Genomic DNA, 72089 nt, shown 5'->3' on the forward strand with positions numbered 1-72089 from the left:
ATTGTGTTTTTCGATAGGTTCTGAGTGCCTGACAACTGTGAGGGGGGTGAATTTTTTTCTAACTTGTTAGTTTAGATCGTATTTAGATATAAAATGTATGACAAATAAGGGCGTGGTTAACTTTGATTGACAGCTTGATTGACAGCTGATAACGAGCAATGACAACATAAGAAGCGCCATTTTTTATATACAGTTACAGTTACAGTTATATACAGACTCTGGCGTCTCTGTAGTGGTTAAACATGAGATATAATTCATCTTGTGTATATCTAACGGGCGATTTTTGGTCTCGTGAATCTATAATTTGTTCCCTGGCCAAGCGTTTTGGCTGAGGGGAAGTTTCATAACTTTATAAGCTATTTAACTTTACCGTTGTATGGTTAGACTAGAGCGCTGACTTTGTATGTTTGACTGAATTGTTTGCTTTATTTGTATAGCTTCTTGTACAATTTACTTATACTTTTATAATAGCTAATATTGATAAAACTGAAATTTAACAAAAAGAGACTGGGTTGAGTTTTGTCATTTTACATTTTAATAGGCTACATCGAAGATGATCTGTAATGTTGTTTACTGCAACATCTGTTGTTTAGTACAAATGCACATATTGCCTGGACCATATTAAAATGTTTAATTTTTTTATATTATATTTAAACGAAAAGAGGCAGGTTTGTGTTTTATATTTCGTTTTGTTATAAATAGGCAAACGTTATATGCAGTGAATATAATCAATACGCGTTGCCTGAACCACATTTGTGTGGCTATAATGTTTAAGATTTCTTTAAATGAAAATGAAAAGAGTTAGTATGGTGTTTTATAACATATTTCGTTGCCTAAAATATACATACAGAGATAACCGGAGTAGCAGAGCGAGCTGAGTGACGCGCGCTATTCTGGACTTGGAATAACCGGACTCGCGTCCTTTACCCATATATGGATCGGCCAGAAGGTGGGCGGGGTTAGGATTTCCCAAGATTTTCCAAGATGGCGCCGCCCATACCCCCCATAAACGGCTTCAAAACCGTTCTTCAGAAAGTCTATGGGTGACGTCACAGACGCTTTGTCCCTATTTTTTACAGTCTATGGTTCTACCACTGGACCATTAAGGAATACGTTGGTTTATTAGGCAGATCTATGTATTTATTCACACGAAAATTCTCGGCACTGACAACATGTATTAGGCTACATCTCATTAAACGACAAATGAAACCCCATGTAGCCTACTATTTAAATTGATTGCTGGACATCGTAATGTTATTGTACATATATCTGATTTAGAATTTTATTAGCAACCCCCACCCCACCCCTTTAAAACAAAGTTACGCCACTGAGTCAATCAAGATAAGGATTTATTTGACTCAAGATAAGTATTTATTGAGTCCACATGTCATACAGCTCGAGTGGTTCCAACCACATAACTTTGCGATGCTGTTTGCAAATGTTCGTTGGAACGATGGTTTCGGGAAACACCGACTCGTGTAACTATGCTGATAACGACGGAACTTGCGACCATAGTTGGCTAACGATGCTGCTTTTGGGAAATGCAGCCCAGGATTGGGACTATTTTTAAAGAAAGAAGCTGATTTTGGTCAGCAGAGGGCACTAAACTCTAATCAAAGTCATTTAGAGGCATATACTATGCAGTATGTCCTGTGGGAAATGTGGTTTTATAAAAAGTAATTAAATTTTTTAGATTATAGCTATTATTTTACACTTTTGACATATTCTCCAACAAAATGTGTGCACATGTCTCTTATAACAGTTCTGTCTGTTATTGATTTTATTAATACATTACAAAACTATTATTTCACATTATCTGTCTCTCGTTCTTGATTTGTCTTTCAGATTTCCTTCCCATTTCTCCCTGCCTACATGTCTCTCTCAGTCTCAGATGTATATGTCCTCAGATATCCATAGTTTATCTTAATAAAATGTGCCTTTGTGCATTAGAGATTTATAATTCCTGTAAACTGTCTCCAGGGAAGGGTACTTATGAAAATGAAAGCTTTTCATGGAGGGTATAAAGAGGATAGAAATGATCAGAGCATGCCCTTGTTCCAACTTCTGCCCACAATACCTCTCATTTCTTTGTTTATTTTATATTTTCAGTATATATATATAGATATTTTTACTCCATCACAAAAATTGAGGCAATGTCATACATTTGACTATGAAAAAATAGCTTTATTTTCTCAATAATGAGAGTATTTCCCAATCTCAGTATCTCTCTATATACTCTGCCTGTGTTTTGGGTATAAAATACGTATGAGTTCCTAATGAATTTGTATTCTATAAAACAAACCTCACTTTATTATAACTTTATTATAACAACATCCAACCCGGACGTCGAGGTCACTTCCGTTATTTGGGAAAAGCCTGTAAAAGTCCTGGCAGAAAGCGATGCATAAGGATTTAGTGTAACGACGAATTATAATTTTTTCTGAAGTGTTGACAACTTAGTGTTAAATAATAATTTTTGCAAACAGCCTGGTACTACCAACAAAATATTAGTGCATTCCTGGAACTGGGCGTTGTTACACTACATCCTTATACATCGCTTTCTGCCAGGACTTTTACAGGCTTTTCCCAAATCACTGAAGTGACATCGACGTCCAGGTTAGCAGTAGCATGAGCCGTCAGGCAAGTGTTATATAAATAAACTCCTGATGTACTTACAAACTTTCCAATGCCTCGTTTTATGAGTACAGAACCTATTTGTACTACTGTAGAAGTTTGGTACCATTCCAGGCATTATTAGTGGGGTAATTTACGAGATACAACCTTGGATCCATTAGCGCCTGCACTAAGCCATCCGGCTGATATCTCTAAATAACTAACTCTAACTTTAATAATGTTCGACCAAGGGAAAAAAAGGCTTCTGGGGGGCGTTTGACTCGAGGTCATGGTGCAAAGGACCCTAGGTTGATTTTACTCCGAACCATCCCTTTAAGGATCTGAAGATTGGTTCAGTGTTCAATGCAGCGTGATGATTTTTATAATTCCTCTGAGAGACTGACCATTACTTGAAAAATACTTTTTCTCCAGGCCACAAATCTTGTGCTCTTTTATAGCCAGAATAAACCTTTTAGCAGCTTTAAGACTCACAAAGACATTCTGTGACCTTGAAGATCTCTGAAGCTGACCAATAATATTTCGGGGCAATGATCATATAACAATTTGGTTACATTAAACTTAAGTTAACTGTAAAAAAAAAAAATAATAATAATAATAATAATAATAATATATATATATATTGGCAGGTCTAATAATATATGAAGATATGATAATGATAAATGGTTTGAGTATTCTTTTAGGAGAAAAGTATGGTAATTCATTCAAGGCTATCTCTCACTATACTTAAAGGAGCACGCCAACTTTTTGGGACTTTAGCTTATTCACCGTATCCCCCAGAGTTAGATAAGTCCAAACATACCCTTCTCATCTCCGTGCGTGCCATAACTCTGACTGACACACCCACCGCTAGCCTAGCTTAGCACAAATACTGGAGGTAAACGGCTCCAGCTAGCATACTGCTCCCAATAAGTGACAAACTAAACGCCAACATTTTCCTATTTACATGTTGTGATTTGTATAGTCACAGTGTGTACAAATAAAAATTACTACTGGTATTTATAAAATGTATTTATATGAAAGGTTTCAAACCTAAAATTATGCCACAGTATTTAGTTTTTAATTTTTTATCATTAAGACACCATTTTAAATAGTTTTCTTAGTCTGTTCATTTGTTCGGACAGTTGCACCACCTGACATTTTGGGGGTTTACAGTTACAGTTGTTGCTTACACAAAAAATTTTTATACTATGGCTCCATTTCTTGAAACTCTACACACAAAACATGCACACAACATGCAAAACATCAGACATCTGTTGCAAAATCAAACACTTCATTCAAAACTAATTTAACTCTTCCAGAAATGGTGTTTTTGCATAGTAACTCTACACACAAACATCAAATGATTAGCCACATTCACGCCCCAAAAAAACACTATTCTCTTGTGTCTTTTGCTTGATCCCTGTGCAGTGGAGTACAGGTGTTTGTCATAGCACTCACATAAATTTATGTACACAAATAGACTGTATATACAGTATGCATGTGTATTCAGTATATATGTTCACTATACACAGAAATGCAAGGGAGGAGTAAATATTTTATTCTCAAAACATTGTATTTTCAGTGTATTTGACCACTAAGGGATCAACAGTAACAGACAAAACAAATAGGCTTGTTACTGTAATGTAAAGGAAAACATTTGTTTGCATCCTGTCTCCTGTTTGGGTCTGGCCACAAAATCTCATCAACATCACAAGCAATGTTCTCTCTGGGTAAACAGCGGGGGGAAATAACTCTTCTATTGAGTTTAAAAATGAAGAATATGGTGGCAGGTTGAGCATCAAAAGTTGCGGATGGTCATTGAACCAATTGCGGACCAGAGCAGTCCAGTGGAAAACTTACGTTGTCCCAAATGACAACAAACCTTGACTGATCTGGTCCATTCCTCTGGTCATTTGGGAACGAGGATATTGTGCAGAGTATCAAGAAAAGTGATAATGTGGGCAGTATTAAGGGCCAAGAGTGGCATGATGATGAAGGACACCATTGTGACTAATGGCTGCACACATTGTGATGTTTCCGCGCTGTCCAGGGACATTGATAATGGCGCGGTGCCCTATAAGGTTTCTTCCCCTACGTCTTGGTTTGCATATAGGTTAAATCCGACTTCATCAACATAGATAACACATGAACACACAGTATGATCACACATAGAGCAGTCAATAAGGACGATATAGCTTACTTTTACACTGTAAAACCCAACAAGTTAAGCTAACTCATTTCATTTGAGGAAACCGATTGCCTTAATTCAATTAAGTTTATAAAAAACAATAGTTATGAGTACTCTGAACTTATTTCAGTTGAGTTTACTAAAAGTAGATATACATTGCAGTCAATAAATTAAGTGATTAATTAAGTGATTATTGAGCATTAGTGATTAACACCTGCTGTTAACGAGCAGAATCAATGAAGGAAAGAGAAACACAAGAACTACAACTGACTTCCAACCACAGCCTTAGATGAAATCAACTCAAGATAAAAGACGTTTAAATCTCTAAAGATCTCAGCAGAGGAGGATTAAACCACTACACAAACAGCATTACCAGCTTCACTTATTACTAAACAGTTTGACTTTTGTCATGCGTCTACAGAAGTTGTTATTGAGAATGAACAGAGGGTTAGATGATAATGATTTATTGAGTTTCATTTAAAGACACCATGATAGTGATCCGTGTTTGCTTTAGTTGGGCTCTTGACCCTTGACTTTATAACACCAGTTTTTCCTCTGGCTGCTGTAACTGAGTGTTTATAAAACACATTTGTTATGGCACATACGCCAAAAGAAAATATGAGCATGTGGTTGTGTTAAGATAATAAAAACCATAATTTAGTGACTTGATTCTCTGATCTTTTCCAGAGCCTAATCTCTGATTAGACAGGTGATGTATTACTTGTATTATTCATTATAATAGAACTGATTCCACTGTAAGACACGTTGTGACAATCAGATTTTAAAAACCTCTATGGTATCATGCTGACTTACACAGTAATCAAGAATCAGCATATGAATCTCAACAATGGTGACCATTAAAAAATGATTTATGCCGCAATGCATGCTGGGAGCCATGAATAAGTTTTGTATTATGCTAGTACCCAGCATGCATCATTTTTTAATGGTCACCATTGTTGAGATTCATATGCTGATTCTTGATGTCTGTGTGAGTCTTAGTAATGCAATGCCTTTTCTGTGAACCTTTTTGTGCACAACTATTTGTAAAATCCTTCATATTATCTGATGGCCACAACATGGCTAGCACTTATGCTGTAGAAACACAGTTTTGAGTAAAACTAATATGTTGCCCTTTTAATCAGAGATCAGACTCTGAATGAAATCAGTGAATCAAGTCACTAAATGATGATTGTCATCATCAGTCCTTCACCATCAACACCCGATCAGACTTTTCCTTGCCTTCTGTGCCATAACAAATATGTTTTATAAACACTCAATTACAGCAGCTAAAGAAAATCTTAAGTGCAAAAGTCAAGGGTCAAGAGCTCAACTAAAGCAAACGCTGATCTCCATCATGGTGACCTTAAATGAAACTCAAATCATCAACTTCTAAACCTTTGTTAATTCTAATAAGAACTTCTGTAGACGAATGGCAATAATAAAGTCAAACTGTTTAGTAATAAGTGAAGCTTGTAATGTTGTTCGTGGAGTTGTTTAATCCTCCTCTGCTGAGATCTTGAGATATTTAATGTCTTCTTTTATCTCCAGTTGATTTTGCTGTGGCTGGAAGTCAGTTGTAGTTCTTGTGTTTCTCTTTCCTTCAGTGATTCTGCTTGTTAACAGCAGGTGCTCATCACTAATGCTCAATCATCACTTAATTAATCACTTAATTATACAATTATCATTCTGGGATCTAGAAATGTTCTATAACTCGTTCAGTTTGAGTTCTGTTTCAGTCATTCAAGTTTCGGTAATATTTGAGTGCTGTGAACTCAATTGTATTTAGTTAATATTACTGTTAGGTTTTACGTGTCGTAAACGTATACTGTTGTTTGCTATGACCATATTCACTATGTGTTGTTCCTGCCCTGCTGTGAACAAACGTCTTCTTCCTCTGATGTAGGGTCGCCTAGCAATTCTGCAAAAACATGAATGAATCGATGCAATGGATTAGGGTGCAAGGTTTCTTTCACTATGCAATGAAAGGTTTCTGTAGTGCTGTAAGCACAGTAGCATGTTATAGAGGGTAGGTTTCCTTACCTGTTCTCATTTCGAAATGTCCGGATGACACTGGCTATCGTGTAGTGGCTTACAGTAAGTTAGGCTGGACCCTCTGCCCAGTCTCCCTGAAACTCAAACCATGTTTGACCATGGTCAACCAAAGTAATTGTTCTCCTCTGTCCTCGTCCTTGTCGTACTCCTTATCCTTGTCCTCCTCCTCTTTGTTCTGATCTCATTTGTAAAGGTTCTCCTCTGTCCTCTTCCTTGTCGGACTCCTCGTCCTCCTCTTTGTCCTCGTCCCCCTCTTACTCACACTCCTCTTCCTCTAACTCTTTCTCCAAAATTGGCCTCCAATTTTGTCCAAATCAAGAAAGCCATCCTAAAGCCTAAATAGTGCTCAAGCTCTGATTTCTAAGTGAACAAATTAGCTTTAAGTGTTTTCACACATGATCATTTGGTGTAGGTAATCAGTAAATGAATGTGCCATTTTTTCTAAATGAAACACAAGAGCTGTTAGTTTTGATGTGTCTAATGTAGAAAACTGTGTTTTTGAACTGTTAGAGTTTTGCAAAAAGTTTGTTTTTCAATTGCAAACTGAGTGTAAAGTGCAGGCTTGATCTGAAGATTAGGTACATGAGTGAATGGATTCACTGAGTGGGCCTCAAGTTCCACTTTTAGTGTGTAAGCAATTAGAAAAAACTAAGATAACATAAAATAATATGTATTATTTAAATGTACTAAAATGTATTCAAACTAAATAGGTTTTATAGAATAAAGTGATATATGTCATGAATTTATCAAATTAATTTAAAAGGAAATAATGCACTTGGACACAAAAATATGCACATCATGTCATTGACCAATATATATTATGATGTGTGTGTGTGTGTGTGTGTGTGTGTGTGTGTGTGTGTGTGTGTGTGTGTGTGATTTATGAGGACCGAAATTTGTATAATGACATGGGTATTACACTGGTATTACAACGTGAGCGTGATTTATGTGGACAAGTCTAAACGTACTAGACAGTGTTTTATTAAAAATTTAAAAATGCATAATGTTATGTATATATATATATATATATATATATATATAAAGAGAGAGAGAGAGAGAGAGAGAGAGAGAGAGAGAGAGAGAGAGAGAGAGAGATAGATAGATAGATAGATAGATAGATAGACAGACAGACAGACAGACAGACAGACAGACAGACAGACAGACAGATAGATAGATAGATATAGTCAAGGGTGGATGGGGACAAAAATAGAATTCCGTCTGAAACACTAATCCATTACTAAAAAACAAAACAAAGAAAACAGCTTTAAAAAGGTCACACTCACTCTTTAAGAACTCTGTGCCAAAATCTATGTGCCCATATCCTGAGAGAAATATGATCATAATTCTGCTTTATACTAGTAATTAATTATACAGAGTAATGGACCTGCTCAGCTCTGGACCCGGCTTGCTCTGCCACTCATGGCCAATTTCCTTAATTAGTCGTCCTCTGAAAATGTAAGCACAGTGTGTGAAATATATCTTCAATAAAATTGTCTTTTGTAGGGTCTTGCTCGACTGAAGGGCGGGAATGTTGTAGACAGAGTGTGCCGCCATAAGATTTAAGAGCAGGGATTTACTAGGCTTTTCAATCTCAGCTGGTCTGTGCTGTTCTAAGAATGACCTTGCACTATAGTGAGTAGACTATAGTGTGACTGTCACTTCCTTTAATTTGGAGTGAGTTCTACCGGATTGAAATTCCTCACAGCAGCTGAGATGACATGGGGTGGTGAAGAATGGCTCCCTGAGGGCCACGTGTCTCATATTTTCATGCACTTAGGAGATACTGACAGCTAAACATTGCACATATTTAGTGGCCGCATTTATAAATGACTTGATGCCTTCTGTCAACAGGAAGTTGAGTATTCACCATCCAGTTTATTTATGTTCACCTAGTAGACACTGGACTAGCACTGGAACAGCACCTCCCTACCTCAATTCTCTCCTACAAGTTTTAACTTCCTCCATCCAGCTTAGGTCACTGAATGAGCGACGTCTTGTTGTTCCTTTACAACAAGGCAAAATAACGTTTTCTAGTGGAATGTGCTGCCAACCTCCATCCAAACTTCTGCGGCCATCACATCTTTCCCTTAAAGGTCCCGTATTATGCCCCTTTTCACAAGATGGGATCACGAAGAACGGGACCTTTAACTCAACACCCTTAAGCCTATACCGGGGGTCGGCAACCCGCGGCTCTAGAGCCGCATGCGGCTCTTAAGCGCCGCCCTAGTGGCTCCTTGGAGCTTTTTCAAAAATATGAAAATGGAAAAAATATTTTTTGTTTTAATATAATTTCTGTAGGAGGAAAAACATGATTAACATTCATTTTTTTTTCAACGTTGTAAAAATAATACACGAATAAATAAAACGAAACATAATACATTAAAATTATAATGGAAGTTAAACTTAAAGCACGATCGTACAGCAGAGTAGTCACGTGGTGCGTCATTCTCTCCAGGATGCGCTGCAGGGAAAATAAACATTTAATCATGAATGCTCATTATGTATTTGTTGCCTACTTATCATTTTGATACTAGGGGGTTAATAAAGCTAATATAGACACTTACAGCATGTGTTGCCTTCATTATAAGGCTTATATAAGGCTTTTAATTTTTTGCGGCTCCAGACAGATGTTTTTTTTTTTTTTTTTTGGTCCAATATGGCTCTTTCAACATTTTGGGTTGCCGACCCCTGGCCTATACCCTCCCCACAAGAACAAGGATTTGGGATATTGCCACTTTGCAATGACATTTTGTCCCCATAATGTAGGGTTTACCTGAACCACACTCAATCACTCTCTCTCTCTCTCTCTCTCACACACACACACACCCTCTCTCTCTCTCTCTCTCTCTCTCTCTCTCTCACACACACACACACAACCCCCCCCCCCCCCACACATATATTACGAATATTATTGGCTCCTTGATGAATTGCTTTGTTCCTCTCTTGTAGATTGCATTCCATAAAAGCTTTTGCTAAATGCATAAATGTAAATGTAATTATTTTCATGCATAAAAACACACTTATACTGTGGTAAGAATTTTTTTATATATTATAAAAGCAACATGTTGGTTTTAAACTGAAATAATTCACTTTTATATTGTCACTGTGATTATTAAAATATTATATGAAAACATATATAGCCTACTATTAATTAATTTGACAGTGTATATTTTTATATCCAGTTTTAGAGTGTTAGATGTATAAACCCGAAGTGAAACATTTTCAATTCAGATTTATTCCTAAAGCACTTTTCACATTAAATATTGTTCCAATGCTGTAAGTAGCATTAACCTGCTCTAAAACACTTTATGTAAAACCTTTTTCTTTTTTCTCAAATTTTCTGCTGACATCCTAGCACCATTTCAAGCCCATGAAAGGAGAGTAGATCTACTTTTCCTCCCCTTCTTCTTTGCTTTTCAGAGTTTCTCTCTCATTTTCTTTTCTATATTCCCACCATCAGTAAAGGTCAATTTTAATCACTGTGATTATTTTACTCTAGATTTAACCACAGTCCGGAAGTCCAAAGTATGGTGAGTACTTGTAAAAGTTCCTTTTGTGAAGAAATAACTTTATTCTAAAAGAAAAATACTACATTACTTTTAAATATCATTTGTGCTTTTTTTTCCCATTTTGAAATGTATTCTATTTAAATTGTTGCTATGGTGTGAAGGAAGGTAGACTCTTCCGCCCTGTCATTTTTCCACGTATCCACTTTAACCCTTTCACGCATAGTGGTCACTACAGTGGACAGCTATTAAAAAAGCATTTTCTTGAATTTGCACGGGTTTTTATGGCAAAGTTGCACATCAGCCTCTTCATTGGACCCTGGTGCATCATCCTATAAATTGCAACCAAGTGGCAAGCCTTTGTGTTTTGATTTTTTCCCCCTCCAAACCAAGATGGCCAAGGGTCAGTCAGACATGCCAAGTTGCTCTGGAATATCCACCCATTCCTTCTCTCCTATAGGAGACTCTTGGAGATTTTAGATTGAGAGAAAACTCTGATTAATCACATGTCCACTGTAGTGGACGTCATGCATCAATTGCTATATTTCAGCTACAATTCATAATTATAATGTGAATATTGTTTTTGAAATTTAAAACTTAAAAACTTAATCTGCAGTGACATTTTTTACTGTAAATAAATGTACTTGTATTATTAGAATGTAATTTTCATTGACATCAAAAAAAGTAATGTGATTACATAATGTATGACACTTGTAATGCATTACTTTACTTGTTAGATCAAAAAGTAATCTGATTTCGTAATGCACGTTATTGTAATGCGTTTTTTTTTACTCATAACATCAAAAAGTAATCTGATTACATAATGCATGTTACTTGTAATGCGTTTCCTTACTTATAACATCAAAAAGTAATCTGATTTCGTAATGTGCATTATTGTAATGCGTTTTTTTTACTCATAACATCAAAAAGTGATCTGATTAGGTAATGCACATTACTTGTAGTTAATTACTTGTTAGATCAAAAAGTAATCTGATTAGGTAATGCATGTTACTTGTAACACATTACTTTACTTGTAACATCAAAAAGTAATCTGAATGCGTTATGCATGTTACTTGTAATGCGTTACCCCCAACACTGATCATTTCAGATGAGATTGAAAAAAACGTATCGCTAGGTTTTCTCAGAGGAGGGCTATGATAGAAATGTGCATGTCCATCTTGAACATAATCAGAATTATCAGCTAATAAGGGTAAATCTCCATACTCTGGTGCACTGGAGGGATCATCTGAGTGGTTTCCACAGTTGTACCTTGACAGACTGTAGAAAATTCTGATGGAATCACGTCCTCATGTTCTGATATCAAAGATACGCGAAGTGCAACTTGTATGAAGTTGTATGAAGCCTTTGCAATATTTTGCATTTATATTTTTTGTATATATTTTATAGTTTTCACATGATTTGATATAATTGTATTGATTAGTTTGTTAAATTCACATACTTTATCTGTTTGATTATTGTCTTATATTTAATATAGTATATCTTAAGTTTAAACCATAACCGCATACTGTCCACTCAAGTGGACATCTGAAGATCTCTGAAAAATTTGTTAAAAAAAAATAAAAAAATCAATTCTTGTTTTTCATGCCCTAAGAGCAATAAAAACACATAGGAAAAAAATCCTGACTGAGGTTATCATAATTCATGCATGAAAGGGTTAAATCACAGCATGTCTTTTGGTACATTAACCCTAGGTGGATCTGCAAATTTAAACAGTTATATTTCTTTTTTTATTAGATTCCAGTTATTTACATTCCATCCTCCTCAGGGAGGGGCTGCGCATAAACTACGAATAATGATTAGCTCACACCTGTTTGTCTTTTAAAAATAATAACTTGTACTTCCACAAACTTTCTAAAGGTCAAGCACAATGACCTTTGAAAACTAGATGTTTGGTAGGAAATTGACAATGCATTTTTTTTTTTTTACTTTTTGTGTAAGTTGTAGTAGTTTGTGTGTAATGGTTGATTTTTACCTCTTAGAACTTCTAAAAGGGAAACTTATTTTTAGAAGCTGACAAGTGGTGGGCTTTAAGATTCCAAAATGTGCCTGATGTGGGAGGTGGGCTGACTATGTGCTCGGGTTACAATATAGTGTGTAACTCAATACTGATCCATGTGCAATTGAGATTTTGGATGCCGTCAGCTGCATGGAACATATTCTGTGCTCAACGGGACAACAACACAGTGTTTGAGAATTATAGAGGTGCATTTCGCTGTTATTTTACATTGTAGACACTGCTATGCGGCCTGTATTCCTCATTTTAGCAATACCGTGTTGTGTGAAGATGATTTAGTTGTGCTGGTGGGGTCTGTGATTACTGGCTATTAGGACCGGCTGCTCTTTTTTTCTCCACCCACATGCCAGATCTAAGCCATATCTCAGTGTCCAGCCATCAGTAGGCCTACACACACAAACACAAAAGCTTTTTCATGTGGGCAAAAACACATTCAATGCATTATTCACTCAGACAGAATGAATAACACCCACACACTAACACAGAACACACCCACATCTATGTCCGTCCATCTCTTCCAGGGGCCAACAAATGAGTGGCTAACACCCCGAGGCAAAATTCAAACCCTCTAGTGACACATCTTTCAAACTCCCACTGAGAGAGGGATGGTGGTTCACACTATTGTTTAATGGGCAAGTTAGATAAAAAAAACATCTAGGGAGAGAAAAACTACAGGTAAGTTCATAGATGTATACCTGTACAGGACAGGATCAGAGTGAACTATTTAAAGGGGTGGTTTAATGCCCCTTTTTACAATATGTAAAATAAGTCTCTGTTGTCCCCAGAGTGTGTATGTGAAGTTTAAGCTCAAAATACCCCACAGATCATTTTTTTACAGCATGTTAAAATTTACCCTTTTTGAAGGGTCAGTAAAAATGCATCGTTTTGTGTGTGTCCCTTTAAATGCAAATGAGCTGCTGCTCCCGGGACAGAGGGCAGAGCTTCAAAACTCACGAATGTGCTCTACTACAACAACTTTTCCTCTTCTCAACATGGACTATGTGTTCCGGGGGCGGGGTTTATGCAAATGTTAGGGTTGGTGATGTCACTAACCCGGGAGGAATGTCGCGTAGTCTCTACCAGCCGTTTGTTGTAGTCCTTAAAAACAATTTCTTTAAAAGCAAATATCTCCCTTTGATTTGAACTTTGAGCGACATAACTTTGCAGATGTTGTTTATGCTCAAACAGCAACATTACACACTAACTAAAGTTAGAAAAGTGAAATCATAATCAACCACCCCTTTAAAAAAGTTGATGTATTTGAAAAATCAAATTGTAATAGCTACTACTAGGTTTTAGACATAAACTAGCATAGTAGCATGCACATTCAGTCACCACAGTAAAAACACATATATCGTTTGCTGGTTTTGCTTTAGTTTTGAACTATTGCCATTGGTCAAGCTAAATAATAATAGCAATAATAATAATTTAAACAATCAGTTGATGTTGTTTAATGCCAAATGGCATTAAGTACAAATAAGTACAACCTCGCTGAGGAGAATGGTTTGATGTGGAAAGAAAAGTAAATCAGATAATCATTTTATTTTGAAGACCATTAAAACATGTGTGATGTTTATGATGTTACAAAAATTTTAACAAATGTGATTGTTGTTTAATGCCTCAAAGTACACTAATTGCATTTTAAAGTCATAGTCGTTTTTCTTCCTTCAGGCTTGTTCAGTTAAAAGACCAGTCGGATATTACTGTAAGATATTGCCAGAGACAAAGAGTCTTTAATCTTTTGATGTTACAGTTTTTCTCAGTCGCTTTGGTGCGTTTCTCACATCACTATTTACATTTGCACAACAGTTAGTTCAACCTCCACAACATTTAGTCATTTGTGCACATCATAGTAGCAGTTTCTCATTCCTTCCAACAAATTGCAAATGCTTTTGGACATGCATCAATTGCTTTCATACAACTCTCTGCTGTTTCATAACATTATCATTTGCTTATGTCGTGTCAGTCAAAATGAACTATACTTGTGAATGCTGAATTGTCATTCCATATAAAACTAATAGTCCTCATTTCATTGCTTGAGGCATTACATACAAAAATGTTGAACTAGTTGTCAAAATCTGTCAAGCAAATTTTACACATTTTTTTACAGTTTTTCTCAGTCGCTTTGGTGCATTTCTCACATCACTATTTACATTTGCACAACAGTTAATGCAGTTCTCAAAACAATTAGTACAAACTGCAAAACCTAGTTGATAACCTGCAAAAGCGTGTCACTTGCTCAAAATGGAGAGCTCATTCCTCAAAAGCAAGTATTCATGTCAATGAAAGTGTCAGTGTCATCAAGATGAAAAGTCCTGACACCATTGTTTATGAACAAGATAGTCAAATGGCTTTGTCATGTTTTCATTATGACAGTTTACTCTGTAAATGTTTTCCAATGCAAAAACGTCAGATCTTGGTGACACTACCTGAAAATGCTCAAGACAGCACTATATACTATTTGCACAGCCATTTGGAAAATACAGTAAAGTTACACATTACTGTATTTAGTGAGGTAACTGAGTACAAGACACTGAATATGTATGTTTCACATTTTTACTGCATATGCTCTTTGCAATTCTAATTTGTTCACAGCATTGTGCAAAAGAAAAAATACACCCTTATTTACAACAAACATAAACTCCCTTTCACTGTAAACAATACTGCAGTACATATTGGACTGTAATCATTCATGCACATCCAGACGTTCCTCATCAGTGAAAGATTGAGACTGAGATTCACCTGAGAGAAACTGTTCAATTTAGGAGACATTTTCAGGAAAAAAAAGATTTTAAAAACTGTGTAAAATTTGCTTGACAGATTTTGACAACTAGTTCAACATTTTTGTATGTAATGCCTCAAGCAATGAAATGAGGACTATTAGTTTTATATGGAATGCCTATTCAGCATTCACAAGTATAGTTAATTTTGACTGACATGACATAAGCAAATGATAATGTTATAAAACAGCAGAGAGTTGTATGAAAGCAATAGATGCATGTCCAAAAGCATTTGCAATTTGTTGGAAGGAATGAGAAACTGCTACTGTGATGTGCACAAATGACTAAATGTTGTGGAGGTTGAACTAACTGTTGTGCAAATGTAAATAGTGATGTGAGAAATGCACCAAAGCGACTGAGAAAAACTGTAAGTACAAATAAGTACAACCTTGCTGAGGAGAATGGTTTGATGTGGAAAGAAAAGTAAATCAGATAATCATTTTATTTTGAAGACCATTAAAACATGTGTGATGTTTATGATGTCACAAAAATTTAAACAAATGTGATTGTTGTTTAATGCCTCAGAGTACACTAATTGCATTTTAAAGTCATAATCGTTTTTCTTCCTTAAGGCTTGTTCAGTTAAAAGACCAGTCGGATATTACTGTAAGATATTGCCAGAGACAAAGAGTCTTTAATCTTTTGATGTTACAGTAATAAGATTGAAATTATTGATGATTTTTGCTCTTTTTTGGCAAACCGTTTTAGTTTGAATTATATGTTATTTACAATTATGTTCAATCCTTTTCATTTACTTCTGCATTGTTTTACTTTAATGTTCCTTTAATGTTAATGAATGAATAAATAAGTTGTATTTACCATTAGTAACTACTCATTTATTTGATTATTTTCTGAACAGAGACTTGGAGTTGGAGGTTATAGCCTACAGGATAGATAGATAGATAGATAGATAGATAGACAGATAGATAGATAGATAGATAGATAGATAGATAGATAGATAGATAGATAGATAGATAGATAGATAGATATCGAGCTTAGCCCGTTTCCAGGCTGTAATCACAGCGAACTCAGTTCATATTGATTGATCTACTTTTTCTTGCGTTTGTGGGCAGGTTGGACTTCGGACACAGTTGCTGTTTCACCAAGTAAGGGGATATATGTGTCACTTTGTGAGGCGCTCATAGCAGCACTGTTACACACCGAGCTGTTGTCAGTCGAAGCCATTTTTCCAGCCTCCGAGTCCGAACACTCCTGCGCTTCCTCCTTCGCGCGTAACGCCATGAGTTCGATCTCATGTTTGGCAGCGGTTTCAAGTACGCGCTGCTTACTGTAAACAATGACGAAGTTGTTAATAATTGGGTGGATTGGCAACGCGATGGCTATTACGCCACACAGAAAACTGACAGCGGCGTTACACCTGCCCAGTGTGGTTTTAGGGTAGATGTCTCCATACCCCACAGTAGTCATAGTAATGATGGCCCACCAGAAGGACTGTGGAATGCTGGTGAACATGGTCTCTGGGTGGCTCTGCTCCATTGTGTATCCCAGTGCAGAGAACAGGAAAATCCCCACGCTCATGTACATGAGCAGCAGACCCAGCTCTTTCAAGCTGCTTTTGAGCGCGAAGGTGAGAGTTTGCAGACCGGATGAATGGCGCGCAAGTTTGAAGATGCGCGCAATGCGCATGATGCGCAACGCCTGCACTGCCTGCTGGACGTTGGCAAGCTCCATCATAGCAGTGCCCAAATGCGTAAGAATCAAAACTACGTAAAAAGGCATGATAGCTAGAATATCTACTATATTCATAAAGGAAAACACAAACTGCAATTTGTTCGAAGAGGACACGAGGCGCAAAATATATTCCACGGTGAACCAGATGATGCAAGCCGTCTCGATGGACTCAAAGGTCGGGTTTTCCACCAGGTTTCCCTCGACATCTTGCACTTGCAGCTCCGGGATGGTGCTAACACACATGACCACTGAGGAGAGCAGGATGAAGGCGAACGACACAACAGCGATTACGCGCGCTGCTAAAGATGACTCTGGTTTCTCCATGAGCTTCCACAGGAACGCTTGGCACCTCTGGCCTCTAGTGACCGTTGCATCACCATCCAGGTCGTCCAGGATAGTCTTGACCTTCTCTGCTATTTCCGCCAGCTCAGTCTCCACCTCATTTAAACTACTTATGCAGCATTCATCCAGATACTCCGTGTCGATCACCCAATAGTCCATCTCTCTCATGAAGCACATGGGACAGATTCCTCGCTTCATGTGAATCTCTCCGTAGTAGTACAGCTCTAGGATGCATTTAAAAGCATCTGGGTCTCTATCGAAGTAAAACTCTCGCTTTAAGTCGTCGTAGTCATCGCAGAGAGCAGAAAGATCTTCTCGTGTGGAATCCGTGGCTCGGTTCGCCAGCTGAGCCAAACGCGTCTCGGGATATCGGTTTAGCACGTCTCCATAGAGAAAGTGCTTGACACCACCGATGTTCACAGCAATCTCCGTCTCCTCGCTCGCCTCTGAGCCGTTACAGTCCGCGTAACGAGTCCGTGAGAACTCCCACATGTCATCTACAATCCCGTTTTAAACAAAACAAAAAAGAACCATTTTTAATGTAGAGGACCTAAGTTATAAAAAGTAACATGTCCATTCAGAATGAAACTTGCCATTCAAATTTATAAGACAACAAAACAAAAAGTAAACTTAAATATCAAATAATTGTATGGGTAAAACATATATATATATATATATATATATATATATATATATATATATATATATATATATATATATATATATATATATGTATGTATGTATATATATATATAGTAAATCATATGTTGTATAAATGTAGGCTATAACTTTTAAAATTCAAATGACAGCTTGCCCCGATCTGACAAGTAGGCTATGGGAAATTATAGCCTACCCGAGAGAAGTTGTTTTCACTTGAAAATAGGGGTGTATATTTCAGGTTGATTGGGACACTTTCCAAGTCATCTCATTGGCAAGAAGTATCCCACTCACCCTGAATTCACCCTATTCCTTGATTATCCAGTCAAAAATACGATTATCATTACAGCCGCGACAACTTCCAACTAGTCCCGGTTTCCCCGTAGGCTACCAAAATGTAAATAGCCAAGAAAGAGGACAGAAACTAATTTTGCACACTTTAAGATGAAATAGTTTTTATTTAAAAATGTTGTAAAATGGATGTTTTATAAAAGAATTCAATACATTATTCAAATATATTTAAATCATTAGCCTGTAATGATTGAGCCTGAAAAAAAAAATCGTGTTTTTCGCATTAATAAGGTCTAGCGCGCTCCACTTTATAAATTATGTTCTAACGTAAAGGTTCGGTTGTTATTAAACTTACTTATATTTGGGGCAAAAGCTGTGAAGAAAGTCTCAAAAAGCTTCTGACTTCAACTGCATGTCCGTGTGTAGAGCTGAATAAATCCGAAAGATCGCAACATGATTGGTGAGAGGAGCAAAACTAAGGTGTGTGTGTGTGTGTGTGTGTGTGCGCGCGCAGAGCAGAGCAGACGTGATGGGAGGGGTGGAGAGAATCACACACATATTTCTGATTGAAGGACCTGAAAAGCCTGCATGCAGTCATAAAACATAGGCATACACTCTCTTAAAGTGGTTAGGCTATAACTAGGGCTGTATATGCGATATGAAAACGAAATCGCGACACTCAGATCCACGAACCTGTGTCGCGGTGTGAGAAGGCACACACGACACACCCCTTCCAACTCCCAGAGTTATCCCTCCCGTCCAGATCCAATGCTACCACATCTTTAAATTAGGCCTACTATTCGGCAATTCCAGCGTTATGGACGTGACTTTTGCAGTCAAAACTTGAAATATAAATTCTCAGAAAATGCATTTAATACCAATATACTGAAACGTCTATTTATATCCATACTCCCTCAATAAAGGAGTCCAGACATTAGAAAAATATCAGTCTACACATGCGTTTTATATTTAATATGAGGAAAATACACACGTAGGCTACACAATACACCGTAACGGACGTGACACAAAAAATATTTAACTTTTAGGTGGCAAAATATTTTTTAGTAATTCTGTGAAACACTGCGCAAACCAAAAGTAATACTTGGCTACCCACCGGATAAATAAGGGTTGGCTCTCCACAGAACATAAAATAGGCTATTTTTTTTTTTTTTTTTTCGTGTTCGCATTAATGAGGAAAAAAACAATGTTACGGACGTGACAGTTCTCCGTTACGGACGAGACCGCTCTGAAAGCGGCACTAAAAGACTGCTTTAAAACTTTCACAGAGACCTCAAACAGGCATTTACAGGCGAACACCTCTCCCCCCACACGCTCACTGGTAAGACGGCGTTCGCTCAAATCCTGCTCCGACATTTCAATATACTAGGTCTTCGACATCTTATGGCATTTACACTTTGTTAAACTTTTTGCACTTATAAATTTGTTTTATATACTATTTTGATTTGAGAGAAATGTTAATTCCCCAACAAGTAATATTTTCTTGTGTAAAACACTGCTTTCTCCACTCAATACAAATAAGTGCACGCTAGAAAATATTTTAGAAATTTCTGCTTGTCCTTTGTGTCAACAGCATTCCCCCAGTTGTATACGCACACTTCACCTCGATCTTATGTTAAAATATCTCCCTCTAGTTTCGAAAAGTTGACACTGCAAGGCAGCAAGTTGTGCCACGTGATAAAATTGGGAAAAGACTGACTAGCTTTTGCAGTCCATACGCTGCTCAAATGTTTGTCCAGTGTTAAAATGTTTTATTTCATCCCAAAACGTCAACATAAAATTTTAACTGCAGTGTTTAGAATATATCATTTTAGTATGGATAACAAATAGGATAGGTTTTTAAATTATTACAGTAAACCCTGCGTCATGTTCTTCAGCTGGAGAAAAATATGCACTTGTTGTCAAAGTGATTTCAAACAAAAGATGGATCACTTTAGCCACTGAATAATTTGGTAGATAGACAGATACATACATACATACATACAATACATACATAGATATAGATCAGGCTGAACTCACCGTGAACTGTCTATATTGATCAGTTTTATTTCCTAAGCTAGTTTATTATTTTGAAGTTGATAAAGAATCACTCTCTTGTTCTTGCATTTTTAGATTGGTCTGCTGTATCACCGAGTAACAAGGATACATCTGTTACTTCGTTGCGCGGACACACCAGGGCCCGTATCCCTAAAGAATTTTTGTGCAAAAAGTGGCTCCTAGCGGCCAAATTCTAAGAAAATTCTCAGAGTCATGACGTTTTCTTAGAATTTCCCCTAAAAGTGACACGAATATCCCAGTTAATATAAAAGCTATTCCTCAAGATTCCTAGCGCTTAAAAGGGCTCCTAAGGCGAGATCTGCTAAGAGCAGGGAAGAGGACTTTTAGTGGCTTAGGAGTTCCCCTAAGCAGCTGCACAAAATGGCCAACAGAGGAGGCAGGAGAGATGTCCTGCAAACACTGGATGACAGGGAATTATTGAGACGCTACAGATTGGACTGAGCCGTGTTACCCTCGTTAAGACCACACTGAGTTGTAACGTTGCAATTTCTACTTCATTAAGGACAGCCCCTTGAGATAGGCCATCTTGTTTTCAATGGGGTCCATATGTGAGTGAAAGTACAAAATATGCCAGCTAGGATATTAATATGAGCAAATAAGACACGAATCATTATTTGAACAGGGTGTAATGAGCTTAAGTTTTCACATATTTTAGATTCTAATGTTAGGCTATAACCCCTACAGCTTACTATTCATTTTCCAGATATTTTCTTGAATGTGAAATATTATTTACAATTACAGTCTGCATAAGATTAGAGTGTATAATTATGTTTATTGATTTGAGGGTACATCCTTTGCTCATTATCACCAAAAGTTCATTTTCATCAAACTTGTAGGATCAACCAATCACGGCTTTTGAAATGATGACTCGTACCTAACAACGGGGTCAACCACACCTCCTCACTAAGATAGGATTTTCCATCCATTCCTTGCTCAGAGTTCACTGAAAATGTTCTGGAATCACTTCTAAGCTAAAACTCCTGGCAAGGAATTTTTAGGTTAAGTTAGGAGCTCTCTGAGAGGATTCTCAGAATCTTTAGGGATACGGGCCCAGCTCTATCTCACACCGAATGGTTGCTAGAAGCCTGTGATGTCATTTCTGAAGCGGCGATACACTTGCCTAGTGTGGTTTTAGGGTAAATGTCTCCATAACCCACTGTGGACATGGAATTTACCGCCCACCAGAAGGACAGTGGGATCTGGGTGGCTCTCCTATTGTGTATCCCAACGCCGAGAACAGAAAAACTCCCACGCTCATGTATACGAGAAGCAGACTCATCTCTATCAGTCTGCCTTTAAGCGCTATTGCGAGAGTTCGCAGACCCGATGAAGTTTGAAGACGCGCACAATACGCATGACGCGCAACACCCGCGCTGCCTGCTGAACATTGCCCAGCTCCATCATGGCAGTGTCCAGAATCAACACTAAGTAAAAAGGCATGATGGTTAGAAAGTCTATTATATTCATGAAGGAAATCATAAAACGCAATGTTGAATCCGTGGCTCGGTTCACGAGCTCAGCCAAACGCGTCTCGGGATATCAGTTCAGCATGTCCCTGTAGAGAATGTGCTTGACACCACCGAATGTCCACATTTCAGCTGATAATCCAGAGTTAAAACAAAATGACAGAACTGTAGGTTATGAAAAGCAACATGCCAGTGACTAATAAAAATTAGTGGATATTTTTCAGTGTAACGTTAGGTGTATTTTTGATTTTACCAGCTAAATTTAAACCATGAAACGATTATGAAGTACAAAATTATTTAGGCAAAAATGGAACAAAACATTTAAAAAATATATCAGAGCTATTGTTTAGGCAAAAAAAATAAGAAAAAAACCCCTTTAAAATGTATAGGCTAATGTTTCAAACCCATGTGAACCTGTCATTAATGAACAATAGGCTACTTTTGACTAATGTCAAGTTGACATTAATGAACAATACTGAAGGCAATCTTTTCAGATAAAAACTTTGATAGCTTTTCTGAATGTGAATGTTCACATATAAAGGCAGTTATGATAAAACTTACTTATGTTATCTGAGAAGTCTCAAAAAGTGTCAAAGATATCGATGCTGTGCTGCTTTTCAACATTTCTACAGCGCTGTTGCGCTCGCGTCTTTAGAAATCCAAGTTTCATATAAAACATATAGGGTAATGTGTAGAAAGATGTGTGAAGATGACCCCCTCAAGAACAATGTTCATTTACTTTAAAATTGTAAAATATTTAGATAAATTTAGCAAGCACAGGATGCATCAGCCAATGTGTTATTAAAGAAATAAAAACAAAATAAAACGAACATTTGCACATTTAGTTGCTATAACACAAAATGTAAAATTATACAAATTATTCCACTGGAATCACAGAAAAATTCATGTAATCAATTCATGTCTCAAAATAAACGTCTACAGATTCTTGTGTTGAAAATTATTTATTTCTTACTCATACCTCGGGGGAAAAAATCAGTGTAAAAAAACAAAAAAAAACCACCCTATTTGCATCTGATGGAAAATATGCATTTCAACACTACAATTTAAATGTTCAAGCTCAAGTTATATCACATGGGGAACTGCCTCATTCTGGTGGTCTGGGTCTCTGTCTCAGCACTAGCCTATCAGGAGAAATCAAGTTAGATGATTTGAAGCTAACAGCCAAACTGAAACTTAACATCATGTAACACTCAGTCACCTTGGAGGACGTATAAAGATGCAGGAGCTGTGTGAGCTCAGTATTCTGTTGTTGTATATCCTGTGTTTCCACCAGAAGCTCAGCCCTTACAGTCAGTGTAGTGCTGATGAGGATAAAACATCCTTATTATTAATACAGGTTTAAGTCCAATTCAAGGTTTTGATTTGGGTGCTATATGCTGTAATGATTGACTATGAAATGCACACTTACTGGTACTTGTTGAGAGCTGTATCTATAGCACTCCAGAGCTTGAGTTTGGACTCTGGCATGACATTAGCTGTGCTTTCCCAGTATGCTTCATCCTCTGAGTCATCTCTCATTTCCAAACCCAAAACACTGCTCTCCTGCGAGGCCTGGACATCACTGGACACATAATAGCATACAGCAGATTTCAGGGAACGTGTGATGACAGAAACTTTTAGGTTTGAAATGCAAGTGCACTGACTATGGTCTGCAGTGTTGCGCAGTAAAGTCTTTCAGAGCCACTAGTAGGTCATTAGGATGGATGAGGTCAGAGGGTTCTTCAACTGATTCTCCCTGCTCACTGGTTGTCTCCTCTTCCTAACAAAAAGACAAAAGAGAAGTGGAACATATTTAGGTTTGTTTCTGGCACAGTGAGAGGTTGAACTCAGGTGACGGGATCCACTTTTACCTCCATCTGTTCCCTCTGCTCTCCGCCATGTTGTTTGTAATTCATAAAGAACTCGGCCATTTTATACACATCCACCTCACTCTCAATCCCTATTGCCTGTGTGCATAAAAGACAGAAGAAATCAACTTAGACTGTTTTTTTTGTCTAACTCTTTTTTCACTCCAAGGCCTCCATTCGAAGGCCGTCCTATCTAAGCTGATGTACCTCTGGTACTTCTGCTGCTCACAAATTTAGTGTTAGTTTGATTTTGTGATTATTATTATTTTTTGCATTTTAAATAAGATTATGTTAATATAACTAAATTAAAATAATTTATTACAGGTATAATTGTACTTACTGAGAAAATGGCATCTAGCTTTATAAGGGACTGTTCATTCTTCTCCAGATGAGACAACAGCTTTAGCAGTTTACTCTCTACGAGAAACCCCTGAGAGAAAAAGAGAAATGATAAGATATCGCAATAGTTTATAAATAAAAACGCATGCATACAATGGTGATTTTTGAAATAGAGGATTTTGAAAAGAAAAACATGTTTGTTGTAGTTTTAAAGGATAGATTATAATCACTTTAAATCATTTATGATGTCTCCTTACTTATTTTTCTTAACTTTTAAGAGTTGAAAAGTTAAATCAACAAGAATTTCTCTATTTTGGGCCTGTTCCTTACCAGGGGCCGTATTCACAAAGCATTTTATCTTACCACTACTCCTAAATCGCACTAAAAGATTTTAGCTAGGAGTTTTCTCTTAAAAGTTATTCACAACGCCTTTCAGACCTACTCTTAGTAAAGAAAAATGACAACTCCTAAACTAAGAGTGAGTCTTCGTTGCTATTGATGACGTCATTACTCATGCACGAGCTTGACTGAAGTGACCACCTTGATTGGCTGATGATTGTAACGCGGGAATGATGATGATGAGTGACAGGTGACAGGTCTGAGAATGCGTGCGCTACACAAGTAGTGCGAAGGACGGAAGATGATGAATAACTGAATAAATAGCCTAAATGAATAAAGAGTAAGGCAAAACAAATAGCCTAGTAGCCTAATGAAACATATGGATTGATGCAATATCTTTGCAACATTATTGAATTAATCTGTCACTATATGCCTCTGCCTACATTTGCAAAGAGAAGAACATTTTAATTTGATTCACAATGAAACGTTACAATTAGTTTACATGCAATGAGTAGCCTAGTTTTGGTTGTTGTTGGTGGCGTTATTGCATCCCTAGTTATGCCTACAATGCAAAATTGTTCCCTCGCGATCGTAAGCTCCTGTAGCCGCCGTATACGCCTTTCAAAACATCGCGACGTGAAATGCCACAAAAAGCGGTTTGTGAATAGGTCTTAGTGAGTTAGGAGTCCTCTCGACTTCTTTTAAGCTGTCCCAGGCTTAGGTGCTACTTTTAGGGCTAAAATGCTTCGTGAATTACTCTTAATCAAAAAAATTAGGAGTCCTAAAGTTACGAGTGACACGCCCATTATTTTTAGGAGTTGCTCCTAAATTCGCCAGTTTGGAGCTACTTTTAGCCTTAAAATTCTTTGTGAATACGGCCCCAGAATTTTTTACTTCCCTTCTATTATAGATTTATAGTGTTTTTAATTGTTAAAATTAGGAGTTTCTACTTAGCATTTTTTTTCCCTTAAAGGGATAGTTCACCCAAAAATGAAAATTAGCCCATGATTTACTCACCCTGAAGCCATCTTAGGTGTATATGACATTCTTCTTTCAGATGAATACAATCAGAGTTATATTAAAAATTGTCCTGGCTCTTCCAAGCTTTATAATGGGAGTGAATGGGTTTATGTCTTTGGAAGTCCATCAAAGCGCATCCATCCCTGATTAACTTTCATGGACTTTCATTTTTGGGTGAACTATCCCTATAAGAACTAAAACCTTTTGTACACATGAGTCTTAAACAACATTGGAACCGATTGACTTCACAATATGGACAAAACATAATAAATATTATAACATTATGTTTAAACATAAAATATCTTCTTTTGTGTTTCATACAAGAATGAAAGTCATACAGGTTTGGAATTACATGAGGGTGACCAAATCAAAATCACCATGAAATTAAAATGGATCATTCTTATTTCGTTATGGAATATTGCAGTATTTATTATGAATGATTTATCCGTGCACATTATTTAGGCAACATTATTTCATATTTAATTCATATGCGCATAATCTTTAATCAAAAATAACTTCCCCTCCCTCTTGCAACAACATCTCTTTTCTTATCTGATAACGTGTTTACTGGTGCGAGGGCGGGGCAACCTGTCACTCACATGACATCACAGCAATAGCAAACCACAACCATCCAACAATCCAATCAATTCCCAATGGACAAAATCACGTCCCGCCCTACATTTTTTCTTGTTCAAGAAGCCGTTTCATATGGAAGCTTGTTTCCGCCACAAAATAAAACATTTTAAAAGATAATTGTGACTTTTTATCTCACAATTGCGAGTTTACATCTCGCAATTCTGACTTTATTTCTCAGAATTGCGAGATATAAAGTCAGAATTACGTGAAATAAAGTCGCAATTGCGTCTTATAAAGTCAGAATTCAGACTTTTTTTCTCGCAATTGTGACTTTATATCACGCGATTCTGACTTTATAACACATAATTGCGAGTCTATATCTCGCAATTCTGACATATTTTCTCAGAATTGTGAGATATAAACTCAAAATTGTGAGATATAAAGTCCAATTCTAAGGGAAAAAAGACGGACTTTTTTTTTTTTTTTTTACCTCAGAATAGTTAGCATACATGCTAACTTAGCATACATGCGCAGGGGAAAATAAATGTAGAAATGTGGAAATACAGAAATAAATAAATGTGGAAATACAGAAATAAATAAATGTAGAAATGTGGAAATACAGAAATAAATAAATGTAGGAATAAATAAATGTATAAATAAATACATATATAAATATATAAATATATAAATAAATGTATAAATACATATAGAAATGCATAAATAAATAAATAAATACATGTAAAAATACAGAAATAGCCATTTATACTACCAAACTGTATTTATTTTCACTATTATTTCTGCATTTATTTATTTATTTCTACTTTTATTTATTTATTTATTTTTCGTTCTGTCATTTTTAGTCCTTCATAATATCTCACAATTCTGACTTTATAACACGCAATTGCGACTTTATATCTTGCAATTCGGACATTATATCTCCCAATTGCGACTTTATTTCTCAGAATTGCGACTTTATTTCTATATATCGCAATTGTGAGAAAAAAAGTCAGAATTGTGAGATAAAAAGTCGCAATTATTATTATTTATTTATTATTCAGTGGCGGAAACAAGCTTCCATAGTTTCACTCTGATATATATACAATAGGGAAGACAAGACTGTCGAACTTGTGCTTCATGCCAACTTTGAGGCCATGATAAGATCCTGTATTGTAGGATATTTTAACACAGACATTTTTCAAGATTTCAAGACAGCCAAAAGTGTCTTAACTAAAGAATCAGCCACAAACACACACTCACCATTTCATCACATAGCAGCTCCAGAATTCTCTTCACTGTGCTTCTGTTAACTCCAGTGTTCTCCAGGCCCTCAGATTCCTCCACTAAATGTCCTCTTGTTTCGCCCTGCAGGATATCTGCAGCGGTCTGTGTGTCCGCCCTGATGGTCTGCTGTTTGATCGGGCCGGAGCGCTCCATGAAGGGGACCAGAGGAGACACCCAAGCCAGACCCAACTGCTGCTCGTGAATAATTTGGTCAGTCTCTAGCACCCTGTGTGCCAGGGCCTTAACCTCATCTTCATACATCAACCACAGCTTCTCAAAATGCTCGGCATCGAGCGCTGCAAAGTGCCTGTCCACACACACAAACACAAGGAATGTCCAGGGACTGTCCGAACGTGTTTCTAGATTATGATGTGAGTAAGTTTGCTCACCTTGCTTTCTTCTGCATGTCTATGTACTGCTGTTTGATGCGGGCATAGTCGTTGCTCAGTGATTGGTTTTCTGCTTTTGACTGCTTCTCCTGATTGCCGCATTTAGTCTTTAGGTTGTTAAGAACATCCTGCAGTCTGAAAAATTCAGATAAGTTCTAAATACAAGTCAAGAATACTACTCATCATTATTCTTGACCAGAATCACAGTTATTATGGATCTAATTTTTCATTCTATCAAAAAGTGTTTTGAAGTAACCTATGCTTTGGGTGGTATGTTTTATTCGAGTCAAAAATAAAATAAAATTTGACTGAATCTACCTTACTACATAAGCAAAGTCATTTTTAAAGGGTTAGATCAGGGTTTCACTTTTTACAGTGTTGCTTTACCTTAAAGTATTTGGTAATGATTCTTGCTGAGCTCATTTATTTATTGCACAAGAATGTAAGGCATTACAGTGAAACCTAAATGGGCAGATAATGGGGTTTTGCTGTACTTAAAAAAAAGATGCATTTATTTGATGAAAAATACTACACTGGTAATCCAGAGTTCTCGCGAGAGCACAAGTTGAATTTGCTCAGCGAGTTACTCTGGTGTCGAGTAATGATGCTCATTAAATATGCCCCTCGATCTGAGCTGCACCAATCACATCGGGTTATCTGATATAGGCGGGGCAGAGGCGAGATGACGACAGCGCTGTGACGTCGAAGTCATTAGTAAACATTGCAAGATGGCTATGGATGAACACCAGTTGTTTGAAACGGCTTTGGCCGCTACAATGAACGAGTTAGACTTGGCTTTTTATCTAAAACAGGAACAGAAGACGCCGCTCGAATCCTTTGCAAGAAGGACGTTTTTGCTGTTTTGCCGACCGGATACGGTAAGAGTCTAATCTACCAGTTAGCTCCGCTGGTAGCTAAGCGTATGGGGTTTATTATTGTGATTGGTCGTAGTGTTATCCAATTGCGTGCAGTGAGATTTTCAAATGCATGCTTGGTGCCGCCCCTCGAGCTGGCCGATTTTCAGTAGTCGACGCCAGACCATTAATCTTTTAGATTTAGGTCTGGATTAGAAAAATACAGTGAAATCAGTAATATTTTGACATTTGATTACAATTTAAAATTAAAAGACAGACTGTTCCAGTGTTCAGTGTCACATGATCCTTCAGAAAACATTCTAATATGCTGACTTGGTGCTCAAGAAACATTTCTTATTATTATCGATGTTGAAAACAGTTGTGCTGCTTAAACTATGATACTTTTTAAGATTCTTTGAAAAATAGAACAGCATTTATTTGGCATACTTTTTTTTTTTGCAACGATGTAAATGTCTTTAAAACAACTAAAGTGAACAGTGACAGTAAAGTCACTGTCCCTTTTAAAAAAAGTGTACTAAGATTAACCTGTAAAACTTTTAATACCTAATGATTTTCCTCTTCAATAGGGATTTTAAAATGGTGTTCTCTTCCTCTCTTTTCTTTAGTATCTCAAATTTGTAATGAAGTGTTTCTTCTTTCACATGGCAGATGCACTTCAGCTCTTGTAGATTCTTCCTTAGATTCTGCACACACACAGACACACACAAAATCAGTGTTTTATTTGTACCTATAGCATTACTGTATCTAGTATAGTTACGTCTAAGCAGTATACAGTAACATTCTTATTCTCGTAGTTATTCTTGTAATTAAATCCATATCAAATTCACCTGTACTTTTGTATCCCAACTGATTTTGTTTATGTTGTATTCTTCAGCTGTTTGAACCCTTAGTTTCTGCATCAAGTCCTCATACTCCTCAAGGAGACTTAAACCTTTCATCATTTTCGTCAGCTGCAGAAAAATATGCATCTGTTGTCTAAAAGGTTTCAATCAAAGGTATTTACATTCATATTGGTTTCAATCAATAGAACGGATCCCTGATTTACTCCCTTGTGCATGTGTGTGTTACATGTTACATGCTGTACCTCTTTCTCATTACGTTCCTTCATCTGATGCTCCCATTTCTGCCTGTTTTTGGTTAACAACATTCTCCTCTCCTCATCAAACGAGTTCTTTAATGTTCACAGAAAAGAAATGGTATATGACTGAAAATAGTATGCATTCATATTTATTCCATTATGTATATTGCTCAACATATCAGAAGAAAATTATGAAGGATGGAAATAAAGATTTGTATCTGCAAAAATGGCCTCCAGCCTGCAGGGGGCAGTACTACACCTCAATCAGCTGCAGGTCCTCCCGGTATGACTTTTTTAGACTTGAGGCCTGTTCTTCTATCCTCTCAGTCAGCAGGTCTATGTCATTAGCCTGTCTTTTCAGGTCCTTCACATAGCGATCATCACTTGCCTTCAGCTCCTACACACAAACACTCTTAATTTTGAGTCTGTATGTTTCTTGATGCATTTGTTGAAGTGTGTGTGTGTTCACCTGCTGTAGCTCACTGATCAGTTTATTCTTGTCCGCTATAATCTGCTCACAGAGTTGTTGCTGGTTGTTCAGAGCATCTCTCAGATCTAGCGGGGTCTGTTTCATTTTAGCATCTGTCCATTTGCGAGTGATCTCCTCAAACTTTTCCTGACTGGATTTGGCCTCGTTTTCAAAAATTTCTCTCCTTCACAAAATCAAATGATTTTTATTGTGAATACAAATGTCACAGAGGTACAATTTCAAAGGCTTATTGACATATTGTTTGTTTCTCCCAGTGTAAAACATTTTAGTGATATTGTCTATGGAGACAAAAAAAGTGTTTAATTGCATGTACCTCAGTCGACATGCCTCCTCTTGTTCTTTTCTCCTGTCGGACTCTCTGGCGTCTGCTGCTACCTGAATGTTGGTCACCATTTCAAGACCATCACTTTTTAATTTTGCCATGTGCTGCAAAAAGAGGAGAGGACAGTATCCTGAAAACCTGATCTAACTTACCTCTTACACTATGTGCACAATATTCAGTACTTACAGTAAGTTACAGTACAGTACAGTAATTCAAATCTACAATACTCTTAATTATTAAGATATTTCTTAATAATTATAATCTCAGTTAGGCTATTGCATTTTTGTATGATAATGCTAATTATCTGAACAGACCATCATTAAACAGAATATTGCAATATATATAATACTATTTTGTCCTTATATTAAATATGTAACGTTATATTGACCCTTTCCCTTTGCTCCACTTCCTTCTGACTTTTCCGTGTTTCTTTAATATCCAACTTTCCCTGGGAATCTTCACCAAGCTGTTGGCTGCAAAAAAAAGAATACAATGTGTCATTAAACCAGAATAAGTTACTTAAATGTCTGATAAGTATATGTTTATTACTAACTACTGAAAATAGTTGAGTAACTGAATAATGAGATGAATTTCTACCGTGTTTCGGCCTCATGTCGAGCGGCTATGCGGATGCGACGGGCTTTTATTCTCTCCTCTTGGTTTGTTGACTCAACAGATGGCCCAGGTTCGGCTGCCTCATCCCCTGCAAAAAGTTCGTGTTGGTGCATGTTCAGCTGCTTTAATAACCACTAGAAACGAAATTAAAACATGAAGAGAGGGTGAAAGAGAGAAGACGAATGGTGAATGGTGCCAGCATTGTTTACGCGTTGCTATGATACAGCGGAAGTGGCTGCAACACATGTCCGCACATGTCTCCCCTGACCTTAGACAGTTCTGCATTGAAGGTTTGGATTTTTGTGATTTTAAATGCAACAACAAAGTTATTAAGAATCTTCTGATTAAAGAATATTATCCTAACCCAGTAAAAAGATTATACATACTTAAGGACTTTGAAGTGGAAAAAATTAAGAAAATAAGGAAAAATTACATTTCATTTCCACTCCCACCTAAACTAAGTAAGAGAAGTCAACTTCAAAATCTTAAATGAAATTTACCCAACAAACGAATTCTTGAGATTGAGATTCAATTTCGATCTAAATAATTGTGTCTTCTGTGTAGAAAACATTGAATCGTTAGAACACCTTTTTTTTTTTACTGTGACCCAGTCCAATCTTTTTGGAGAGAAATGCAGAGCTCGCTATGTCCAAGGAAATTGTACTGTCTTTATCTGTGAAGACAATTATTTTTGGTGTTTTTGATGAAAATAAGAATGTGGACTTTGTACTTAATTCTCTTTTATTATTCGGAAAGTTTTTCATTCATAAATGCAGGTATTATAAAACCAAACCTATTGACTCATTGGAGGAATGAGCTGAATCTTCTAAGTAAATCTCTTAAACTTGTGGAGGAAAAGAAAGCCCTTAAATTATTTTCTTTACTTGAAACATTTAAGTTAATCTGAAATGGCCCCGGTAAGTTTTGTTCATTTGTTGTTGTTGTTGTGTTTTTTTTTACTGCTTTGTTTTGTTTTGTAGCTGTATCTATAATCTCAGGTATGTTTTGTATTGTATTGTTATTGCTGATTTTGCTCAGTCTTTACTGTAGTATATGAGAATATGCTTAACTGTTTAATGCCTTGTATGTTTGTAATTATTTTCATTTAATAAAAAAAAAAAATAAAAAAAACAATTGTCAGCACATGCTAAAATTAGCTGTTAAACCATTTTATTTTCTCATTGCACAACAAAAACAAACAAAATCAAGTGCAGTTGAGTAAAAATTAACATGTTCTATTCCAAAAATATGGGAGAAATATATCTGGGAGAATATATAAAAATCTCTACACCCCTACACCCTACGCCTACTTTTTAATATTTTTTCATCATTTAGGAATATTTATTTTATTATTGTGAATATTTATAATTATATAATATTTTTATGAGTTATTTTTGATAATTTATTAAACTTAATATTTAAATGTTGAATATATAGTTCTGTATATATTGCATTTTAAATATATTCTATATTTTTTGTGTGCCATTTGTGTATTTTAAAAAGAATTTGATTTAATCAAATTTGTGAAATACGAAAGAAATACCAAACCGTTACTTTCTGGCTATAACGGTGAGCGTATAAACGTATAAAAAGAGCAGAATGCACGATGAAGATACTTTTAATGAACTCAAGAGAAATGAACACTACACAGCCAACATAACTTAAATGCAAGACAAAGAACGGAGGAGAGCTCAGGATTTAAATACACTCATTTATTTCTAATTAAGCTAATTAACTGAAACAGAACAGGTGTGTACTTAATAAGAAACCATGGAAACAAACTATGATCAGATCAGAACACAGGCAAACAGGAACAGGGAAAACCAAACAAAGTGTACGTTTACATGACAAAAACGATCTAAAACAGAGAAGTTTTATCTTTGTACAGATGACAATATCAAAATGATCCCCATTCACACACAGCATCGGCGAAAACTATTTAAAAGGGTGTATTTTCATTCCAGGCCAGTAATTGGCAATGTCACTTTGTAAAGAAACACTGACTAAACACATATGTGCATGCTGTCACCATTTTCACAGATTCACGTTTTTGTAGTTTACACGGAGACACAATCCCTGTTTACACGGAGACCCAAAACGTTATTGTCATGTAAATGAATGGCCAAAACGCATAAAGTTTTCAGTTTTTAGTGGAAAACGGTGTCATTTAAACGGCCCCTAAAACACAAAGAAACTAAAGACAGAAATAATCCTGATACATTACATTGTGTTGTACATTGTTGTATTTTATTGCCCCGCAATAATATTTTGTAATATTTCTTCAAAGTTTAAATATACTAGTTTGACTTTAAAATATATGTTTTTAATATGTAGGATATTAAATCCTTTGGATAGAAAAAAATATTTATGCTAAACTTTTTCTTCTTCTTCTTTTTGCCAAACAGAAAGAACAACAGAAGGAATTGCAGGGTCATAACTCATGACAAAAGTACTACATGTCAGAAGCACTTTTTTAGCAGCAGTGATGATTGTGTAACAAGTTGAATGTGGCGATAATTTAGGAAAGCTCTCTTTGTGGCTTTCCCTCTCTCTGTCGCTTTTTCCCCACCACAATCTCTGATGCCTGATATCTTTTGACATGGCTGGACTAGCTAGCTTTATTTGTGCACCTGACTATAGACCTTATTCAGAGCAGCGCCATGACACAGGTACGAACGTGAGGCTGTGAGGGATAGTTTTGATGGGTTTTCAATGGCATTCGCTGCAAAAAGCTGTATAAAGCTCCTAGATCACATTAAAAAAAAAATCCACAGCTCTTGTTCTCTGGGGGTTTTGTCTACTAAAAATTCTTAGAAAGATATTTTGTAGTGTTTCATGAGCAGAACAATCCAAAAACGCATTAAATGACAGTACAACCCACTAAAGAGATGTATCCCTCACATTAAAATAAGGCGCTGCTGTGAATAAGGTCAATGCCATCAGATTAAAAGACTATGGCGACAGACTTAATCTAATGTGACCTCTCTTTTTATAGCGGCACACTGTACAGTTCTCTCACTCTACAAATGTGCATTTTGCACATTCATTAGAATAAAATGTCTTATATCAGAGTAGATCTATGCACTGGGGTTCTTTAGTGTCTATTCTGAGAGGAGCATAGACTGACAGCGTACTGGATAAGCAGTCACATCGTCTAGAGTTAAAGTATTGGCATGGTAATCACCTTGGTGATTATGATGGCTTAGCCACACTTTTGCCTTTGCTTGACTGATCGCATTAAGAGTTTTATGAGCAGACATCATTCAGCTTGATGATGCATGGACCAAAGTTCATCTGTCTTTACAGTGTAATGCGAATTTATGTGTGTGCATCGATGCATTAACAACGTCTTAGAAAGGGGATTACACAGTAAAAAAATGCAGAATGTCCTTTAGATCTCACAACCCCAAAATGTGTCTGGTCTGGGAATAAATCATAACTCAAAGCAAATAATAAAATGCAGCTATTCATATAGTTTGGGTACCAAAATAAAGGGAGGAGAAAACACTTTCCATAACTTTGATGTTCTTGATGATATTAAAGGCATTTATCCAATAATCAAACTCTACAGTATTATTGTCAAAGGCTAACATATTAGTACAATATTACGTGTAATTTTATGTTAATTTTTTTGTGCTAAGTTTTTGTCTAGTAATCACATTTAAAGCACTGTTATTGGACAGTGCTATTTTGGTGTTATTCATATACTAATATTTATTAATATTTTGAATTAGCTCATAATAATTTAATGATTAGTTTTTATTTTCACTTTAGTTTTAGGTTTTAGTCATTTTAATGTGCTTTTGTCATTTTTACTAAGTTTTACTAGTAATTTCTATTACACTTTTATTTATTTTTATTTATAGCTGTAGCTTTTACAACTTCAACTTATTTATTACTTATTTAAATTACCAGTCAACAACTGTAATTTACATTTACATTTTTTTAAGTTTTTCATCTAACATTTAGATTCTATAGCTTTAATTCACTTAACGAAAATTATTTTTTAAACAAAATGAGTTTTAGTAGTTAACAATAACAACACTAATGTTGCATCACCACTTGACGTCCGATGTAGATGTATATAGAAGAAAAAACAGGAGAGTAGCAGGCAGAAAAAGAAAGAGCTTAAACAAGGAGGGGATTAAACAAACTGGATTTAACAAATTAGTCAGGGAGACGCAAGAGAGAGGATTGCAGTGTGTGTTGGTCCGTGTTTCTGGATCAATTTCCCTCTCATTAGTTTTATGAATATTGTATAGGACTGAAGCAACACAACAGTATGACACAGCAGCAGGAGAAGTTGGAGACTCTGATGAGGAGTATGGAGGCCCTGCTGAGAGAAGTGGAGCAGCTCCGGGAGCACTGCGGTCATTACAACCTGGAGCTGAGTCGCCACATCACGGAGCTCCGCTTGGAGAACCGAATACTGACTGAGAAGTACAACGCCCTTGACAAGGAGCTGCAGGAGGCCTTGGAGACCGTCAAGGACCTCCAGGACACCAAACACGCTTTGGATGCCAAAGAAAGGCAGGCAGAGAAGCTCAAAAGACAGCTCTGATGGAACATGCAGTGACCGGAGCCATTTATTTAATTTATTTTTACAGTTTTCAGGGTAATCAACATGGCTTGCTTAGTTGTCTCTGAGATACAAGAAAATATTTTAACCTCCACAAAAATTACTTTTACAGATCTTCAAATGTTATAGGCACCTAAGCAATGCAGCTTTGTTGATTCAAGTATCATAAGTTGTTTACGTGGTCTCTGAATCTTAGCTGTTGGGGTGTAAGTGAAGCCAGTTGTGTAGGTAAATGACTCCTTCACAGTGACAACCATCTGTCATTTTGGTTGCTGAAAAGTGAAATGGACTAAAATAGCACCTTTGAGGATAGCATGTCACAGACCGCTTTCACCCCTATAATTTAATACTATACGTTTAGTGGCACCAAGGAACATCTTTGGTTAGAACACTGAAAAAAGCCTGACTGTGAGATCTGTCACACAATTATGCTTTCATAATCATACCGTCTCCCCATTATAAACAGTGGCAGGTCAAAAGCCTCTTGCAAGTCTAGTATCTTTCTGTAAAGCTGATTTGAAACATGTATTGTGAAAATGTACACTTGACCTCTGACCTTTCTTCTAAAGCACTGCAAAATTATAAAATGATAATGGAACTAGTTTAAATAAACAGATATTGTGTAGAACTCAAACTATGTTTTTCATCGTTTTTACCAAACAGTTATGAATGATGAAGTGTGATCTCAGACTAAATCAGATTTGTGCAGTAGTCAGGCATGATATTGTCTCCCAAGAGGGGTTAATTGTAACTTGATATGAGTAGTGTGTATTGGTACGTTTGTGTACGTGTGCACAAAGGAGGAGATGTTCAGTCTCGAGTGAATGGACATCAGTGTCACGACTGTCTCGCTGTGACTGGGGGAACTTGGGATTTTCGAAGTAAGACAGTGAGAAGGTAAGTGACTATTCATTATAGATGTTTCAGTGATTTGTGAATTTGTGGTCAACAAAAATTCTTATGTTGAAGATGATGGTCCACTCTCTTCTCGGGATCTTGTGCTTGACCTCTGCAGTTTTCTGTGTGAGTAAAACAACATTAACATGAAACACATGTGCTCAAGAATTAATATGATTGCAGAAATGACTGTCCAGTCAGAGTTTAGCTCTTAAGTAAATGTTTCCTAACAAATGTTCTGTGGGAACACAGGGATTTGCAATATTTCTAAATTGTTAATATATCGTTATTGAAAATGTTATGATAATGTTAGTACATTCTCCTACTAAACATATATCATTCTTTGAATGCTTATTTGTAATATTCCAAGAAATGTAATGTCAACATTTATCAAGTAAATACATTTTTTTTTTTTTCTGAAAGTGTTTTTCTCAGTATGTTTATGAGAACATTCAGGTAAAAACAACATCATAAAGACATTTCAAGAACATTTCTCTCAACAACATGAGAACGCATATCAAATATTAATAATATTATAAGAACACTTTTTAAATGTTATTTAAAGAACGTTTTATCTTAACATTTACATAACACATTAGTGAAAGTTGTGGGAATGTTCCCTGTTGGCTGGGAATGTCAGAGGAGAGAATCAGATCAACTTAATTGATGTTCTTTTCACCTAGAATGTGTAAGGGATCCATATAAAATGGTTTTGTCTTTATCAGATGGGAATTTGTCCCCACCCTGATAGATAGTGTGTTTGCTGTAGGTGAGGCAGCCGTCTGATGATTACTGGGATCAGTATGGTCCGTACGGAGCCTGCAGCCGCACATGTGGCACCGGAGTAGCTGTGAGAACCAGGGTCTGCAACACCATGAGGTGGGTGAACACCTGTGTGTTTAGTACATCTGAAACCCTTTTCTTCAGAGCTTTCATAACCTTCTAATCTTCTATCTTTTATTATTAAGGACGGATGGTGGACACAATTGCGTGGGACCATCCAAGTCCTACAAACTCTGTAACACACAGGTAAACAACTTAACACACAATCAAATGCACACACATATGTTTAACTGTTTTAGAGCGCTATAACTTTTGTCCTCTGTAAAGGAATGCCCTGTTGGAGCTCGAGATTTTCGGGAAGAACAGTGTTCTCAGTTTGACCGAACGGAGTTCCAGGGAAAACGTTACACCTGGCAGCCATATTATGGAGGTATAAGACACAAGGCGAAATGTAAAATTTTATTTGATTGATTATACATTTTTTTTGCATGAGGACGTTCCGTTAGGAAGTTTATTTGTATATTTGAGCTGTAACAGCTAATGTTTTTAAGGTAGGTAGCTGAATTAAATAAATAAAATTAAATAAAACAAAATAAATAAATACAATTTACTAAAAACATACATTTTCTCATCCAAATGACATTTTTTTCCCTCATTTTGAGCATAAACCTCTGTCAATTTGGTTAAATTTACACTTCAAACAAGAAAAAAATTGTTGTTGATTCAACAACTGTTTGGCTATTAAATATAGTATTAGCTATCTCTTTTTATGAAAAATAAGCCTAAATTATAAAATGATTTGTTGTCTAAAATGTTATTTTCACATAGACTTAAAGGTGTCACGCGTTTTTTAGGCCAAAACATTTTTTGTCACATCCAGCAAACATCTCCTCACTATCCGCTAGCTGTCTGTCCCCTGAACACACTGTAAAAAAACATGGTTTCTGTAGACAGCCCAGGCTCCACAAACTGCAACAAAAACAAACTGGGCCAACCTGCACCATGAAACATAACAAACAGTGTTCCAGCCAATAACTGACAAGAAGGATTTGGGGGTGGGGTTTGGGGGGTTAGTGTGCGGATGAGGAGGAGGGAGGGTCTAGCTAGCCTCCGTTTTGTTTGACAATACTTCACCCAACATCACTTAGAGCACCTTTAAATTGTCTTTCATTTGTTAAATGACAGTAAGGGAAATACTTTTACACACAAAGTAAGTCTAATTAGAAAAAATATAATTAGATGTAATGTATGGTTAAGTCAGAAAGTTATGGGTGCTTTCATATTTTGTTATGGTGTAATAAGATGTGGCTCTTTATGTAGTCACATGACCTGTTGTGTTTTGGTCTAGCTTCAAACCCATGTGAGCTGATGTGTGTGCCCAGTGGAGAGAACTTCTACTACCGTCACAGACCCACTGTGGTGGACGGCACACCGTGCTACGCGGGCCACAGAGACGTCTGTGTGGAGGGTGTCTGCAGAGTACGTGTACACTGACTACAGCTCAAAACCACACACACAAACACTTCATTCTAACACCCTTATCTCTGCTGAAAGGCGGTGAGCCATGGGGAGATTGTGGCTTTTGAGGATGACTCTCTTCCTGTCACCTCTAGACATCGCCCTGGGGCTGCTGCCATTCTGGACACCTACAAGTAATTTGTGTATTTTTTTGTGTGTATGTGTGATTTGTTTGTGCATCTATAATTAAATGCATACAGGGGCTGGACAATGAAACTGCAGCACTTGGCCAATATAGTGTTGGAGGTTTCACTCCTATGGTGGCCGATCTTCACTGATTACAATTCCATCAGTAAGAGCAGAGTGTGAAGGTTTAATTCGCAGAGCAATAGCTGTACATAAGATATTGCAATCCACAACACAATGGGAGACATATCAGAGTTCAAAAGAGGACAAATTGTTGGTGCTCGTCTTACTGGCTCTTCTGTGAACAGGACAGCAAGTATTTGTGGTGTATCGAGAGCTAGTAAAGTCAGCACATTACCTCATACGAACCACATCCAACAGGAATAACTCGGATAGTATCCAAAAAACACAAAACCTCAGCTACCCAACTCACTCCAGAATTAAATGCGCACCTTGACTCTTCTGTTGCCACCAAAACTGTTCTGCACAGTCACCAGATCTAAATATTTTTGAGCCACTGCGGGATATTTTGGAGGAGCCAGTCAGCCTCCACCAGCATCACATACAGTGACCAGACCTGGCCACTATTTTGGAAGAGGAATGGCTCAAAATTCCCCCTGGCCACTGTGCAGGACTTGTATATGTCATTTTCATTGTTTGTATCATGTGTGTTCCAGTCTGTGAATTAGTGGTGAGGATTTTTCAGTGAGTCTCTCGGATAGGTAGGGTCCGACAAGTGACTATCTTTATAGTCACTATCTTTATATATTGTGTTTGTAGGTACACATACAGCACCTATTCAGAGTGTTCTCTTCCCTGTGGTGGGGGCACGCAGACCCGTACTGTGTACTGTATTAATGAGAGAACATCAGCAATGGTCGATGAATCTCACTGCAGTGCACAAGGCCTAAGGAAACCAACCTCCCAGGTGGCCTGCAACCAGCACCATTGTGCCGAGTACAGTGTTGGTCCTTTTGGTGATGTATGTAATTATTCCATTAATATTTATATATACATGCTCAGAAGAATTTTTTGCAGGTGTTGCTCCCCATACAGCAATGTAATATATGTCAATATATGTAAATTACATATATAATGTCAGTGCCCATGTATGTCTGCTGCCTATATGAGAATATATGCAAAATTCATATATGTAAAAGACATAGACATATATGAAACATATTTCAAAATATAGCAAAAATGGCCGTTTTCATGTAAGTGCCATATATTTTCCCGTATATATATCCCGTATATGTCACATATTTATACTTAATGTTGTCCATATATGCGAGAAACCAATGCTATACTGTAATATATGCAGATATATGGTATCATATATGGATGAACTCAAATATTTTCTTCACATGTTTGGACACATAAATGTTCATATATGTTGCAGGCATATATTGTGTTCTCAGATAAGTCAAATATATGTATAGATATATGTCATGCTATTTAAAATATAAGTACATATATGGCCATATATTTCATTTTTGTCTTTTATTTATAACATTGATGATAGTGCTATTCTGTTGTTTCGTCCAGTGTTCAGTGACATGTGGTGAGGGCCAGCAGACGCGGGAGCTGTTCTGCGTCGGTGGCAGAGGAGAGCGTATCCCTGAGCACCACTGCAGGGGTCTGACACGTCCACATGACACCAGATCCTGTCAGAGACCAGCTTGTCACCAAGTTTTTAGATACTACACCAGTGATTTTAGCTTGGTGAGAAAGGGAAGGAGAGGAAGGAAATAAAGGAGAAAACCAAACAGATTTAAAGGGATGCTCCACTTTTTTGGAAATAGGCTCATTTTACAACTCCCCCAGAGTTAAACAGTTGAGTCTTACCGTTTTCGAATCCATTCAGCCGATCTCCGGGTCTGGCGGTACCACTTTTAGCATAGCTTAGCATAGATCATTGAATCGGACAGGACCATTAGCATCTCTCTAAAAAAAAATGACCAAAGTTTCGATATTTTTCCTATTTAAAACTTGACTCTTCTGTAGTTACATCATGTACTAAGACTGACGGAAAATGTAAAGTTGCGATTTTCTAGGCTGATATGGCTAGGATCTATACTCTCATTCCTGCGTAATAATCAAGAAACTTTGCTGCCGTACCATGAGTCCAGCAGGCGTAATGATATGACGCAGCGCCTGAAAATAGGTTAGTCTAATAGGCTAGACAAACTTAGTCCCGGTCACGTTGGAAGTTACCGAGCTGGGGACTATTTTCAGGCGCTGAGTCAAGAGTCCAGTTTTAAATAGGAAAAATATCGAAACTCTTTGGTCATTTTTTTGAGAGAGATGCTAATGGTCCTGTCCGATTCAATGATCTATGCTAAGCTATGCTAAAAGTGGTACCGCCAGACCCGGAGATCGGCTGAATGGATTCGAAAACGGTAAAACTCAACTGTTTAACTCTGGGGGAGTTGTAAAATGAGCCTATTTCCAAAAAAAGTGGAGTATCCCTTTAAGTATTTTCCTCTCTCTGTCTCCTTCAGTGTACTCGTAGCTGTGGAACTGGTACTCGCGAGCGCAGAGTGGTATGCATGGATTTGGATCAGAATCAATATGCAGATGATAGATGTGCTTCTCTCAGCAGACCTCATGCTTTGGAGAATTGCAACACACAGGCCTGCCCTGGAGCACAAAGTGAGTTCATTCATGGTCATTGACGGTGTGTTATGTGCTATGAAAGATTTTGTATTTTCAGTCATCAGCTTCATCTACATTGTGACTTAGATTTAATCAACTGAAAACAGTGTCTGTAAAGGTGTGAACCAAATGGCCCATACAGACATATGGCCCATAGAAACTGATGAGAAACTGCAGTGTAGATCGATCTCCTGTGGGAGGTCCTAACAGTTTTCCTTCGTTTGTAGCCCTTTTGTCTTCATGTATAAAGTTCAGTCACACAGACAGAACTTTGGGTTAAGATTGTTGAAGGGCGACATGCTAACATCACGGCTGAAGGACTGCTACACTACAAACCTTCAATAAATTCTTCTCCCCACAAGAACTCTGGTCAAGCTTACTTATTTTATGTATTGGAGAAATCTAATGCATTGGCGAGCCACCCAAACCACTGCTCGGCCAAATCCACCAAAATCTAACAGCTATGAGGCACTCATTCTGCACTTGTGTTGCTTTGGTTTAGTGGTGCCCAGCTTGCAGGACCCTGGTGCTTACGAGAGCTCTTTGCGTGGATTTGTGCCTCACACCCATGATGCAACCTCAGGTTAAAAAGCTGTCACAAATATGTTGATGATTCAAAAGCAGTTTTAAATTTCTGTTTCCATTACTCATGTGCTTATTTCTATTGTATATGTGCTGATTCTTGCTCTACATTTGCTTTGTGGACAGTTCGCAGACCAAGCGATCCATACCCTTCTGTGACTGGTCCGCATTGTGCCCAGTCGTATTACGGCTGCTGTCCTGATGGTCACACTGCCGCCTCTGGGCCTCGTGGAGAAGGCTGTGCCCACGATGACTGTCACAGGTCCAGGTATATACAGTATAATACATTACTAAATAGTCATATAATCTGCCCACACATCAGTACACTTTCATAACTGATATTTTATAGTAGTACTATTATTTTAAAAACACAGTAATAGTTTAAAAATCTTGTTTCCACTAAGATCACTATAATATATATATAGATTTATATACAAGATTTTTTAAAGTATATCGATTTTTTAAAAAAAAATTTTTTTGAATAATAGTACTAGCTACTATAAAATAAATCACTGACAGTCTATTTTAAAGATGATGGTTCTGTCATAGTTTACTCACTCTCATGCCATTCCAAACCTGTATGACTTTCTTTCTTCCGTGAAGCAGAAGATTGAGAAGAACCAAACCGTTTTGTTTCCCATTGACTCCCATTTGACATCTATTGAATTTGTCAAAGGGAACCAAAACGGTTGGGTAACAAATATTCTTCAAAATATCTTCTATTATGTATTAAGAAAAAAACAGTCATGCATGTTTGAAATGACATGATGGTGAGTAAATGATGAAAGAATTTTCTATTTTGGGTAGACTATCATTTTAATAAGGTCCATTCAATATAATGAAGACTTTAAAACCTAAACTGACTATTTATATCCTATTTCACACCATTATCTATGTTATGTTTGTCTGTGTGATAATAGATACGGCTGCTGTCTGGATGGAGTAACAGCTGCTCATGGTTTTGGAAGAGCCGGATGTCCTGATAGGGTATAATAGCTCATTTCATTTTCACACTCAATTTTCCTTTATGCTTCATCTATCATCATATAATTTTATTTAATTGTATGAACTATCTTTCCAACACATTATCTCCTTTGTTTTCAGGACTACAGTTCAGTCCGTCAACCCTCTGCTAGTGAGTGCTCTTTGGGACGAGATGTTGGGTCCTGTTATGAATGGACATCTCGTTTCTACTTTGATCATTCCTCTGGCTCTTGCTCGCATTTCTGGTTTGGGGGTTGCCGAGGAAATGGCAATAACTTTGTATCCAAAGAGGAATGTGAGAGGACATGTAATGCTTCAGGCAGAGGCCTTGCCCCGAGAGAACCAACATCCAGGAGAGGGATCAGCGGGGTCAGAGGCTATAGAATGAGATCCCGTGCATAAAGGGTTAAAAGAAGGGTCATTGCAATCCCCCAACAAACAAATCCAACTTAGAAACATGTAGACAAAACAACAATTTATTCAAATGTGCACACAGCATTTTTGCGCTGGCTAATTTGAAAGGCATCTTGGGTTTATACTGACATTTATTGACATTAATTTGTGAAAAAATATTGAGTGCCCCCTCACATTCTCTTTAAAGTTTTAAGCATCAAAAACAGCATGTCATTTTTATTTTATTTTTTACATATTTCATACTCAACTGTTTCATCAATTTCATGAAAATAAATTTGCTGTTTAGAATTAAGATAAAATCATTTTCCTTTTCTTTATGTTTCTATATCCATATACTTTGTACTTGTACCATATATATATTGTATACTCTTGCTAAGCCATTAAAGTGCTAACACAAACTGAGAACACTGATTGTTTATGATTCCACTCAAGAAATTACCAGAATAAATCTCTTGTAGCCTACAGCATTTGAGACGATCTTGCATGCAGATTTCTGTTTTTATTTTATTCGTTTATTTAACAGGGACAGTGCACATTACAGTAATATGCCAGGGTTAGCCTTGAAAATAGCCTTAACCTATTTTTTCATCTGTAGTTCCTGGACAGAATGATACAAAGTCGCCCTGAAAACAAATATCAAATGTAAAGTCAAAATGAAGAAAATTATGGTATAAATATACACAAAAAACAAACAAACAAATAAAAAACAAAGCAAAAGCACAGACATAAAAAGGATGCACATTATATTAGGCTACTACATCTAACACAAAACAATACGATATTGTTGCAAAAAAACAAAGCCATTATTTGCTGATGATTACAATACAATTTTAAATCCTCATAGCCCTCGAATTTGAACATTTTGGATTTAAAATAAATTCCCTTTTGTGTGACCGTGACACACGCTTTTATTTTGAAAAGCCAAATCTTCACCGCCATACCGGAAGTGAATGTTCGTTGCACATTTATGCTCTTTCTGTTGCTGGCCTCAGTGAATAACCGCCAGCGGTTAGCACATCATTCATAGCGACGTTTAGATACCAGGAGCAGATATGGTATGTATTTCAGGTCTATATTTTGTATTATGGTATAGATTGTTGTCGTTTGTCTTGTTAGAAAACCGTGTTTTACCGTGTGCCTTGACACGTTAAATGAACGCGGGCTGCTAGCAGCCGTGTAACATTAGCAAGGCAACGTCGAATATTCAGGAAATTGGATGTTTCTACATTATCTTTCTACATAGTTAAGCACTTTGTTTAAAGTGTGAATTTAAACAAACTCATTTTTAAGTTCACCCGTGGTACTATCTTTCTTAGTAAGAAGCATCTAGACTGTTTTGTTTTGGGGGAGGGTCGGAGTCCAACAGCTGGTGTTTTCAGAGTCTTATTCCAGAGTTTCCGTGTGGATATTTATATTTAATGTTACTTAGTTCATATGCCAAACGAGAATATCAGATTAAGATGTCATTCTTTCAATATAAATGCGATCTATTAATCTCATTGGCAGATGTAAAATAGTACTAGCAAGTTATTAGCAGTAGAGGGCTCCACATAATTAGGTAATTTCACGGTATATTTGGTCTTTCTAATTAACTTTTTATGCATTTTTGTTCTTTAACATGTATAATTTATTTAAACTTGTTTGTTTCTTCCTGATGTTCAGTCTCACACTATTCTGCTGGTGCAGCCCACCAAGAGACCAGAAGGCAGAACATATGCAGACTATGAGTCTGTCAACGAATGCATGGAAGGTAGGATGTTGAGTCATTTTTATTGGACTAGAAATTAATGTCATGACCTATTCTAATGCATTTAATACATAATATTTACCCCCCTCCCTCGTCCAAAAAAAAAGGAGTCTGTAAGATGTATGAAGAGCATCTGAAGAGGATGAATCCCAACAGTCCCTCCATCACGTATGACATAAGCCAGTTATTCGACTTTGTTGATGATCTTGCTGACCTCAGCTGTCTTGTGTAAGTAATCACACTTTTTACACTACAGTGCATAACTAACACATGAGCTCTCACCAATCATGTCCATTTCTCTCACTCTCTGGTCATTTAAACAGGTACAGGGCAGACACACAAACCTACCAGCCCTACAACAAAGACTGGATCAAAGAAAAGATCTACGTGCTGCTGAGGCGTCAAGCCCAGCAGGCGGGAAAATAAGGAGTGTAAAAGGTTGAATTATTTCTAAAGCTAGTCCCCAACTGTATCAGAACTACGCTACATCACATTAGAAACATAGGGCAACCAAGTGGTGAAGTGATGCCGCTTAGTTCAGATTTTGTTGAATGCATGTCTATTCAGTCCGTATGTCAAAGAATAGATTGAAAATATTTTGCATTTTAAATCGAATTTTTGTAACCGGAGTTAGGGACTTGGGATATTTATCAGACTAGAGGGTAAAATCAGGGGGGGGGGGGACAATCCCTCTCAATTGATGTATTTTCTTGTGTTTTTTCTTGTGGTTATTTTTTTTTTTTTAATTCAGTGAAGTATAAAACTTACACATTTCAGATTATGGAGATAGTTCTGAGTCATCTTGTATCCAAACTTGTCCTCAGTACTGTTACAGGTTTTGTTGACCCTCTCTGTTTTGTGTATGTATCCAGTATAGTCACCACTGGAAAATAATAAAAAATTTCTCACAAAAACTTAATGTCAATACTGTTGGGTTTTTTTCCATTTCTGAAGAATCATGTGACACAAGACTGGAAAAATTCAGCTTTTATTTTAAATCGTAATAAAATAATCACAATATTGCTGTTTTACTGCATTTTGAACAAATGAATGTTAAGGGTAAGTGACTGCTCATCTTTATATAGCTATCTTCTGGAACAAAAGCATGACCGTCCAACCTTTTTTTTTATTTTTATACTGGGGTAATTGTTCAAATAAGAACTTGCTGAACAAATTCCTCTGTGAAATACGCAAGTTCTGCTACAATTCCCGCACCCCTGCCCCGCTTTACATGTACAAAAGCTTTGAGTTCTTTGCGGTCTATAAGCAACCTTTTCTATTGATGATGAAAAATCTAATTTTTGCCTTCATTAAATTTTTCAAGAATCTAAACCACCTTTGTAAAGAAGCATTACACTGCATAGCTGTGATTACTGAGACCACTATAGTTGCCAATACCTATTGGAGTGACATTTGTGATCATGCTTGGTGCTGTATTGAAAAAAACCCAAAAGGTTTCATTCTGTTCTGTTGGTTACATGATCCACTGTGTATTTGCATTGTTCTTGGAAAGTTACCAAAGTAACTTTTGAGGAAGCACATACATTTACTGGTTAACTAAGGAAACAGCTGAGTACAAGACTTCAAAGTACTATAGGAACAGTAATCCTAGATACAAGTATAAGATAAAGCTGCAACAGTTTCTATTTTGTAACAGATTTGCAATCTGGACAGTCTGGCTTGATCTTTGTGATGATAGTAATGATGTGCTCTGGTTTCAGGCCAACTCTTGCATTGGGAAAATGTAGATTAACTGTTATCATATATCACTATAGCTGGCAATTCTGGCCCTTGTGTGCTTTTATATTTACATTAATTTGATTTAAAAAAAATTAAGTTTCTTAAGCAGTATTCAATAAAATAAAATCATTTGTCATATACTTTGGGGTAAGAAAAAATAAACGTTTTCCTTAGCTGGGCCCATAGTCCTGTTGTAGCCTACCATACTATTGATATAAAGGTCTCATCAAGTTTATGCTTTCAAACATTTTTGAGTTCATTCAGATTAGAGAGACGCCACAATCGTGGTTTCTGAGTGAATGTTGAATTGTTTACTTTCGAAACCATCCAACCTGATCTCATGAGAAAATGTTTTTCTTTTATGAGGTGGACATTTTGTATGAATTAGTATGATGTGATGAACATGTAAACATAACATTTCTCAAAGAAAAAAAGGGAAGGATGAAGGTCCATACCCCTAATATTAACCATCAGTTGTTGATTGGATGAAGCAGATATGAATGTGAAGTTGTGAATTGTGAGAAAGGGGCAGGAGAAGTCCTGCATACCTCACGAGAGAAGTCTGTCGTTTCACCGGCTGATCGAGTTATGACATTTAGATAAAAAATAAACAAAAGTAAAAATGAAACATGCATGGATGAATCGTTCACAATAAGATAATAAAAATTAGATGCATATATAAAACAGGGCAAATTTTAATTGAATGCTGACTGTAGTTTTCTGGTCATTTTCCAAATGCTAACACCTAGTTAATCACCTAGCAACCACCCACAACACCCTAGCAACCAGTCTGACCTATTATCAACAACAAGCAATGTCCTGGCAGCTTGCAACACCATAGCATTGTGTTAGTGAGTTTTGCATGGGCAAGCAACACTAAACATATAGTTTGTAATTCATTTTACAGTTATATAATCTACTACAAGCTGGTGGAGCAACCTAGTTATGGCTGTAAGAACACATTTGCTACGATAGGGACTTGGCCATACTCCAAAGCATAGCTTGGACTGTAATACCAGCATGGGATGGCCTGTTTTTCCAACAGAGGCTTCTCCTGTTACTTATAATGGCTGCAAATGAAACTACAATGTATTAGGTCTCAGAGACAAAATAACAGCACAACTGTACGCATCTGCATTTAATTTTACTGTATGAATGACAAAACATATGAAGTTCATTATCTTTACGCGCGCTCCAGCAGTCATTCGCTCAAGGAGCTGCGCATGTTCGCGCTAACTTTCACTCTCATTCACATTCCTCTCCATGTCCCTTCTTCCCTTTCACCAGCAGTGAGTGTTTGATGTTACGAAACACCCGTGTGTGTGTGTGTCTGCGCTGGTCATTTTGGCGTACTGTGTCTTTAAACTGTGGCGGCGGCCCTGCGCCTGCAGCACAGGAAACCCCGTAGCGACTTTCTGAGGGGACCCAAGATGGCCGAATCTTCACAGTGGGGCTAATAATTACTTTTCGTCACGTCGCTGCTATTTCACGGTGCTCGACGGTCGCGCTGGCCATTCGCCATCCCGGAAAGCGAAACGAACGAGTCTATTCGATTAGTTGCATTGGGGAATGTTTATCTCTGTGTGAAAAGAGACTGGCTGGTCCATCCGCGGCCCTTAGCCAGAATATGGCGGAATACTTGGAGAAAATATAGCTTAGCTTATTATGAACGCGCCGCTTTATACACGACTCTTCCCGCATTTTCACCTATCGCGCGCGAGTATAATTATCAAATAGCGTAATCGGTACGTCTTTGGAGTTAATTTGCGCACGCTTCTAACGTTTATGTGTCAAAAATGACTCGCGCGAGGAGATAGCCTGCTAGCTGAGGCGCTAGCTACGCTAACCCCGTTTGACTGAATTAGTCGCAGCGTTAGCCTAGCTAGCTTAAAGTAAGGGGGCACGGAGAAAAATAAACACATTCTGCATTCGTGCTCTGGCTGCATACTTTTAAAACAAACCTCTCATCGTTTCATCCCCTTTTAGAAACGGAAGTGATTTTTGTTGTTACGTTTATATAAAGATTTCAAAATATTGAGTATGTTGTGGAGAGTCTCGGCTGCACACAGCAGCTAGCTGACCATTGCTAGACTGGTCAGAATAATTTTTCTGGAAAGCACAAGTTTACTGTTGTAGACCCCACAACAACATACTGCACCAGCTTCGAGACAGCTTGCCACTGACAGCCATACATTTCAGATTGAAGTTGACAGCAGGTTCTGTTGCCTCTTGCAAGGCAAGGACGTTGAGATTTATTGAATTAAAGGCGAAAGCCTGTTTGAGAATTACTTGCAAGGATGACTGACACTCGTAGACGAGTAAAAGTGTACACTCTGAATGAGGATCGCCAGTGGGATGATCGGGGGACGGGACATGTGTCATCCGCCTATGTGGAGAGACTGAAAGGCATGTCTCTCCTGGTGCGCGCCGAAAGTGATGGTAGGTTTCAAAACACTACAAAAATGATGTAAGTTACATGGTCACTTTTTGATTGAGACTGCAATTAAGATGTGCCCGTTCTTTAAAACAGGATCACTGCTGCTGGAGTCAAAAATAAACCCTAACACCGCCTATCAGAAACAGCAGGTGCGTTTGAAATGCCATGATCTTATTGACAACTCATCAGTGCATTTGTGAACATAATTCATGAATATGTGCTGTAAATGTCTTGGTTAAAACTAGTCAAGTATACATTTGTCTTATAAAGATGCAAGACAGCACAGGTGAATAAAATTAATAAATATCACATACCATATTTTCACAGTACAACAACCCTGTTAAGCATATGATATAAAAGTCAGACATAGGAAATAATAGTCAGAAACAATTTCAGAACAGAAATCTAGTAAGAACAGTTTATTGAAATATTAGACAATTACAAAAAATGTTTTGTGTTGTACATCATATTTAATGCATCAGGCTTTTTATGGCCCAAATAAAAAATGGAGCTCACACCCGAGAAAAATTAATTTTATTCAGGTGTCCAAACTGACCATAATCATGCAATAATAGTTCTTAGTAAGATGAAATGAAATGCTTCGTTTTATGACCCAAGCTCTGTACTTTTAATTGTATGGGGGCAAAACATGTAATGCAGTGCAGTGCAACGAAGTAATGATTGAGAGATGTACAAACAAATGTTCCTTAAAAGCCTGTTGTATCATACGTAATACATAGATTGTAAACATAGATGGGTAATAAAGTAAACCTGAGTAGCTTTTAGAGGCTTTAGAAATCCATGCATCAACTATGATACAATAAATGTTATTTTGATAATTACTCATTCACATGTACTAATTTGCATGAACTTCCAAAACTTTTCTTTGACATATTAGAGTTAAAGGTTTTCACAGAGGTTTTTTTTTTTTTTATCACTCCATGAATAAAAAAATTGTCAACATACAGATTTTTTTTTATGCATAAAATATTAAATAAATCCGGCAGCTGATATATAAATCCCTCTGTAAAAACCTTCAGAATATAGAACTGTTAAGCTTGGTGTATGTAAGTGATTACTGAAGTTGGGATTTCTGACTCATTTTGAGAAAACAGCCTTTAAAGTTATTAAAATCTACAGACACAAATCCATAACGTGTAACAAAATAAATATTTAAAAATATACTTTGGATGTTTTCTATCTACATGTTTTGGAAGCAAAATAGCTCAAAATTGACAGGTGTCGTGAAAAAAAGTGCTTTAGCCTGTAGTGTCTTGCCTTAAACTGTAGATCCCTGTGTGTAAGTACTTACAGAATATCACTTTCTTGTGTCAGTAACATGTTTTGGGGGGCTTTTGTTGATGGTATTTGCATTTTTCTTTGAAGGACACATTAATAGTCTGGTCTGAGGCTGAAAACTATGACCTGGCCCTCAGCTTCCAGGAAAAGGCTGGCTGTGATGAGATCTGGGAGAAAATATGTCAGGTGATTATGCTTATCATAATTATGTACAGTAATAATTAGGGCTGGGTATTGACACAAATTTCACATTTTGATTCACGAGCTTGCAATTCGATTCGATTACGATTCGATTCAGTATTGATTATTTTGGATATCAGGTACAATACATTGCAAATTTTCTCAAGGAAAACAAATCTCTTCACTATTATTGTGAACTATGGGAGTCAGTTGTAGCCTATAGGCTTCATTAGCCTACTATAATGTTGAAGGTAAAAATGTACTGATTTGTATACAAACACTTAAAATACACTTTTATTTATTTTTATAATAATAAAGTTATATGAAATTATATACAAATTTAAATGGTGGCTGTCATAAAAAACTTTCCACATTTATTCAAACATGCATTAAATATTGAAGAACATATAATGAATATGTAATATGGTGCATATATTTAACAAAATGCTCCTCTATAGAGTTAATATTTCTAGCTGACTAACGAGTTTATGGTCACTGGATATGTTTTTTCTGAGGTAAATGTGACGTTACATGACATTGTTTACTAACGTATTTCCACGGTTGATGCACTAATTGAGCGATTCCATGTGACATGATACGGACTTCGATAAGTTGTACTCTATCTTTTAACACACTTTCAGATGCTCATTCATGTTTATTTCGCGCTGTAACTGGTATTATTAAGGCGGAAGAGATCATGATGTGCTTCTCTTGAGCTGCGCCCGAGCGATCTCACGCCACAGCGCCAAAACGGTAATTATGTTTTTGAATTTCGTAAGAAAATGGACGTAATTTGAAATCTGAGACTTTGTTTCATATCAATAATAATAATAAAGCACAAAGATTATTGCGATTTATTGGATGGGATGCGCGCTACAATGTTCCATTTTTTCATCAACTGAAAACAGGATGACTAATCGATTCTTGGGATTTAAGAATCGATATCGTTTCATAAAAATGAGAATCGATTAAAATCGAGAAATCGATATTTTTTACCCAGCCCTATTAATAATATTTTCTCTATGTTTCTCTAAGTACTGCATGCTGGTGTAGTGCCTCTATTCTGAAAGCCTCTTTTGTGTGTGTGTACAGGTCCAGGGAAAGGACCCCTCAGTAGACATCACCCAGGAGCTGATCGATGAGTCTGAAGAGGAGCGCTTCGATGACATGTCTTCTCCTGGCCTTGAACTTCCACCATGTGAGCTCTCCCGGCTAGAGGAGGTGGCCGAGCTGGTGGCCTCATCCTTACCTTCTCCGTTACGGCGGGAAAAACTGGCCCTGGCGCTAGAGAACGAGGGCTACATCCGCAAGCTGCTGGAGCTGTTTCGCGTGTGCGAGGACTTGGAGAACCGTGAAGGCTTGCACCACCTCTATGACATCATCAAAGGCATTTTCCTCCTCAACCGCACGGCGCTCTTCGAAGTTATGTTCTCTGAAGAATGCATCATGGATGTGATCGGGTGTCTGGAGTTCGATCCGTCGCTACCCCAACCGCGGAGGCATCGAGAGTTCCTGACCACCACGGCGAGGTTTAAAGAGGTCATTCCCATTTCAGACCCGGAGCTGCGGCAGAAGATTCACCAGACGTACCGGGTGCAGTATATTCAGGACATGGTGCTGCCTACCCCCTCTGTCTTTGAAGAAAACATGCTCTCCACGCTGCACTCCTTCATCTTCTTCAACAAAGTGGAGATTGTTGGCATGCTGCAGGTGGGTTCTCCTACTCAGCCGAGTGTACGTGATCAGTAGTGTGCTTTGTACCATTAGTGGTTGAATGATATTTTCCCACCGTTTCATCGACGCGTGACAATACCGGTATCATCGTCGGGGGACTTTTAAATCGCTAATTTGAAAGCGAAACTAAAATACCCACGTCCGCATGGGCATTCATAATGGTGCGGCGCAGAGTGAGCGTTTTCAATTCATTCATATAGAGCTGGTAAGTCCCGCCCCTTCCGCTAACCCCACTGGACCTCTAGGTTGAAAAATCGTCAATGCAAGTGAATGTGAGAAAATAATTATTTTCTGGTCTCGTTTGAATTTTGCCATGAATGTGAACATATGTTGTCTGTGAATTTTTAATATAATTTTTCGTGTGAAGAATGCTACAATTTAGCGGGTAGAAGTTTGATACGGTTAGACTTTGTGTGAGAGCACTTTGTGGACTACAACTAGTTTTTCCATCAGACGGGAATCTGAAGAAAGAACAGCCCATATGGTTTGAATGGTGACATTTGGGTACAAAACACACAGGCATCTCGATCTGTCTTCATAGATTATCGCATTAGCACCGTGATTTGACAAGTGGAGGGAAAATGTGTTATGGGGTGACGTCACATAGGCGACATGTTATGTCTTTTCCACAACTGCTAGCCAAAGAATCATACAATATACTGTCCAACTCGTAACTTAAAAAAATTATATAAAAAATTCACAGACAACATATGTTCACATTCATGGCACAATTCAAACGGGACCAGAAAATAATTATTTTCTCACATTCACTTGCATTGATGATTTTTCAACCTAGAGGTCCACTTGGTGTTTTACGGATGGACGACTTACCAGCTCTATTTCAGCGCTGCGCTCGTTGTCTTTTGACTTCTGGTCTGTATTTTCATAGCGGTTTTGCATGTTTATTAATGAACGGCTCGTTTTAAAATCTTCCCGGTCGACTGACATTTGTTTAGTCATCTTCTTTAAACATTACAGTCCTCATGATAACTTTCGTTAACTTTACATTAAGTAAATCCACTTCAAAAGCTAATTACTCCTGGACAGCAGCGCCATAGAAATATACAGAGCGACTGCAAAACGGAAGTTAAAAGACAATATTATAAAGATGGCGGCGCCCTCGTTTCTCTGGCGCGTAAGTTCTATAGGAATGAACTGAAAACTCTCGCTCTGCTCTGCTCGCTCCGCGGCCGTGGACATTATGAATGCCCGTGCGGACGTGTGCATTTTAGTTTCACTTTCAAATTTGCGCCAATTCGGGGGCGGATTGCTTGAATGTTGAGTTCACTAGTCTATTATTCTTAATGAAAAACACAACAACCAAACAGTACAATGACAAATTCACTTAAATAGGTGCTTTGGCACCAAATATCCTCATCAGATCCTCACTCTCGTGATAAATGAAATCTGACTCCTGCTGCGACTCAATTTATTAAGCAGACAAGTTCAGTTTTTAATTGCAGTGTCTGTTCTCTAACTGAACACAATTATTGTATAAAAAACTTTTTTTTTTTGCCCACTTGCTTCTGAACACTGTCAACACCGACTATCATAGCAAGCCTATGGTTGAGTTAACTCTACTGAGCAAAACAAACTATAGATTAACTCTCCATTTAGGCTTCTAGCATCATATCTCACAGGTAACGTACATTGTCAGGCTTGCTATGTGTCGTCGTGCCTTCTCACCACGATTTTCAGAGCAGCAACTTCCGTCTCAGATTCATTGCATTGCATCGTCAGCAAAACACCTTGCTTGCAGAGGCTTCAGTGAATAAGTTTACATGTTTGTGTTGCTGCTGCTGCTACATCTCATTGAGCCATGGTGGGTTGTACTGTGGTTCTTTGCTGTAAAGGTCATCAGATGTTTTCCACACCAAAAGGTCTACAGATTAAGGATAACAGCACTAACTGTTTTTTTTTCAGATGCATGTAATCATATTTAGTAGAAAACCGGCAACAGAATACCTCAATAGTAGATTTCAAGAGTAAAGTGGGAGTGATTGTTATTTAAAATGTTTTCATCATTCAGTTGAGTTAAAAATATATTTTATGAAAATAGTTTGATTATACATGCTTCTCACCTAACACCGTGTCCTAACTACACGCGCTGCGACACGCGATAAAGGGTATCTTTTCCATGTTAATCAGAGTGTTTGTCCTAACCAGGCGCGACACGCGACGATTCTAATTTAGAAACGGTTTCTATTTTTCTGCGACGTCGCGCTGGAACAACAAACAAAGTGTGGCGATGATAATCTCTCAGATACTGTTTATGTGCTTTATTTAATGTTAAAAGCGTGAAATGTGACTTTGAATATCATTTAGTGCTCCAGCTTTGTAGCTGTAAAAGCAACAATGGATATAATTCACCTCAGATCTTGAAATTAAACAAATGGAAACATGAACGTTAAAACTGTGAACAAACAAGTGTATTCTTTGACAAAGATGGTTTTAGTAACTCAGTAGCCTATGTATTTTTTAAATGGTGTAATATTTGTGAATTTGATTATGTAGCTACTTATCCATTTTCTTGCGAGTTACGTCGAGATTACTCTCTAGTGCTGTGCACTCGCCGTGAGACTCCGCCCACACGCTGTTCTGATTGGCTGTGGTTTTTGATTGACGTTGTGGCGTCTCACAGTCGCGTCTAGTGTGGACAGACAGTGTGTCGCTGGAATCTTATCGCGTCACGTGTAGTTAGGACACGGTGTAAGCCTTACAGTGGACTTGTTTGATGTTGGTTGGAGTTAGGGGAGGGGGCTTGTTTCCATGGGAACAGCACCATCATGTTCTTTAGAGCCATATCATGTGATGTCACAAACGCTTGGCAGGCGTGCTGGATGATCTTTTCTCCAACCCCCAGTCAGCTGCTTCAGTACAGTATGGTTGTTTCATAGATCTTTGCAGATAAGGGTGCATATTATATGGCACACTATTGTCTTAATATATTACCATATCCCATTACTACCTGAGTGTAATCTAGCAGATGTTAAATAAACTGGCCATAGATACTAAAAGCTATTTCTTATGATTGTCTGAGCAATTAGATGTACTTTCCCATGACCGTATATGATCAGTTGTTTCGTTCACTTGATTTGTTCCTCTTTTTTTGTGGTGTAATCTTTTATGTCCATGACAAGGTGATACAGTAAAATACAGTATCAGTCACGTCTAACCTGGCATTGATCAAATATACGTGTCAAGTCACCCTCATTCAGCTAGAGGTCAAGTAATGTTGCAAAACGGATTTGAGCCTCTGTGATTTACAACTTTATATTGAGCTCAAATGACATTAGGATAATGTATATAAACAATGAACATTTATCAAAAACCAGGTATAATGTGGAAAATCTGGCTAAACAAAATTATTAATGGTTGTATTTCACACAATACGGAAGGAAAGGGATTGAGTGACAGAAAATAGATTTTACTGTTGTGAATACAGGCTATTTCAGTAAAAATTGCATCCAAATATTTGCTCATTCTACATACGATTCTGGGAGTCACGATCCGATTTCAAAACGATTATTGATCTACCTTTTTTTTATTAATTAATTAGTGTACTTTAAATCAAAAAGGGGGCTCAACACTAAGGATTTTTTCTATTTTTTCTAAAATCTAATTGCGATTTTTCTGTGATCTGTGAAATTGTGATCGCAATTTAAAATGTAAATGCAATGCCCAAAATTTAGTTTTTATACAGAAATATGACTAATAATAATATTTATAATAATAAAAATAATAATTATTATTGCTAAACAAAATTATTAAAATAATAAATATTACTTTTGTAATAACAATATTACACTGCAAGAGGGCTATTACTATAAATCATTAGAAAGGTCTAAGGATTTATTGTAAAATATTACATTATTATGAAAAAAAAAAATCTGTGATGGTCATTTCTTAAAGGGTTAGTTCAAATGAAAATTGTCAGCCTTATGTTGTCCCAAACCTCTGAGTTTCTTTCTTCTGTTAATGTTTTCCCGTAGCTCAAAAAGTAGTGCATTGGCGATTGCTACGCCAAGGTCATGGGTTCATTTCACAGGGAAAGCAAGAACTGATAAGAATGTAAATGTGTACCTTGAAATGCATTGTAAGTCGCTTTGGATAAAAGCATGAATGCATATGCATAAATGTAAATGAACACAAAAGAAGATATTTTGAAGAGTGTTGATAACCAGACAGCTGACGGTAATAGTATTTTAATAGTACATTCTTTAAAATATCATCTTTTGTGTTCAACAGAAGAAACAAACTCGTACAGGTTTGGAACAACTTAAGGGAGAGTAAATGATGACAGAATTTTCATTTTTGGCTGAACTAACCCTGCATTTTTTTTGTCAGGAAATCATATGCGTCCACTGAGAGAAAAAAACTCCTGTACTCCTCTCTATCGCTACTCGTGTTTACTTAAAATGTCTTTAGAGAGAACTTAGAGAATTATCTTTCCTTTTTTGCACAGAATAGGGTGTGGACAGCATGCGTGTCTCTGGTTCCTTCCACTGTAGGAAAATTAAGCCGAAATATCCCAGAAATGATCTTTGCCAACTATCGCTGTTGCAGAATAAAATGCAGATAGAGACGTTTTGACTGATGAAACAAAGACAATAAACATATTTATAATGCAATTTTAATCACATATCCTTGAACACAATAAAATATAATTTCTGCCTCATTCTGTGATATGAAGCCACGTCAGATCACAAAAGAAAGTTATTTCAAACTCTCAAAGTTGTGATTATATAGTAAAAACATCATTAAATGTTCTCTTTTGTTGGACAACAGGGCCCGTATTCATAAAGAATCTTAATGCAAAGAGTAGCTCCTAGTGACAAAATTCTAAGAAAATTCTTAGAAATGTGGGCGTTTACTCTTAAAATTAAAGAAAAAGTCCTAGTAAAGAAAAAAGTCATTCAGAAAGCATCTTAACCCTTAAAAGAGGTCTTAAGGTCAAAATTGTTATAGGAGCACGGATGAGGACTTTTAAGAGGCTTAAGAGTTTCTTTAGCAGAGGAGAAAATGGCAGAAAGACGAAGAGGGAGAAGAAATGTGTTGCAGACGATGGATGACAGTGAGTTAATAAGACGCTATAGATTAGATCGTGCAGGGACCATGTTTGTGACTGATCTTTTTAGAGACACGCTAATATCTCCAACACAGCACAGAAATGCCATAGCGCCTGAAATGAAAGTAATCACTACATTACAATATTTGGCAACTGGGAAAGTTCCATGTTTGATACACTAAAACCAACATTCAAACCACCACTTAAATAGACATGCCAGTAATCAGTGTAACTGGAAAGAGTGGAACAATTTTTATCATTCTAAGCAATCAAATACCTTATAGGAAATGAACAGCATGGTAAATAACAAAAGGATTTATATACACACATATAATGTGTGTGTGTGAGAGAACGATCAAATAGGAAAAATTACGCATGTAAGTTCAAAGTGAAGGCTTAGAATAGACCCTATACTTAAAATCACTTTTTTTTTTCCTTCTTGGACAACCAACCAATCACAGTCTTCAAAAGATTGTGTCATACATAGCAACGGGGTCAACCCCGCCTCCTCACTAAGATAAAAGTTTTTGTCTTTTCCTTGCTCAGAGTTGCTCTCAGATCGGTCCCGAATCGCTCTTAAGCTAAGACTCCTACATAAAAGTTTTTAAGCTAAATTAAGAGTTTTCTGAGAGGATTCTTAATGAATACGGGCCCAGATGTGTAAATGCTAAGTCTTTGGAAAGATGTTTGGAGCATGTTGCTTTTTCTAATGCATGACCTCATAGTGCTTGCAGTGATGTAGTAGCATTTACTGCGAACGGATCAATCCACTCTGATCACAGTGCTGCGCTTCACCGTGAAATGTACTTAATGAAGAAAAAAATTGAGATACCGGTGAAATTTCACAATTCTCGATTGATTACAATTTATAATTTCAATACCACAGCAAAAACTACTAGCCTAACTAATATAAAGTTCAAACATTATTGAAGACAAGTGAGTCTTCAGTAATAAAATTGCTTGTTTTAAAAAGTTACATAAGATAAATACAGCAGAACAAAGATACAAATGACCGTAATGTACAGAAATTGACTCATACTGCAAAGTCTTCACTGTATACATTAAATATAGATTATTTATTATTAATATTAAAGCTAGATCAGTGAGTGACGTTCTTTGTCTTCTGTTGTTTGATTAACATTAATGGCAGAGACGGCAGCTAGAATTTTAGGCTGCTGTCATTAAGACCGAATGCACGACTAGTATACTGTTACACATGCGTTTTCTTTCTCATCTGTTTACGTTCATTTAAGGCGAGACACGGCAGGCAAAAACATCGTGTTTTTTTTCACTGGTCAATTTGGAGATTTTGGACTATTTGTCTTCAATAACATGTCTTCTTTCAGACCTGTGGTGAAAAAAAGTCAGAAATACACATTTAGGTCTTTATTTTACTTTATTTTACTACACTTTGTTTGCATCTGTAGATTTCTCATAAATTCAACAAAAGTTGGCGTTCTAAATCAAGGCCGTTTTCTCAAAATGGTTTTTTTCTCATACTCTGAGCCAGAAATCTCCACTTCAGCAGCACTTACATAAACCAAACTTTCCAGTTGTATTCCTATCTATATTCTTAAGGTTTTTCCCGAGGGGTTTGTTGATTTATACAACGTTTTATACCTAAAAACAGGGCGAAACTGGATTTTTTTGGCTGTTGACAGTCTTTTCTATGAAGGACTAAAAATGACAGAACGAAAAATAAATAAATAAATAAATAAAAGTAGAAATAAATAAATAAATGCAGAAATAATAGTGAAAATAAATACATTTTGGTAATATAAATGACTATTTCTGTATTTTTACATGTATTTATTTATTTATTTATGCATTTCTATATGTATTTATTTATGTATTTATACATTTATTTATGTATTTATTTATACATTTATTTATTCCTACATTTATTTATTTCTGTATTTCCACATTTCTACATTTATTTTTCCCTGCGCATGTATGCTAATTGACCAATGGCTAAGCCACGCCCCCTTCACTCACTCGGACAAACAGTCAACATTCGGTAACAGGCGCTTTGGCAGCTGTCACAGTAGGAGACATTTCACAGGAGGCAATTGATGATTTGTTGGAGACAGAAAGATTATATATCATCTCGATGTCACCAAAAGGGCCTTAAATATGCATTGGAGGGTTATATTAATAATTTTATTGTTGAGAAGGTCGATAAGCTTCAGCTCCAGAACAAAGATTTACAGTTCACAGTGTAAACGTTATAGTTTGGTGCTATTTCGCTTCAAACGCTCGCTTTATACGCGCGTCCTATTCGCTTTGGATTCAAAATGTTCAAGCGTCGAACTAGACGCGGATACGCGCGAATTTGACGCTCTATTCGCGTTGGTGTGTGCGCAGAATAATGAACAGGCTGCGATGTCAAGATTGCATTACTGGAATGTGTGTGTTTGTGTGTGTGTGTCAGAGAGCGGGCGCGATCGAACAGTGGAAACATAAAAACATACTCCATTTTGTTCATACAGGACATAATTAAAACTGCAAAGTGTTTAGCCTACTTATATTTGTGTAAAACACAACATTGTGCTTTTGTCAAACTGTAAACTCTTGTCAAACTGTAACCTACAACTGTCACCCAACCAAAATCACACACACACGCTGTTTGAAAGCCAAAATGACAAGAAAAAACATAAAAACGAATGAAAACTGATAACCGCAATGCATTGCAATGGACGAGGAAGCAGAGAATGTCCGAGTGTATTGGGTTAGCTATGCGTACTGTGATTGGCTCATCGCGTTTGGGGGCGTGGCTTAGCCATTGGTCAATTAGCATACATGCGCAGGGAAAAATAAATGTAGAAATGTGGAAATACAGAAATAAATAAATGTAAGAATAAATAAATGTATAAATAAATAAATATATAAATAAATGTATAAATACATAAATACATATAGAAATGCATAAATAAATAAATAAATGCATGTAAAAATACAGAAATAGCCATTTATATTACCAAAATGTATTTATTTTCACTATTATTTCTGCATTTATTTATTTATTTCTACTTTTATTTATTTATTTATTTATTTATTTATTTATTTTTCGTTCTGTCATTTTTAGTCCTTCATAGAAAAGACTGTCAACAGCCAAAAAAATCCAGTTTCGCCCTGTTTTTAGGTATAAAACGTTGTATAAATCAACAAACCCCTCGGGAAAAACCTTAAGAATATAGATAGGAATACAACTGGAAAGTTTTAGTCCTTCATACTTTTCTGATTAATGGAGTGATAAAAAGAGAGATCCAAAATCCCCTCTGTAAAAACCTTTGACTCTAATATGTCAACAAAATGAAACAAGAATTTTGAATCTGGCTTTATCCAATGTTCAGATTTCTCTTCCGGAAATATATGTAAATTAGCGCATTTTTAATGAGATAATACCTAATTTGCATATTTAAACATAAATATTCTAAAAACTTGTAATACAAAAGATATTTGTCTTAATGTCAATAATCAACTGGGGAAGTTTCATGCTGATATCTATTAGTTAATTTTTTTTCCTATTCACCAGGGGTGTCTCCCCTTAAAGGGGACATATCATGCCAAATGCACTTTTTTAGCCCTTAAATGCATTTTGTTGTATATTTGGAGTGTTTAGAAGTACAGAAAATATGAAATTATTCTCTTCAGGTGCTTCGTTGATATCTTTGTATTCTGTTTTGGTCATATTTTTCAACCTGTTCCGATTTTTCTGTTATCTATGACGTTTTTTGAACTATTACGTCACAGTATTTGCAGCGGAACTGCCAAATAAGGACATTGACTTCCGGCCCAACACTTCGAGCAATCCGCCATTTTTATTTCTCGCTGCAATTTTGTAGTCCAAGCTAAAGGATGCAGAAGTTACGAGAGGGTAAGTTAAAATGTTCGGTTGTTGGATGTAGTAACCCACACGCTTCATTACACCGTCTAATGTAGATGAACTGCCGCGCTTGTTACAGGGCGCATGTTTAACTGAAAGAACGAGCAGAGAGAGAGACCCGGTCGCGCGTGCACTCTCTCTCTTCAGAGCCAGGCGAAAGTGTAAACAAGACATCACCGTCTCCAAACTAGACGCTGTCTTGCTCTCTCTCCCTCGCACATATTAATCAAAATAAATCGACACGGTGGTAAAAGGTCGGAAGACCAAAGTTTCATGTGTAAATACAGTACACACCATTGCGATACATCCATATGAAGACGTTGTTCTGCAGGTTCGTCGTCTTCATTTTCATCTCGCTCCTGCTCCGACTCTGGCTCGAACATGTAAGGCTGGCTGGACAAATCTTCCGTTGTTGACATTTTGTTAATAACGTGTGAATAAAAAGTTTCTGTGCCGCTAGATAATCGTATCTGTGCTATCAAACTACAAAAATGGCCGAACGGGGTGGAGTTGAACCGAGTGTGGGCGGGGTATGAAGTGTCTCAATTATATTTAAAGAGACCGCACCAAAACGAGTTGCTCTCAGACGCACATCAGAAAAGGGGTAGAAAAGAGGCCTGTGGAGCTATAATAATGAGGAATTCAGACCCAAGCATTGCAGTTCCGCTTTATATAGACTACAAATGTATGATTTATATGTAAAAAGGAACAATTTAAAAGCATGATATGTCTCCTTTAAGGCATAACTGACTAGGTTTACGTGAATGTTCTACTCACCAAGACTGGCATTTTGACATACTTTAGTGTGTATTTTTCCATTCAAGTGCAAAAAGACATAAAAGAGAACTCAATTCAGCACCTGCGAGCCCCCCCCCCCCGCCCCCCCAGACTCGGCTCAGAACACAACGCGCAAACACCAAACATTTGCACACAAGCAAATAGTAGATAATAAAGAGGAACAAAGAAACCAGCAATAAACAGAGTGTTATCAGTACCTGAGAGGGTTTTCAGTATCTGAACATTTTCCAGTCATGACAAGAGCATAAAGGGATTTTTCTCTTTCTCAGCTTTACTCTGCTGTTTAATTATTACTGATGACGACACAGACAGCAGGAGATCTAATAAGCTGCATTCACACTAATGCACAGATCTGTTTTGAGACATCATGTTTTGTTCTGTCAGTCTAATCCCTTAAGGCATAACTGACTGTTTACATTAATTTCATGTCATGAAAGCATAATGACTTAAAGGTGCTGTAAGCGATGCTGGGAGTCGTAACTTCTTGTTGACATTCAAATTGTTGTCAAACAAAACGGAGGCTAGCTAGACCCTCCCTCCTCCCCTCCCGTCTCCTCCCTCCTCCCCTCCCTTCCGACATAAAGGAAAGTCAAAGTAGTCACTAGTACAAACAAAATTAAGTTTTACTGATACTTCATTCAATGTGTAATGTCACCAAGTTAGATAAAGGGTTTTATATATTGCAGAAAAAGAGAAACATTATCTTAAAATCGTTTCGCCTCCTGAGGTTAACGTTATAACTATAGCTCCCATACAAGGACGCAATAATAACAAGATAGCGTTAGCTTCGTGTTTCCCAGTGAGCATAAACAACGGCGGCGGCATAAACAAATTTAGTCAAAGTTGTCAACAGCCTATAAATGAACATTCAAATTCATAACAAACAGTGGATGAAAACAATCATTCACACAAATTGTCGCCCTACTGTGAATTTGCTTGATCAATTACAATAGAGATCGATCGCTAGCTGCTAAACATATGTTGTATGTTTTCACCAAAGTTTACGCTGACTGCATAGTTCTAGCTAATTACATCCTTGTGTTGGTTTGGCGAACATGAATCAGTTTAGAAAGAAATATGGATTTACCTGTTCAGCAAAAACAGAGCAACTGAGTGTCGGACTGGAAGCCCTTCTGCCGGCGGAGTTCTCGCCACCTTTCAAAGGTTTTTCCGATGTAAATTCGGTATTTCGCGTGTTCCTTATCTTCGTCCCTTATCCTTGTCCCTCTGATTTGCAATTTGTTCATCGGAACGTCGTCTGAATTCAAGTTTCCCTCTTCATGCTTCTCTCTCCTCCACACGCTCCACACCCACTTCATGTGCACGCGCACTAACCCCCTCAAACCCCACCCTCAAATACTTCGTCAGTGATTGGCTGAAGCACTGTTTGTTGTGTTTCGTGGTACGGGTGAGTCTAGTTTTTTTTTTTTTGCTGTTTGTGGAGCCTGTGGTGTCTACAGAGACCGTGTTTTTTTACAGTGTGTTCAGGGAACAGGCAGCTAGCGGATAGTGAGAAGATGTTTGCTGTATGTGACAATAAATGTTTTGGCCTAAAAAACGCGTGACATGACTTATGGCGCTTTTCCACTGCATGGTACGGTACGGCTAGGTTCGGTACGGCACGCTTTGGCGCTTTTCCACTGCATGGTACGGTACGGCTCGGTTCGGTACGGCTCACTTATTGCGCATTTCCACTGCATGGTACGGTACGGTACGGCTCGCTTCGGCTCGCTTTAAATGGTACCACCTCTGTTGAGGTTCCAAGCGTACCGTACCGATACTAAAATGTGACGTGAAAACACTGCAGATCACTGATTGGTCAGACAGAATCATCACTACCAGCGTCCGCTAGATTTAAATAGTCAGTAGACAACAGCCAACGCTGTAGCGCCTGTTTTAAAAGTATTTGCTTTAAAAAAAAAAAAAAAAAAATAAAGAGTATAAACTTCAAAAAAAGAAATGGCTGAATCGTGGTCAGTGGACGAGGTGCAGACGTTCCTCTCGTTGGTTGCCGAGGAGTGGATGGGGAAACACGGAATGAAAAATTCGCATTTAATATGATGATATCATGGCAGTAGAGACGGCAACTATAACGATCAGTCCCACCCACTTTGAAGCGGTACTAACTGCAGTGGAAAAGCAACCGAGCTAAAGCGAACCGAACCGTGCCGTTCCGAGTCGAGTCGTACCACGCAGTGGAAAAGCGAAGCGAGCCGAACCGTTCCGCGCCGAGTCGAACCGTACCGAGCCGAACCGAGCTGTACCATGCAGTGGAAAAGCACCATTAGAGCACCTTTAACCTTTAAAAAATATACATTAAAGGTTAATGTAATAACCAGAGCTCTGTGTCTTATGTGTGTGTTTTTTTTCAGGACGATGAGAAATTTTTGACTGAGCTCTTTGCACAGCTAACTGATGAAGCCACGGATGATGACAAGCGACATGAACTGGTATGATAGCAGCATTACTAATGGATGCCTCCTCCTCAACATAATGGATACGTACAAAACTCATAATGTGTGTCACATCCAGGTAAATTTCCTGAAGGAGTTTTGTGCATTTTCGCAAACGTTACAACCACAGAACAGAGATGCATTCTTCAAAACCCTTTCCAACATGGGAATCCTGCCAGCGCTGGAAGTTATTCTTGTAAGATATCCTTGCTATTTTAAAGAACAGATTTATTGTCAGGTGTCAGTTTGGTGTTTTTTTAATGTTAACATCTTTACTAACGAGTAATGACCTTTTGTATTGTATGAGACCTCATGCAACTAAAACGGTCTCTGACTTGCTTGAACTTTCCTATCAATGAAAACCATAACCTTCTGCTTCCCTGCTGTATTTACCAACGTGTGTGTGCTTTTTAAAGGGCATGGATGATGTGCAGGTGCGTGGAGCAGCCACTGATATCTTCTCCTACCTGGTGGAGTACAACCCCTCCATGGTGCGAGAGTTTGTTATGCAGGAGTCTCAACAGAACGATGATGTAAGTCAGACATGCCCACTGTGCAAGTAATTGAATTTCGATTTCGATTTTGGCTCCCAACGATCACTAGGGCTTTCATATGCATTCGAACATGACGTGAAATATCCGAAATCGAAAATCGAATCGAATCCGAAATAGTTTTTAAAGTGCCATGTTTTGCGCATTTTTTAACAGTCTATGATTAGACCGTTTGCTTTTTATTTTATTGTTTGCCATCTCATCCAGTAGCGGCCGCTCTAAACGTATTGTAGCGTAGGCACATGACCAAATCAAGCGAATAATAGCCAATAGCCAGCTTGTTTTGAAAATGGAAGATAACGACAAGACTAAAGAGACCGCGCTGTAATTCCTGCCTATTACACACACACACACACACACACGACCCACAGAAAAGACGCGTGTCAGTATCGAGTTCTCTTGTCCGTTTTGTCGAGTGTCCTCATAAGAGCCGTCTTAAATTATTTAAATAAAGTCTTAAATGAACGTAGAGATGTGAGAAAATGCGACGCGTGTCAGATCGCGTCTCTGTCAGCAGCGGCTGGTCTTAAAGTGTCATTAATGTTAATCAAAGAACAAAGGTAAGAGAGTAAATTACTCACTCAGACCCGGCGCCAGGAGGATTATTATACCGGTAGCCTAATCATGAATGCACTCCGCTATCTTTAACACATCTCCGGCGAACGGCTTTTTCACGCAAAAGAAAAACTCTTCATGAGGCGCAGTGAAATTCAGCGACCATGTGGCGTTTCCTGATGGATCGAGGTTGTTCGTTAACTTCATTTTACATTTTACTCGTAGATATTCGAATATATTCGAATACATTGCTTGATATTCGATATCCGTTCGAATTAGATTTTTCTTAAAAGTGACAGCCCTAACGATCACCAAATTTGTACAATCGAGTAAAAACGATTATTTTGCCATGTTCTGTTTTGCAAGAACACTCTTATTTTGTCTTGTGTTCTGAATGACACATCCGCCCCTCCCGAAGCCGTAAACTCTCTCAGCTTGAATGTTTAAACTGATAAGACTTAAAGAAGTGAAAATGATCAACTTTAGCACTGGCCCGATTGTGCTAGTGACGATTCCGTCATGTCCCGACTCCTAAACGCGAGGGTGTAGTTTCGACGCTTGCCTTGTCCAACCCATTTTGAGAGACAGAGAGAGAGAAGACGCGGCACCGCTGAACACTCACGCGGTTTGTGAAATTGCGTCTTTGTGAAAGTTTTAAAATGCTTGATTTGATTTTATAATCTGTGTGGATTAATTTAGGCTACTCATACAATCTACTTGCTAAAGTGAATCAATGTTTGCGGGGGAATTTCCCGCATTATAAGTGGTAGACCTGCGGGAATTATTATCTGTTATATTATTTATTTGTGACCCTGGATCACAAAACCAGTCATAAGTCGCACGGGTATATTTGTGGCAAATAACCAACAAAACATTGTATGGGTAAAAATTATAGATTTTTCTTTTATGCCAAAAATCATTAGGATATTAAGTAAAGATCATGTTCCATGAAGATATTTTGTAAATTTCCCACCTTAAATATATAAAACATATATTTTTGTGAGTGGATGCAGCACAATCGCCAATAGAAATGGACAACTTTAAAGGCGATTTTCTCAATGTTTCGATTTTTCTGCACCCTCAGATTCCAGATTTTCAAATAGTTGTATCTCGGCCAAATATTGTCCTGTCCTAACAAACCATACATCAATGGAAAGATTATGTATTCAGCTTTCAGATGATGTATAAATCTCAATTTAAAAAAAAATTACCCATAAGACTGGTTTTGTGGTCCAGGGTCACATTTTAATAGGGGTGGGAATCTCTTGGTACCTCACGATTCGATTCGATTACGATTCAGAGGGTAACGATTATCGATTATTAACGATTATTAAATTAAATTATTAAATTATTTTTTTACTACTTGGTACTTTTAAAGCAAAGTATTTATGATGACCCATAATGAACTTACTTCCAATACTTCCTATATTAATTTTATTAATTAGTGATTTGGCAAGTCAACTGTAAGGTTACATCTGCCAGCATATGTCCCAACATTGCTGAGAACCAACAGGAAAATAAATATGTGCCTGTACTAGCAGGCATACTTGTAGTAAATTAATACAAACTTCAGCATATTCTTAATAATAGACTTCTAACCAACATCCTCTTGTTATTTCCAATGACCAATATAATCCTTCAGACAAAAAACATTTTGCTGTAGCAAATTCACAAACAGTTTTCGTTCAAAAATATAGAATGATGTACCAGCAGCTCTCATATAATGCTTGTGGTCTTACGCATATTCTGAATAATTAGTAACATACAAAGCCGCTCTTATACACAACTAAATAATAAAGAGTTATGACTTGAAATGTTTGCTGTATACCACAATCAAAAACAGCTTATACAAAGAAAGTGAATGAACATCTGCAGAGAGTACAGTCAAAATGTAACTTTTTGTGACTGGCATTGCACATTATTGCATATTGCATTGCACATATTGCATACAGATCGGTTTACAGCATATTGATGTGAAAACTAAACAATACAGAAAGCAGCTCTCATACAAAAAATACTAAATAGGTAACAATGAAATTGCCCATTTTCCATACGTTAGCTTTTAACGAAGAGGGTGCCGTTCGAATTTGGCGCTAAGCCATCATGCGTCTGTTATGTGCGCGTTTCCATAGATATCATAGGCCTATATAAACGCTTATTTATGATATCTATGCGCGTCTCTGTTATGTGCACGCCACAGACTGTCTGCGCACCGCACCGCACGTGCACGTCCGCCATAGAGTTCCGCCTTTTGCGTTCCGTCAATATTACGTTATTAGAATATTTATTTATTTATTTATTTTTTTAATTTTTTTTAGAAAATCGATTTTTGACATTTGTGAATCGATTCAGAATCGTCAACGTCCCGCATCGCGATGCATCTAAGAATCGATTTTTTCCCCCACCCCTACATTTTAATAGTTCAAAAAGTACAATAAATGTTCAAATTTTTCAAGAATTGTTGAAAGGTGTCTTTTTAATAAATGCAACACGTTCCCAAAGTCATGTGAAATAATCGTGTTACATAATCGTGATTTCAATACTGACCAAAATAATCGTGATTATGATTTTTTCCATAATCGAGCAGCCCTAACTGACCCATGTGATCATTCTATCTACATGTCATCTTCACTAATTGTCTCTTTTTACAGGACATTCTGTTGATAAATCTGATCATCGAGCATATGATCTGTGACACGGATCCAGAGTTGGGTGGAGCCGTACAGTTAATGGGGTTGCTCAGGACGCTAGTGGACCCAGAGAACATGCTGGCTACTGCTAATGTGAGGCCTGTTTTAATATAAATATAGTACAATGTATCAAATATACACTTTCATTGTCAGAAAAACATACTCCTTTAATTTCATGAACTGTCTGGGTCCCTGCAGAAAACAGAGAAGACCGAGTTCTTGAGTTTCTTCTATAAGCATTGCATGCATGTGCTCTCAGCTCCTCTTCTTGCCAACACCACAGAAGAAAAACCCAGCAAAGGTAATAATTAGGGTTTTATGTGCATATGGATTCATGCAGACTGGATGCGTTTGCAGCCTTTTTTAATCATTGCTCAATTGAAATTTGCATACCTATTTAAAGACGTAACATCTGCAGATTTCTCACTCCGTGTGTTTGTCTTGTCAGATGATTTCCAGACGTGTCAGCTGCTGGCTCTGATCGTAGAGCTGCTCACTTTCTGTGTGGAGCATCACACGTATCACATAAAGAACTACATCATCAACAAAGACATCCTCCGCAGAGTACTGGTGCTCACTGCTTCTCAACACGCTTTCTTAGCCTTATGTGAGTATTTGCACTCACACACATACATATAACATTCATAATGTCACAAGAGTGGGGTCAGTTGCTATCAGAATGACAGTAAGGATGTTTGCTTGCTTGGTAGTCCAGTAGCTCAGATTTCAAATTGTCATGCCACCATTCTTGCATGCCTTAATACCAACAATATATATTCTTTAATGTATTTTAAATGTTTAATTTGACATTTTTAGGCTTGCATTGAAGTGTACATTATTTAGTATTTACTTGAAAATGATTTATATATTTTCCTTATAAGTAATGTTTTTTTCCCATCAATTTTTTTTTAAAACAAATTTATAAAAATTGATTTGTTTGCAATTTTCATACTATTCTTATTAGTCTTAGTCTCTGTGACACTCAAAGCATTTGTGCTCAGATCAAATCCTCAGTGGTTACAGTGTTTTTTTAGTGTTATTTATATTATTACAGTTTTTATTTTTCTGTTTAGTTTTTTAATGATTTTGTCAGCTTTTTGTCATTTTTAATTTGATTTAAATATTGAAAATATTAAATATTGATTTAATTGATTTTAATTTAAATATTTAAAATTTTATTTCAGTTTTAGTTTTTAGTTAGTAATTTTAGCACTTTCATTTAGTGCAATTAATTGCCAAGGCAACATTTTTCGTCCCAATATTTCAGTTGAGAACAATATTTTTTAATAGTTTTAGTTAACCCTCTGAGGTCTGAGCTGTTTTCTGGGCCCTGGAGGTGTTCTGACATGCTCTGACATTTCTGGTTATTTCTGTTACTTGTGACATTTTCATGGCTAAAGTCTAATTACACTGTATTCAGCACAAACTCTGCTACAATAATATATCAGCAGCATGTATGTAAAAGTTTGTAGTTTTGAGATAATGACATTTATGCGTGGTTTTTGAAAATACAAAAAAAAATTCTCACTGAAATAAGGCCATGAAACCCATACTGATTATTTCTTCACAAGACTTTTGAAAATTGTATGACGTAGCCTAGAATATTTGCTGCAAAACTATGTGAAAATCACCCTGACTGCTCATTCAGATAAGACAATATATTGATTTAAAAATTTTACGACGTGTTTTGTGTGAAAAAGCCTTATGCGAGAGCTCATTAATATGTAAGCTTTTCTCACCTGAGAAAGACAAAGAACCTCCCCTAACGGCCCTATTAGGAGCTATCAGGCCCCTATCATTCTGAGCAACCTTGCACAATACTGTAAATGAGGAGATTTAAAAAATAATGGCTTTTAAATTGTTTGGATTTATTTACAACACAACATAATCCAAAGATACACAACAAATGCCAAAAAAGCACTTCAAAGACAGAGACCTTTGTGCCATTCCTAAAAACACTGTACATACCTTTCATTTCCAAGATTTTCACTTTACCATGTTCACGTACTGAGACTCATGTGAATGTTGAAGTCCTCAGTGGCATCTGGGACCTGAAAAAAAAAAAAGTGAACATACTGATATCAAGAGAAAGGCCTGCACGATTTTGGAAATAAATATTAGATTTTTCTGGTTAAAATTGCTTTTTAAAATTCCTTTTTAAAATTCACAGAATACACACACACACACACGTTTCCAACGATATATAATATAATGAACACCAGGTTTGTTGTGCCTTGTAGGCATAAGGTATATGCGCAGTGCGGATAAAATAATAATAACAATAAATAACCTATAGCAGCCTATAAATCTTCCAAAAGAAGCTAGAGAAAAATATATTGATTATCATGTTACTTCAAATGTTTCCATCCGTTATGATGATATGAAATGAGATAATAATAAAAACATGAAGCCGTTTGGTGCGTTTTGCTTTCATCCAAAATATGATACATTCAAACGCGATCGCTTGCAAAATATGATGCATTCAAACGCGATCGCTTGCAAAATATGATACATTCAAACGCGATCACTCTCAAATATAAAACATTATGGTTACCATAAACATATCTATGTTTGAGCAGATATCCACAAACACAGTAAACACATATGATACATTCAAACGCGATCGCTTGCAAAATATGATACATTCAAACGCGATCGCTTGCAAAATATGATACATTCAAACGCGATCACTCTCAAATATAAAACATTATGGTTACCATAAACATATCTATGTTTGAGCAGATATCCACAAACACAGTAAACACGGGTCTAAATATTATAATATTCCCCATATATCTAGCAACAGTTCAGCTGCAACGTGACATTTATGCAACAATAACAAACTAGGCTATGTAAGAATTTCTTACCTTATCTTTCTTGTCTTCAAATCGCGTTCTTCTTCTTCTGAGGTAGCCTAAATCCAATGTAAGCTCAGGCACGTCTTTCAAACTCGACGAAAAGTGAAGTGAAGTGTTTTGTTGTTGAGGTAGCGAGCGCGTTCGCGTTCCATGTGGAGATTTGCATGTGAATATCTTTTGCGCGAGTAGGCGTGGCCAAATTAACTGTAATGAGCAAGCGTTTGAGAAGCTGGACATCTTGTTGGTTTTATACAAATTACTTAAACAGAGAATATTTGTTTTCGTTTTGAATCCGATCATTTAAAAGTACACACTTAAATGTTTATAAAGGTATATGGCTCATAAATGTGTGACAAGTATTCGCTGAGTTTTGTTTCAGTTTATAGACGTGCTCAAGAAAAAAAAGTTCACCGCGACGGAGAGGCAGAACGCACACCCTGTTTATTTTCTTTATTTTACAAAAGCACAATGTTTTGATTTGATTGTAAGTGGACACATACAAAAGGAGAAATATCACAGATTCTTTTTTTATATTTCTTTTTTCTGTATGACCATAAATGATGGAGTAATTTAAGTTTATAGTGCTACAATGTGGAGAAAATCCGGCAAAACGCGTCGGCGCGTTTGTCGACCTCAGAGGGTTAATGATCACTGGTTTGATGAAC

The 72089-nt window shown here is 37.1% G+C and overlaps 5 protein-coding genes across 5 annotated transcripts in view; 3 read left to right on the top strand and 2 right to left on the bottom strand.

The window, feature by feature from the left end:
• Positions 1-15599: 15599 nt before the first annotated feature.
• On the bottom strand, positions 15600-18647 carry kcnf1a (potassium voltage-gated channel, subfamily F, member 1a). The gene is made up of 2 exons (XM_084092161.1): positions 18512-18647; positions 15600-17705 (listed from the first exon to the last, which is right to left on the bottom strand). Exon 2 carries the CDS (start codon positions 17698-17700, stop codon positions 16222-16224), a length of 1479 nt encoding a protein of 492 aa, XP_083948287.1. The 5' UTR covers positions 17701-17705; positions 18512-18647; the 3' UTR covers positions 15600-16221.
• Positions 18648-22563: 3916 nt separating this feature from the next.
• On the bottom strand, positions 22564-31003 carry drc1 (dynein regulatory complex subunit 1 homolog (Chlamydomonas); the record flags this gene model as incomplete). Its single annotated transcript, XM_084091310.1, has 15 exons — positions 22564-23020; positions 23128-23280; positions 23363-23478; positions 23570-23665; positions 23907-23996; positions 27098-27428; positions 27511-27645; positions 28929-29068; positions 29213-29335; positions 29470-29556; positions 29723-29860; positions 29933-30116; positions 30267-30379; positions 30664-30748; positions 30873-31003. 15 exons carry the CDS (start codon positions 31001-31003, stop codon positions 22804-22806), a joined length of 2139 nt encoding a protein of 712 aa, XP_083947436.1. The 3' UTR covers positions 22564-22803.
• Positions 31004-35086: 4083 nt separating this feature from the next.
• Positions 35087-43831, top strand: paplnb (papilin b, proteoglycan-like sulfated glycoprotein). Its single transcript, XM_084091397.1, has 14 exons — positions 35087-36366; positions 36439-36492; positions 37136-37245; positions 37335-37395; positions 37477-37579; positions 38498-38628; positions 38704-38801; positions 39574-39775; positions 40339-40515; positions 41295-41445; positions 41951-42031; positions 42157-42298; positions 42951-43017; positions 43135-43831. The coding sequence occupies exons 2-14, from the start codon at positions 36439-36441 to the stop codon at positions 43414-43416; spliced, it is 1659 nt and encodes a 552-aa protein (XP_083947523.1). The 5' UTR covers positions 35087-36366; the 3' UTR covers positions 43417-43831.
• A 519-nt stretch (positions 43832-44350) lies between these two features.
• Positions 44351-46094, top strand: erh (ERH mRNA splicing and mitosis factor). Its single transcript, XM_084091594.1, has 4 exons — positions 44351-44483; positions 45091-45178; positions 45283-45403; positions 45499-46094. The coding sequence occupies exons 1-4, from the start codon at positions 44481-44483 to the stop codon at positions 45599-45601; spliced, it is 315 nt and encodes a 104-aa protein (XP_083947720.1). The 5' UTR covers positions 44351-44480; the 3' UTR covers positions 45602-46094.
• A 2139-nt stretch (positions 46095-48233) lies between these two features.
• Positions 48234-72089, top strand: part of smek1 (SMEK homolog 1, suppressor of mek1 (Dictyostelium)) — a 28510-nt gene continuing 4654 nt past the window's right edge. The window contains exons 1-10 of the mRNA XM_084091327.1: positions 48234-49354; positions 49446-49501; positions 50739-50837; positions 51924-52541; positions 64690-64767; positions 64850-64966; positions 65187-65303; positions 68528-68659; positions 68765-68867; positions 69015-69173. Of these exons, the coding sequence (XP_083947453.1) occupies positions 49213-49354; positions 49446-49501; positions 50739-50837; positions 51924-52541; positions 64690-64767; positions 64850-64966; positions 65187-65303; positions 68528-68659; positions 68765-68867; positions 69015-69173 (1621 nt within the window). The 5' untranslated portion in view covers positions 48234-49212. The remainder of the gene's footprint in view (positions 49355-49445; positions 49502-50738; positions 50838-51923; positions 52542-64689; positions 64768-64849; positions 64967-65186; positions 65304-68527; positions 68660-68764; positions 68868-69014; positions 69174-72089) is intronic.

The sequence above is a fragment of the Abramis brama genome, assembly GCF_963993115.1.
Source record: "Abramis brama genome assembly, chromosome: 18".
NCBI lineage: Eukaryota > Metazoa > Chordata > Actinopteri > Cypriniformes > Leuciscidae > Abramis > Abramis brama.

Bases quoted from the DNA above. Each gene is read 5' to 3' on its own strand.
- kcnf1a (XM_084092161.1), bottom strand. From the start codon at position 17,700: ATGTGGGAGTTCTCACGGACTCGTTACGCGGACTGTAACGGCTCAGAG.
- paplnb (XM_084091397.1), top strand. From the start codon at position 36,439: ATGATGGTCCACTCTCTTCTCGGGATCTTGTGCTTGACCTCTGCAGTT. The intron at 42,032-42,156 runs GTTAAAAAGCTG...CTTTGTGGACAG, and splicing joins CACCCATGATGCAACCTCAG to TTCGCAGACCAAGCGATCCA. The intron at 43,018-43,134 runs GTATAATAGCTC...CTTTGTTTTCAG, and splicing joins GAGCCGGATGTCCTGATAGG to GACTACAGTTCAGTCCGTCA.
- erh (XM_084091594.1), top strand. The intron at 45,179-45,282 runs GTAGGATGTTGA...CCAAAAAAAAAG, and splicing joins TGTCAACGAATGCATGGAAG to GAGTCTGTAAGATGTATGAA. The intron at 45,404-45,498 runs GTAAGTAATCAC...TCATTTAAACAG, and splicing joins GCTGACCTCAGCTGTCTTGT to GTACAGGGCAGACACACAAA.